Source organism: Haemaphysalis longicornis, unplaced genomic scaffold (genome assembly GCF_048455015.1).
Source record: "Haemaphysalis longicornis isolate Haplotype H1 unplaced genomic scaffold, Haemaphysalis longicornis Haplotype H1 scaffold_5, whole genome shotgun sequence".
NCBI classification, from domain to species: Eukaryota; Metazoa; Arthropoda; class Arachnida; order Ixodida; family Ixodidae; genus Haemaphysalis; species Haemaphysalis longicornis.
In genome coordinates this window covers 177,384,263-177,456,351 of record NW_027526385.1, presented here as the reverse complement: position 1 = coordinate 177,456,351, position 72,089 = coordinate 177,384,263, and positions in this window count along the sequence as shown.

The window sequence follows — 72,089 nt, the reverse complement described above, 5'->3', positions numbered from 1 at the left end:
ACTGCATATTCATATGCATATTATGGAATATATGGTGTTGCGCTAGCCTCGAATGAAAGGGTGAAAACCTTGTGTATCAATCATTTTAACCTTGTGTTCCCAGTGCATTAGCACATTGGAGAATAAAATGGCGCCGTGCCATTCATGAATAAATGAGTCTTGTTGGACTGGCTTGGCGGCTTCCAGATGTCGTAGGGAGCATAAAGGCTTAGTACCCAGCACCTTCACCAGGTGTCACGAAGCCAAGGACGACGCAGTTGCCTTGAAAGAGGAACAAGTTTATTGGAGCGAACTTGTGCTCCCCTAACAACTCAAAAGAATACAGAGGCGGCGAAGCAGCGGTCAACAAAGTGAGTCGAATCGAATGCCATTGCGCCTGCTCTGCAGGCTTTTATCTTTCGGTGCGAGTGTTTCTGGAACCGTCGATTCACGTCCAGAACATTGTAGATCACAGAAGATTATTCCGGGCTAGCGACGTTAGGGCGAAACAGTCTGCTTATCTGAATGTGATAGCCCATATGGCTTAAAAATAAAGAATGGAAGATGGGCTTTGCTAGGAACGTAGATAACACAGCCGGGCGTGGCCCGGCAGTAAAAACAAACAATAAATAAGCATGTCCATACATGGTTCGCGGCAAAGATGTTGCAAAAGTTGTGTTTTTAGTTGCATCAAAGGCTTCATGGCTAATGAAAGTTTGATTTGGTCTCGTTATCTTAACTGGGTTCAAGCGGGCAAGTTCAAACTATTTGATATAGCTATAATATGTCGTAACCCCTTTACACATTTTTCTTCCATGATGTTAAATTAATACTTTGCACTTTATGTTCTGACAGTGTTAGCATACCCTGGATTGAATTTTTCCATGCCATCCGGTTATAAACGGCTTAATACAAAGTGTAATAATCATTTTCAAATCAGTTTCCAACTGCATATGCATATGCATATTATGGAATAGATGGTGTTGGGCTAGCCACGAATGAAAGGCTGAAAACCTTGTGTAACAATTATTTTAACCTTCTGTTCCCAGTGCATTAGCACATTCGAGAATAAAATGGCGACGTGCCATTCATGAATAAACGAGTCAATACCCTTGTAAAAGCAAAACCATGGTTATTTCTTTTCATCGTGAAAGAAGAAAACGCGATTGAAGTTTCACCTATAACCTTATTAGGTTGCCTGTGAGCGCAATATACAATTGCTTTTTTTCCTCCACGAATTGTCTTTTTTGCTTCCCTGGAAGACGCAGCAAAAAGAACCCGAATGCGGTGTGAATGGGCATAATAACAAAGGCCGATGCGTTTATATGCCCACTTGCCAAGACACGCTCTGGGTTGCCGGCCGTGTACTCAATGCGCTATACTTAGAAGCGACGAACACTTTCCGTCACATTTCGTAGAGGTACTGGTATTTTGTATCTTGATTTTGCAAAAAATTATTTCAGGGTATCCCTTTCATGTGGGCATCGGGTAAAAATTAAAGAGAGTGACGCCATTTATTCCGCCCGGTTCCTGTGAAGATAAAGCATATTGTTTCAGTTTTTTTGTTCCCAGAGATTTAAAGTGAAAATTCAGTGCATGTACAAAATACAATGACAAAATCTTCTTTTCATAAGAGGATAAAAGGTGGTGAAACAAAAATGGCAGTTTAGTGTACTTCACCCAGTATGGGATAAAGGCAGGGAAATGAATCTTTCTAGCCGCGACTGCTTTAACGCAAAAATTTTCCCGATTAGTGTTTCCTGAAAGAGTAGTAAACATTTTCCTACCTGCTGTCAGAAGACTTATATTCTCGTTTTACTGTAGCACGTGATCGAACATTCAGTAAAACTCGAAATAGAGTACACAAGTGGTATAAAAATATATTTTCGAATAAAGCGTTGACTTGAGGTCCAAATCTTAGAGTTGTCGACCGACACTAACGTCATCATCAGAAAACTAAAGAAGATGAGAATGCTTAGGTACAGGCGGGGACTTATTATTCCTGGCTACGCGAACGCGTGGCAAAAGCCACCAACGCGCACTCTGGAGGGCTGTCGCCTGTTGTCGAGATCGGCGCGACACGCATGCGCGTCCTTTTATACTCGCAGGCACGCAAAATTTCTGGTTTCCTGCGCCAGTGTTGCGATGGTCAATTAAGCACCGCAGAGCGACTCCTTTGTAGCATTTCTTCCATCCCGATTGAATATTTGCGTGGTAATGTAATCATTGCTCCGTCTTTGGCGTGAGTGCTTCTCGCGTCGTGATAAATGTTAACCGGAAATATTCTGTTTGGTATTTTGTGCTTTGGGCTTTATCGCGTACACGCGCTGAGACTAACGGCTTGCGAACGGCGTCGTCGAATGAAGGGTGTGAGAAGTACAATCACAGTGTGCTGTGCTATCGACAATGAAATGCCAGCGAGATGAATCGCGAACCTTTATTCTTTTTGGCGTTTTGTATACTACTGGACCATGGAACTTGCTTTCCAGCTAGATTTCCGCTGCCGATGAAGTAGGCGATTTTCAAGTTTAATAAAAGAAATTGTTTCGGTTTTGCTATTTGCTGTTTGCTTCTTCATTTAAAATGATCCAAAGGCGCACTCATTTGTGTGTTGGCAATGCATATCGACATTCGCCAAAATAACACATCGGGTTGCAATCGCAGAACGGCCTACAATTATTCGCTACTTGTACAAGGCATTCCTCGAAGGGAAATTTGCGGGCTTACGAATACGTCGAGGGAGTCTGTTAGCCAAGCAGGTCATGCCCACAGGGATTAATAACACTGGCCTATAGATGTTCAGTGGAGACGAAGGACAAGGCCCAGAACAGAAGAGAAAGAGGAGCTCATTGTTGCTGCAGTGTTTGATGGTCCGCTCCTTACTGCCAAATAAATTCGGGAGGCCCAGGGCCAATATTCGTACGAAAAAAAAACGAATCATCTGAGGCGTTCTGCGATTAAAAACCGACGTACCATTTTGGTGAATGCCGACTTGCAGAACGAAACACTATTACATGAGGATGTCTTTGGGTCATTCCTAAGGGTCCAAAAAAGGCAAAATGCAAGCCTGGTTCATTCAAATGATTGCCTCGTCAAAATTATGCTGGCACCACTTTTCACGTAAACTTCGCTCAAATAAGCTGTATAATTAGGGGGAAATGGAATGGCCATGTGATTCACTAGCTCATTTCCCGCAACAGAACCTGTGATGTCATACCAGCCAGCCCTGCGGTTTGCAGAGACCGGAAAAAGCAAATGCGAATTTGGCAGAACTTATCAGCTTGCGGAACGAGCTATCTGACCTTATATTTAAGGTGCATTTTTTATATCTTCACGAATGGTGGGATAAACAGTGCAAGTTGCGAAACAACACGTAAACATAGAAGTAGTGATGCGACCTGCTGTAGGTACTGCACGCACTCCTCTTCAATTAAATGCACTGCACTGCGGGGCTTTGGGGTTATCTCAGATGACACTGACCGATTGGCGCAAGTGGAAGTTTCTTACGTGACCATATTTGTCGAGCTTCACGAAACGATTATTTTCTACATGAGAAAAACAGGCCTAGTTTAATTACGGTTACAAAAAAAGGAAAGGCAGAAAACGGCCTGAAGGTTATGATAATGCTTGATAATGAAAATACTTGCGGCTTCCCATTTGTAATGGGGTTGCGTTGCCCAGCGGCCTTTGTCGTTAGGCCACTGTAAAATCACCGGGCCAAAAAATTTTAAAATAAATAAATAAAACAAATAAAATAAAAGCAAATACCTTTATGAAAGTTTTGCGCTGGTCTGACTACTTTGTTCGCAGTCTTCCCAGTTTGTTCTCTGTTCTTTACCCACCAACATTCTAATCTTCTTTTGCGAACCTCTACTGCTGTCGAATTCACTTTTCATATAACCTAAAAGCCAAGCGCTTTCGGACGCTGGATGATTCCCTCATTGAGGACAGGACGGATACTTTTACGCTCCGTTACAATATGTCGCATGGCTTCTGGCTCCCTACCGCAGCCTGCGCACAGTTCTTCCTGTACCGGCTCGCCGATATGCGCTTTTGCCCTCACGCAACTCGCCCGGGCTTAAAAAAGCAATGCACTCTTTTTGGTTTTATCGAAGAATTTTCCCCTTGTGACCTCCTGCTTCCCGATCCTGTAGATGTCTCAGGACATATTCACGTCCATCTTCTTTTTCCAGGTCGTTGTCTCTGATTCTTTCACTTCATTTTCTATTGCCATGGTCGTTTCCCGTGCACTTCCAGGTTTCATATACTTTGTCCTGAGCTTTGTGGTTCTTTTCCGCAAATGTGTGTCCACGCTTCTCATGTAAAAATTGCGTAACACTTTGGCTGCCCATCTCTGGTCATCAATATTTATAAGTCGTTCTTCAAACAATACTTTGCTCTCTGCTTCTCTCACTTCAAAGGAGGCCCATCCCATGTCTCCCTGTTCTGCCTCATTTGTTGTTTTACTGTGTGCTCCTAATGCCAATCGACCTACCGCTCACTGATTTACTTCTAGCCCTGATTGAACCTCTGATTTGACACACACTACTGCGTTTGAAAGGTTTAGTGCTGGTATCATTACTCCCTTCTAGATTCTTCTCACTACTTCACATCTGCTATATCCCCAGAGTGCTCTATGCTTCATTGTAGAGGCGTTGTTTTTTTGCCTTTCATTGTTTCATGCTCCTCATGAGTTTTTAGATACGCCTGACCTTCCCTTATCCACATGCGCAGATATTTGCATCCAGTTACCCGCGGTATTGCTGCTGAGGAACGAATACCGATTCATTACGGGCATCGTCATTAAACACCAGAACTCCCGACTTCGCAGTGCAAAACTCTAACCCGCTTCTTCCCCGCATATATCTGTGAGCTGTTGCAGACACTCTTTGCGATCTGTTAGTAGTACTATATCATCTGCATATATCTGTCGAGGGATGTTTTCTTCCACTTTCTGTCCTTTGTGGCTATAAGCCAGATTGAAACCTATTTTACAGCCTTTAGGTTTTCTTTATAGTCTTGCATGTACAACATGAACAGCAATAGCCACAGAAGACAACACTGCTTTAAACCTCTTTTGTGACTACCAGTGACTACCAGTTCCGTGCACTTTTGCTCCTACCAGGCGATTTGCGCCTTGCTCTCATTGTAAAGTCCCTGGAACAGCTGTATAAAGTCTTGGCCTAAGCCCTCCCGCTAAAGTATGCTTCATAGAAGTTCTCTATCTACATTGTCGTAGACTCCCTATATATGAATAAATGCTATCCATAGTGGTCGCTTCTGAGCCATTGACACCTCTATTCATTGGTTGGCACAAATAAATTGTCCTCTAAGCGCCTGCCGCGTCTGAATTCATCTTGTAGTTCTTCCAGTATGCCGCTCCCCTCTAACCACGCCTATAGTTCCGCTTTTATGGCTTGCATTACCAGCCTGTATGCCACTGAGGTAACTGTAACGGGCCTGTACGGGTAGGCATCATCCCTGTCTCCTTGACCTTTATACAGGCTGTCCCAGCAATCACGCACCAAGATTTAAAAAAAGAGCAATGGCGTTACTCGAAGAAAACCTAGTGCATAAGGTTTGCAGTACTATGAAGAAGCAGACAGTAATTTTTTCGTTATTGAGAGTTAGTTATTTTAATTGGTTACCTAACTCGAAAATATTGTCCTATTCACGAAAGTGTCAATGAGGCACTTCATGGCAATCAGTGCGCAAAAGGTAGCATTTCTCTAGCGGCCAGATGTCTGTATGTTGTCTCTACATTTTGTTTTCCCGACCAGCAAACCAATCCTTAATGTATATTTGCCGTAAGACCACTTACTTCGTTCGGGTTACCAAGGGCGTACTGCCGAACAAGACAATCAAGCGGTGCGAAGGAAGTGCGCAATGAACGCGCACCCCAGAACCGGCCAAGAACAAACGCTAAACCTGACGACAAAGTCGCCCTCCAACGCGCTCGCCTGTACAAGTAGGCAGCTACGCTTGGGAACACTGCGTAACCTATCACCGCGCAATCTACAGTTTGCTCTGGGAGTGAAAACTGCCCTCCCACTCCTCATCCGCGTTCGGAGTTTCTTGTCTTCCACGTCACGGAGGAATCGTTGGCTGGTAGAAGTAGAAAGCTTACCTTTAAAATATTCCTGCAGTTTTGCACCGTGACATCAGCATGAAATGAGCGACATGAAACAGATGAACCGGGCAAAAGATTTGCGGTCATGTCACTCCGGGCAAGCGTTTCGTCTTTGCTAGGGCTCAGAGTCCAATTAGAAATAAATAAACAGCCTTGCTACGAAAGCAAGCCATCGTATGTAGCAAAGCAAAATATGCATCGCTTCGACCTCCGCCATCTGCCTAACTTGTTATTTACCGCGAGCTTATAAGCGCGGAACCCTTCTCGTAAGAGATGACGCTGCAATCCATAGTTGCTATCGAAGCAGTGGCGTCCACATGCAGGAATGACGGCAACCTTTTTTCACTCTTCCACGCGCATGCCACATGGGCCCAAAAGACTACAGAGTTATATAGAAATATGTACTCGAAATTGGGTGTGTTCAGATAAGGACAGCCAAAGTGGTGCCATGACCATTTTTTGTTTGAGATGAAACTTTAATATTGTGTAAAGCATTGTACCTTCACCATAGAACTGGCATTAGTCTAGTGAGAAACACCATCGTTGATTTAATAAAAAAATATTTAGAACGCGATTGGTCCGGGCTACTTTCCACATTGCTTGGTGTGGCAACTTTGGGGTCCTGTAAAACGAAGGAAAATTTTTTCCGAATTTTTCCAATGTTTTAAACAAATATTCGCAAACTTTTCTGCCCGATTTGCGAAAATTGAATTTGCGATATTTATATTTTTTGAGAAAATATTTCTCAAACTTAGTAGCGAGAGCAATGACGTTCAAAAGTGGCACTCCTAAAAAAATTTTTTTTACACATCGCCCTAAAGGCTCACCCGTATAGTTTTTAAGACGTGTTTACGAGGGGCTGCTGAACACCTCATACACTGCTCAATGCCCTACTAAAAAAATTTATCAAAATACCACTTCGTGAAATGAGACAAAAAATGAAAATTTTGAAAAAAGGCCCACCTTTCGACGTCATTTTAAAAAAATAATGTTTCTCAATTTTCGCGATATTTACACAAAATCACATTCACTTCCTGAGTATTCTAGAAAGCTAAACATTTGTTGCAATATTTTTGTTGTAACTCAGATAAATGAGGTCCCATTCAACACATTTTTTAAATGTCCGAGCAACGGTTGAGTAGCAGTTCGCAATGAAAAAGGACAAAACATTATGGCTGTTTCTTACATTTTAGAAACCTAAGGCGACTTATATAAAGAAAACTGATCACAGTATTCATATTTACCATCGTTCAACTTGTTAGTTGCAGTAGGGATTAAAATAATTGTGACGTTTCTGAGCTTGTTTCTCCCACCAGAGTAAGGCTACCATTTTATTTCTTTATCGCCTTGCCCTAGCTGTGTCATAAACCCATATGTTTGATTTATGACGCTGCTTAACCGCACATTATTGGTAATTTACCCCATTTATAAGCAAGCAACCTCGCTGCTGGCACTGAGAATATTTGACATGCGATCGTCATAGTCAAATGTGTATTTCCGTTCTACCTGCTGGTACATGCGAAGTGCTAACTGCAATACAACTTCGTCTTCCCAACTGTCCGTCTTTCAGGCTCCCGGGGATAATAAATAGATGTGGTTCTTGAACATTTTGTTTTTAGCTGTTGGAAAGATAAACTTTTATCCCACTACAAAATCTGACAACCTTTACTTTGGACACTTCGAGGTTAAGGGGAAGCTGCAGTTGTTTATTTCCAAGAATCTTCAAAGTGTCGGCAAGCAGAGGTGAAAACCGTCGCTGCCTTTCCGAGTCCAAGTTCGATGTTGTATACCTTCAATTTATTTCGTTTGAGTTCGCTATTTCCGGAAGGATACGGGATGCCGAGTAATTGATTGAGTGATTGATTGTAGGGTTTAATGCGCCGACGCAACGCAGGCGATGAGGCGTGCCGTAGTGGAGGTCTCCGGATTAATTGTGACCACGTGCGTTCTTTAACGTACGCCGAAATCTCGTACACACGGGCGTTTTTGTTTTTCGCTTCCATCAAAAAAGCGGCCGGCGCGGCCGGGAATCGAACCCGCGACCTCGTGCTCAGCAGCAGAACGCCTTAGCCACTGAGCCACCGCGGCGGGTGAGGGATGCCGAGTACCGGCGGAACATTTTTGCTTTTCTCTTCTTTGTTTCTCAAATGTGGCGATATCGCCATCGCCAAGATATAACACGACGAAATTCACTTTTCCAGGATGCTGTCCACGAACTGTTTAGTACTTTGTGCGGCTTTGCTTGAAGGTCAATGCAAAATATGCACAGCAGCTTGATGCTTGACAAGGCTCTCCACGCCATCGTGCGCACTTTTGTCATGTTCGGTTCCAGTGAAAAGCCACTTTGTCACCCTACATTCACTTCTGTGCACCTCGAGGAACTGATATTTGCTCTTAAATTGGGTGGCACCACCGTTATTTATGCACATTATTAAAGCGCATATTGATGCATGCTCTTCAAGATGTCGCTTGATTTCGACCAACCCCAAGCATGCATGAGCCGAATCACAGACTGTGCTCCCGCAAAGAGTCGTTGTAGTCTTTCTCGACATAGCAACGCACGTGAACACACTTCTTTGCCTCTGCGGTGAATGGTATCATCTACCTCCGTCGGGAAGTAATTCCTACAGCATAAGCAAAGCTTCTGACCACTGTTTGTCAGATCTTTGAAGATCCTTGGAAATAAACAACTCCAGCTTCCCCTTAACCTTGAAGTGTCCAAAGTAAAGATTGTCAGATTTTGTAGTGGGATGAAAGTTTATCTTTCCAACAGCTAAAAACAAAATGCTCAAGAACTACATCTATTTATTATCCCCGGGAGCCTGAAAGACGGACAGTTGGGAAGACGAAGTTGTTTTGCAGTTAGCACTTCGCATGTACGAGCAGGTAGAACAGAAATACACATTTGACTATGACGATCGCATGTCAAATATTCTCAGTGCCAGCAGCGAGGTTGCTTGCTTATAAATGGGATAAATTACTAATAATGTGCGGTTAAGCAGCGTCAGAAATCAAACATATGGGTTTATTACACAGCTAGGGCAAGGCGATAAAGAAATAAAATGGTAGCCTTACTGCGGTGGGAGAAGAAGCTCAGAAAGGCCACAGTTATTTTAATCCCTACTGCAACTAACAAGTTGAACGATGGTAAATATGAATACTATGATCAGTTTTCTTTATATCAGTCGCTTTAGTTTTCTAAAATGTAAGAAACAGCCATAATTGTTTGTCATTTTTCACTGCGAACTGCTACTCAACCGTTGCTCTGACATTAAAAAATTTGTTGAATGGGACCTCATTTTTCTGAGTTACAACAAAAATAATGCAACAAATGTTTAGCTTTCTAGAATACTCAGGAATTGAATGCCATTTTGTGTAAATATCGCGAAAATTGAGAAACATGATTTTTTTAAAATGACGTCGAAAGGTGGGCCTTTTTTCAAAATTTTCATTTTTTGTCTCATTTCACGAAGCGGTATCTTGATAAATTTTCCTAGTAGGGCATTGAGCAGTGTATGAGGTGTTCAGCAGCCCCTCGTAAACACGTCTCAAAAACTATACGGGTGAGCCTTTAGGGCGATGTGTAAAAAAAAATTTTTTTAGGAGTGCTACTTTTGAACGTCATTGCTCTCGCTACTAAGTTTGAGAAATTTTTTCTCAAAAAATATAAATATTGCAAATTCAATTTTCACAAATCGGGCAGAAAAGTTTCCGAATATTTGTTTAAAAAATTTGAAAAATTCGGAAAAAATTTCCCTTCGTTTTACAGGACCCCAAAATTGCCACACCAAGCAATGTGGAAAGTAGCCCGGACCAATCGCGTTCTAAATATTTTTTTATTAAATCAACGATTGTGTTTCTCACAAAACTAATGCCACTTCCATGGTGAAGGTACAATGCTCTACACAATATTAAAGTTTCATCTCAAACAAAAAATGGTCATGGCACCACTTTGGCTGTCCTTATCTGAACACACCCTCGAGAGAAATCTGGTGCCACTATCTAGGGGAGCCGCGATTCGGCGAGTGTTCCGTCATGTACAGGGCAGGCACGTTCCGCTTGTCCTTTGCATGGCTCATGAACAATCTGAAAAGTTACCTCTGGCTGCAAAAAAGCAACAATATTACTGTAGAAGGTTCATAATGTTTGTTTTGTTATTATTATATTTACCCCCGAAAAGATTAATTTGTCACTGATTATGTAGAGGCTTCATGCACGATGAACAGAAAAAAATATTACCCTTTTTTGCTGAATTTGACTTCTAGACAAAAAAGAAGCCATGTGAGGAGGAACGTTGCTAGCGGCAATGGAGCCGCCTACGGCGGCCCACGACTGCAGCGACAGATTTCCCTCTAGTATATATGAGTATGAACCTCTATGCAAAAGAACAGCGATTCGCACAGTAACATAGCAAGACCACGGTGGGTACGCGCTCAGTAGTAGAGACTAATAGTGTTTCCTCCCGATTACAAAAGACAAAGACACCAACAAGGGTGGGAAGTTTGATTGCAGACGCTGTAGAGCTGCAGAACTTTCAGATAGCCTAGCACTCAAACTATGGGCGTCTGAAGATTTTTACCGGCATGTGCGCAATCAGAAGAGCCAAAGGGAAGGGATGTTGGGAACAGAATTTCGATACTGCGCTATTTTTTTAAATGCTGCATGTAGACACACAGCCACCCCCCCCCCCCCCACCAAAAAAAATGGACGCCATCCCACCCTGCCAAAGTGGATGTACAGCGAACCTCTTGTAAACACCACAAAAGATGGAGGGAAGGCTATGAATTTCTCCTGGTCGTCTCGGTGGGCTCGTAGCTTGCGCTCGGCTTCTCTGGCGGCAAATGCCATGTCCTGCCAACATTGATGCATACGTTGGCCCTCAAATGACGTCAACCTCTTTTTCGAGAGCAGCTGCAAACCAAATGTCTCCCAGGAACACATGCGGGGGGGGGGGGCATCCATTGTTCACAGGTGCCTTATATTCCATAATGCGGTTGCGATGCTCGTTTTTTTGTTTTTTTGCAAGATTACTGAGCGCTCTATGCTGCCTGCCTTATTAGCTTGCTGCATGCGGTCTGCATCTCGAGCAAGAACCGCTGAGTCTTGCCAGACTTTTCTGTTTACGACATAAAATTTATCGACCAACGAGAGGCTAACAGCTTCGCTGTAAAACATATGTTTTTGCTCATTGTGAGGCCGCGTGTTAAGCAGGCGGGCATGTGGCTTGCGGAGGATGATCAACGACAAGTGATGCCATGGGTTCAGCACATGTTAAAAAACATATTCTTTGGCGGACACACAAACGCTAGAGAAACGCACTAGGAACGATTACGGTAACACAATGCAGCACACTCGCAAAGCGGACGCGAAAAGAAACTAACACAAGTCCGAAGTAAAGTTCGAAAGGAGGGGAAAACAAAGGAGGCGATACGCTCACGTCTAGTCTATTCGACGCTGGGCGGAATGACGTCGGTAGTACGTGTTGAGCGCTCCCCGTGTAGGGTGCCGGGGGTCCGGAGACGTGGCGGTACACTCTCTCGGTGCCGCCTTTTAAGACTCAGAGGCCCCAGGTCGGAACGCCGATGCCCGCGCTCGTGCCTGGCTACTCTAGGTCTCGCCCCGAACCGCGGCCCGGATCACGCCTCGGGATCTCGCCAGCGGGAACAGGCACCCCTCGTTGCAGCAGAGGAGTCCCGGAACAGCTCCCGGGATGATTCTCGGAGCACGGCGCGTGAACGCACCTGGCGTGCCCTCGAACCGCCTCCCGAGAGGAATCCTTACGCTGTCCCGTCCGCGGTTACTGCCGGCACACACCCCTCTCGTGCTCTCCGCTCGTCGTCTTCGCACTCTCCGGCCCGGGGACGTCAATCATCACATTCACCCCCCTTCCCGAGAGGTTTGTTTAGGAGAAACAAAACTCGGCACAGAATGTCACCACGGCAGCGACGAGACGTATCACACGGAAGAACGTTCTGTCGCGTCAGACGTGCTAGCACCACTAGCACCAGCACAAGATGATGATGGCTTAAGTTTAATGGCGCAAGGCCGACATGGGCAAAGAGCGCCAAATACAAAGTTATTAGATAAGGAGGGAAATCGGATAAAGTCAGTTAAATACTATGAGCACGTCTGGTGTAAAGGGCCAGGGTGAAGAACGTGAGTGGTTAAAAAATAAATACGGTGGCTGGTGTATAGGACCAGGGGTAAAACTATGGGTGATAAGAGATGAGTTGTAAGAAATGAACTTCAGATAGGAACCTTAAGGTTCGCTGAACAGAGAACATGGCTTCATCTCCTAAGAAGTATGACGGGTGTGGTGGAATATGTCGTGTGTGTAGTTGTGGGAAGTGTTTTCGTCGTGTAATGTCGAGTGCCTTACATTGTATGAGGATGTGGATCACGGATAGGGCCTCTCCGCACCTGCTGCACAGAGGTCTTGGAGACCCCGTGAGAAGGTGCGAGTGCGTTGCATGAGTGTGCCCCATCCGTAATCTAGCCAAGGCGACTTCAGTGTATCTATTACGTGTGTCGGTGGTGTATGGTCCCAAGTGTGGTTTTATTACGTGTAACTTGTTGTCTGTTTGTTCACTCCAGTGTGTTTGCCATGTTTTGCGAAGTTGTTGTCTGATGTGTGGTTTCACGTCGGTGTAGGGTAATGTGGTTATGTCTACTGTATTCGAGAGTGTAGCAGCAGCAGCCATTCGGTCCGCTGCTTCGTTCCCGGCTATACCACTGTGGCCAGGGACCCAGCAAAGAACCAGTTCAAATTTGCGTACATACACCGACATAATACCCTTGACTATTAGATTTACAACGTGATTTTTTGAAGACTTTGTTGACGACAACGCCCGCACGACACTGAGGGAGTCTGTATATATAATGGATTGTGGGATGTGACTTTGAAGGATATGATTAACAACAAGAAGTACACCATAAGCCTCTGCCGTAAAGATACTGGTATTACTGTTAAGAGTTCTAGTGACATTAAGGCCGGCCCCATGCGCTGCGCAGGACACAGAGGTGGCAGTTTTAGAGGCGTCCGTATAAAATTCAGAAAATTGATACTTCTGCTGCAAATACAAGAAGTGCTGCAGAATTGCACATGTGGGAGCTCGGTTTTTATCTACATGTGTGAAGGATGTGTCGCATGATACAGGGCGGAGATGCCATGGTGCTATAAAATCTGTTTGAGAACTTTGTATGGTGTCTAAAAAGGAGACAGAAAGCTCTGACGCTTCCTCTCTAACTCTGTAAGAGAAGGGCGCAGAGAACGATGGTCGGTTTAGGAGTAGTGCAGTCTGAGACGTATCATAAAAAGCCGATTTAAAAGGATGGTGTGGCATAGATGAAATTTTAAAAGCAAAAAGAAGATCTGTGTATGCTCGCTGACGTTGTAGGTTCCACTTATTACACTCCACATAGAGGCTTTCGACCGGGCTAGTCCGGAAGGCGCCACATGCCAACCGGAGCCCCAGATGAAGCACTGGGTCCAGCATTTTCAGGGATGTCTTACTTGCTGACCCATAAACAACGCTTCCATAGTCTAATCGTGAACCTATCAGGCTGGTAAAAACACGTAAAAGAAGTTGTTTGTCAGCCCCATATGAAGAGTGGGAGAGAACCTTGAGTATATTCATGGCCTTTAAGCATTTATGTTTAAGTTGTTTTATGTGTGGAATGAACGAGAGCTTTTCGTCAAGGACTACACCTAAAAACTTGTGTTCATTTCTGACTGGAATTGAGACACCATTGAGTTTGATGTCTGGATCCGGCCGAATGCCGCGCCTTTTCGAAAACAAAACACAAGTACACTTCACTGGATTAAATTTAAAACCGTTGCTATCTGCCCAGCCAGCTAGCTTGTTAACACCAAGCTGGACTTGGCGCTCGCAGATAGACAGGTTACAAGACTTAAAGGATAATTGCACGTCGTCTACATAGATTGAGCAGGAAATGGTTGGTGGCAGAGCCTTCCGAAGAGAGTTCATTTTTACAATAAACAACGTGCAACTCAAGACTCCACCTTGCGGAACACCGTTTTCCTGCACATGAACTCTCGAGAGTGCAGTTCCAACTCGCACGCGAAACGTTCTTTCAGAGAGGTAACTGGCAAGCGTGTTCCACATGTTACCCGACATACCAAAGGACTTCAAATCGCTGAGGATGCCGTACCGCCAAGCAGTGTCGTACGCCTTTTCAAGATCAAAGAATACTGTCATACAGTACTGCTTATGGAGGTAAGCATCTTTAATATATGACTCTAACGCAACGAGTTGATCGTTCGTAGATCGCCCCGCCCTAAAGCCTGCCTGACAGCTCTCGAGAAGACCGTTGTACTCTAAGAAGTACACGAGTCTCCTGTTTATCATCTTCTCGAAGAGCTTACACAGGCAGCTTGTCAGGGCAATGGGGCGATAACTGGCGGGAGAGGAAGGGTCCTTCCCTTCCTTTAGGAAAGCCACTACTATGGCCTCCCTCCAAGAGCGTGGGATGTGCCCCGAAAGAAATATTTTATTGTAGAGGTGAAGAAGTGTTTCAAGTGTGTCTGCATGTAAGTTTTGTATCATTGTGTATGAAATCCTGTCTGCACCTGGAGCTGAAGGTTTACAAGTACCGAGTGCGACCTTCAGCTCATGAAGTGAAAAGGGGCTGTTATAGGATGAGTTCGACTTATTAGTGTCTCCCAAGGACTTCTTCTCACATGATGCTTTGTGTTTAATGAAAGTGTTGGTGTAGTGTGCTGAACTGGACACGTGTTCGAAGTGTTGTGCAAGTGTGTTAGCCTGGTCTTCCAGTGTGTCCCCTGTTGTACTAACCAGGGGCAGGCTGTGTGTCTGTTGTCCTTTTAGTTTTCGTATTCGTGTCCAGACTTTTCGCGTGTCAGTGTATGAGTTGATGGAAGTGAGGAAGGAGCGCCAACTCTCCCTTTTCGCCTCACGACGCACTCGCTTCCCAAAAGCCTTTGCCCGTTTAAAAGAAATGAGGTTATGTGACGTGGGGAACCGGCGAAGGACACCCCACGCCTTGTTCTGGGCCTCTCGCGCCCGCCTGCAGTCCTCGTTCCACCAGGGCCTCCTTGGTGTGCGGGACCCACTGGAGGCCTGGGGAATGGACTTTTCGGCAGCGTCGAGGATGTGCGCCGTGACGAGTTGGGCGGCATCCTCCACGTGTAGGTGTTTTATGGATGTGTGGTGTAGTTGAGATGTTTGTGTGAATGTGCTCCAGTTTGCTTTTGATTCATTAAACCTTTTATGGGAAGATGGACTGCTCGGGCCTATACCTATATACGTTAATGAAGTGGGGAAGTGGTCACTACCATATGGGTCTGTGCCAACACCCCACTCAAGACATGGAAAGAGAACTGCGGAACCAATAGCCAAGTCAAGATGCGAGTATGTATTGTGTCCTAAGTTATGGTATGTAGGCTGTTTTTTGTTGAAAAGGCATGCTCCTGAAGATGTAAGAAACTTCTCTATCAGGCGACCTCGGGCATCCGTTCTAGAGGAGCCCCAAAGAGAGTTGTGTGCATTAAGGTCGCCTGTTATGATGTATGGCTCGGGCAGCTGGTCGACCAGCGCCTCGAAGTCAGAGCTCAGAAGTGCATCATCAGGACGAATGTAAATGGAGCATACCGTTATCAACCTATTAAAAATTATTGTGCGTATTGCTACAGCCTCAAGGACGGTGTTGAGAGCGACAGGGTGGCATGCTAGGGATTTCCGGGCTATTATGGCTACACCGCCCGAAGAGTGTGTGCAGCCATCCCTGTCCTTTCTGAAGACCATGTACCTATTTAAGAAATTTGTGTGCTTGGAATTCAAATGCGTCTCCTGAAGACACATCACACTTGGCTGATTAGCATGCAGTATTTCGTATACATCGTCAAGATTTTTAAGAAGGCCTCTACAGTTCCATTGAATTATGTTTTCTCTTCCCATTATTTAGTGTTGGAGCTACTGGAGTGTGTGTGTTTGTTTATGTGTCGTCTTTCGGGGCTGTGACTCTCGTCTTTTTTGGCTTGTCGGGAGGCTTTGGCGTCGGGACGCGTTCCTTGCGCTGCGTTGCAGGCAGGAACGGCCCGACATCCATGTCGTCGTCGGATGTCCGAGGGGTGCCCGACGGACCGGGCCCCCCGGACTTGGCCCCCCCTCGGGAGCCCTTCGTTTGAGCCGCCACCGCCGAGGGCGTCCGGGGCGCCAGAGGTGGCACGGGCGGTGCGGTGGCGGTGGGAATCGGTGCGGGGCCCGTGGTGTCCATCACCTCGGTACCGTCCAACGCACTGGAGGATGGGGAGACAGAGGCGGGAGCGGCACCGGTCCCGACGGAAGAGGTTGCCACCACAACCGCTGCTGCCTCAGCAAGCGGCGTGGTGGCGGGTTGGGCTGCCAGAGGCAACCCAGGGGGGGGCGGGGGAGGGACCAGGTCAGACTCGCTGAACTGGGTCCCTGTGGAAACGAGACGCCGCTCCGCCCCCCGGCGAGCTGCGTCGGCGTACCTCCCCAGGGGGAAAGAGGCGAACCTCTTTCGCGCCTCTGGGAAGGTAAGGTTCTCAGTGACTTTCACCTTGATGATCTCCTTCTCCTGTTTGAATTTCTCGCATGTTCTAGAGTAGGCCCCGTGGGGCCCCTGGCAGTTAGCACACATGAGGGTTTGCGATGGGCAGTTGTCTGATGGATGATCGTGTTGTGCGCACTTGGCGCATGTTAGTCGACCACGGCAGGCGGTAGTGCCATGCCCAAACCGCTGGCATTTAAAACACCGGCGGGGGTTGGGGATGTATGGCCTGACGGGGCAATGAATGAAACCTGCATGTACTGATTCAGGAACTGTGGAATGGTCAAAAGTCAATATTACATGTTTTGTTAGGATTTCCTTGTTATCTCTACGAATCATGATACGCCTCACTGTTGTCACACCTTGGTCCTTAAGGCCTTCCAACAGATCGGTGTCAGTTTCATTCATTAGATCTGACTCAGAGATCACACCCTGGGAGCTATTAAGGCTGCGGTGGGGTGTGACCCTGATGTCGAGATCTGCGATGCGAGTTTGAGTCAAGAGATTTGTAGCTTGTTGCTTGTTATTCACTTCTACAAGAACTTCTCCTGTTCTGAGTTTTTTGGCTTTGTAGGACTGACCAACAATGCCCTCAAGAAATTTGGAGATCAGGAAGACAGACTTTGTGGCAAGGGGGTTCGACGGATCAACAGATTCGATTACCAAAAACCTAGCATAGTTGTCCGGCTTTCGGAAACTCGTCGTTGGCAACGGAGGAAAGGATACTTCGGTGCGGCCCCTTTTAGGGGGCCGATCTTTGGATTTGGAAAATTTGGAAGCCATATATCATAGTATAAAAGCAGGGAGACGGGGGTACTTTCTCCTTTGACCTTACCCTGGTAGTCAAAGAGGTCCCGGAGCTCCCTGCCTGGTAGACAGGCAGGGAGCCCATCGGCCGGAGCTTGACCAAGGCTCCGACGGCCACCGTTCATGGTTTCTAACCCTCCACCTATAAACACATTGCCACGGTTGGATCCAGCGTATGTTTGGGGGCTCGGGGTCCGCGGTATCGCCAGTACCGTCACCAAGATTGCTCAAGGTGCCCCGTGCGGGGCACCAGCACAAGAGTACTGTCCGAAACAGTCTTCGAAATAAAAGCCTAAAACAGTCGCTATTTCAACGTTCGGTACACCAGCAAGAAAGTAGCATGATCACGACGCGGAGATACGGCTCAAGTAATCTGCACCTACGTTCTCGCTAAAGTGCTGTAGCCTCTCGCTAAACGTAGAGAACTAAAGTGTCATAGCCGCTCCAAAGATAAACTAATACCTGTATTAGGAATAGTTTTCTAATGCTGTCCTCCTGCTAAAGTAGAATATTTGGGAACTTTCGGCATACAGTCGCTCATAGTCCCAAAGTCCGATGAACGATCCCGCCTTCAGCTTTATCAATGGGCGCGTGTGTCACCTTGAACCCTGTGGAGGGGTCTCTCTTCTTGGCTGTGGGTTAGAGGTGGACGATCGCGTCGATGGCAACACGCCGAAATGCTTCGATCCCTGGCACGATCTCTCGTGGCTACTCGGTATTTAGGCGCAGCGCTCTGACAAATGTGACACGACTTTACGAAGCCTGCAGCGTCAGCTTTCATCCCAGGCCAGTAGAAGTCCTTGCAGACGCGCTCCATGGTTCGCTTGATACCCTTGTGACTACCGAGGGTTCCTTGATGGGCCTTGTTCAAGACGATGCCTCGTAGTTCCTGGGGGACAACGAGTTGCGTTCTTCCCTTTCCGGAGGGCAACTGATTCCGTCGATAAAGTACCCCTGCAGTCTTCACGAACTCGATCACCGCTGCGTTGAATGTCCCCTTTCTGCCGACCTCGCCGAAAAACTTTCGGAGAGAAGGGTCTTGCTGCTGTAGCGCACATAAGTCAGCAGAGGTGATAGTGCAGGGACTGTCAGCAACGGCAGGTACCTGCGGCGTTGTTCTTGGAGCCTCGCTTTTTGATGCGTAGGCTCAACTGTGGGACTTCGATCCTGCTACAGCTGGCGAAGACGACGGCAGGTTCCGACCGCGCAGGTCTTCTGGGACGCGGACGCTGCCTTCTCCAAGAACCGTGCTTGCTAATACCGGGTTCTTTTCCTGAGACACCTCGCGTCTCTTTCCGCAGTGATACTCTGGCGGAGCGTGGCGTCGTTGAGACTTGCTCGGCGCTTCCATCGCAAAGGAATTGGCTCCAGGCAATGAACCTGCTGCTTGGCCCTGGTTCTCGGGCAGGTTTGCGCCAGCTTCAGCCTGGTGTCCGAGATTACGGCCCCTGAAGCAGAAGGATTCTTCTTGATGGCATGGCTGGAACCCGGAGACCTCGACTTCGTCCAACAGTCAGCTGGCCAATGGCCCTGCTTATTACATAGCAAGCAGTAAGGCCTCGCCTTACGGTCCTGCTGGTCAGGAGGCTTGTCAAGTTCAGGTGGCCTGCCCCTCTCGTCTTCTCAACTTCTTGCCAAGTTGTTGAGACCTTGAGCTTCGAGGTACTGGTCAGCTGCTTCGACTAGCTGGTCCAGGTTTTTGTAGCCCCTCTCTTTGAGGAAAATGGCTAGCTTCTCGTGACACCTGTCGAGAAATTGCTCGGCCACCATTTTGTCTCGGAGCGCGGCATACGTCTGCTCCGTTTTGGCCAGCTCCTGCCAATTGTCAAAGTAGCCGAGTAGGCGGCCCGCAAATTGACGGCCTGTCTCCGAGTCCTGTGGCTGGGATTCCCTAAACTTGCACCTGTAGCCCTCCTCGGTGTATCTGAACCTCTGCAGTAGGGTCTGCTTTAGTTTAGGGTAATTCATGGCATCCTCAGAAGACATGCGACCAACGGCACTAAGAGCTTCTCCAGTCAAGCACAAGTGTAGGGACAGCGCCCACTTGTCTGAGGGCCACCCTTGACTGGTTGCCACCCTCTCAAAACGCTGGATGTAGGCGTCAAGCTTATCTCGATCCTCGTTGAAGGCGGGAATGAACTTGTGAGGGCTGTGGACACCTTGTGCTGCATAAGTCGCAGTGTGGCCTCCCACATCATTAGAACTCTGCGACCCTTCTTGAAGCCGCAGCCTCAGTTCTACCATGGCACGTTCAGCCTCAATGCGCGCTCTGGTCTCGGACTCTGTCTTCTGGGCTAGTATTGACGCTTCTTTAGCCGCCTCGCGTTCAGTTGCGCGCCGGTCCCTTTCTTTTATGCGTTCCTTGTCAATCCATTCTTTTAGAGCTGGTCCGGACAGTCCTAGCTCCTTCCCAATGGACATCAACTTCTCTAGATCCATCCTCGCTTGCCACACCCACTTGCCTGCTTAGTCTCAAGATGGAATTCGAGCACGCGGTCCTGTCGCGGACGTCAGAAATTGTGAGGCCGCGTGTTAAGCAGGCGGGCGTGTGGCTTGCGGAGGATGATCAACGACAAGTGATGCCATGGGTTCAGCACATGTTAAAAAACATATTCTTTGGCGGACACACAAACGCTAGAGAAACGCACTAGGAACGATTACGGTAACACAATGCAGCACACTCGCAACGCGGACGCGAAAAGAAACTAACACAAGTCCGAAGTAAAGTTCGAACGGAGGGGAAAACAAAGGAGGCGATACGCTCACGTCTAGTCTATTCGACGCTGGGCGGAATGACGTCGGTAGTACGTGTTGAGCGCTCCGCGTGTAGGGTGCCGGTGGTCCGGAGACGTGGCGGTACACTCTCTCGGTGCCGCCTTTTAAGACTCAGAGGCCCCAGGTCGGAACGCCGATGCCCGCGCTCGTGCCTGGCCACTCTAGGTCTCGCCCCGAACCGCGGCCCGGATCACGCCTCGGGATCTCGCCAGCGGGAACAGGCACCCCTCGTTGCAGCAGAGGAGTCCCGGAACAGCTCCCGGGACGATTCTCGGAGCACGGCGCGCGAACGCTCCTGGCGTGCCCTCGAACCGCCTCCCGAGAGGAATCCTTACGCTGTCCCGTCCGCGGTCACTGCCGGCACACACCCCTCTCGTGCTCTCCGCTCGTCGTCTTCCTCTCCTTCACCGCCGTCTCCTGGCGCACTCTCCGGCCCGGGGACGTCAATCATCACACTCATATTTCTTACTCATTTGTAAATAATCAGGATCCCGGATGAAAAATGTGTCCTCAACATTCACCCCGATTGGATCGGCGGCAAAACTTGCTATAACGGAATGGGGTACGCCACATTTTAGCCATGCAATGGCTTCTGAAAGTGCCCACGTTTTGTCTCCGAGAGATCGGCACTGCTGACCCCTCTTAACATTCCGAACCACACGAGCGCGTTGCAAAAGCCACCGATGCGCACTATGGGAGACTGGAGCTTGTAGTGGAGACAGGCCCGGCGATCATGCACTTCGATTTTTACTTTTTTACGCGCATGCACGACGAGTTTCTCGCTTCCTGCACCAGTACTGTGATGGTCATGGAGCACCGCAGAGCGACGCCTTTTTAGTATTCGGTTCAGCACGATGACACATTTGTGGCCTAATGTGACGATTGCGCCGGATTTTGCGCAAACGCTTCTCGCATTTTAATAAATGCTTACGCGGTATGCTTTGTTTAGCGTTTTTTTGCGCTTTATCATTTATGCATGACAAGACTAGCGGCTTCCGAACAGCATCACCGAATAAAGCTTGTATGACGCACAACAGAAGGTGCTGCGCAATCTACAACGAAAAGCTGGCGAGATGAATCGCGCACCTTCATTTATCGCAATTACTGTATATGCATCTTGACGACTGAACTTATCCTTCGGCATGCTTTCCGCTGCAGCTAAAGTTTATCAGAAGAAATTATCTTGTTTTTGTTTTTGATTGCCTACCTCCTTCCTTAAAGCAGCCATGAAGAAAAAAATACAAGTTTGTTTAATTCGAACATTTTTGTGTTCATACTGCCCTGGCGCTTGTCCGAAAGCAAACGATGGTTTATTCCCAGCAAAATTAATCAATTTAGGCCAAAATTTTCATTCTCCGGCCAAAACGTGCCTTTAAACGACGTTTTCAATGACATCATAAAAACAGGTCTTCCAGCTAAACTTGGCGGGGAGTGGATACCTGTTTACTGTTAGTCAGCCTAGATGGCACCACTACAAAACCCGGAAACAATGGTTCACTTGAAATAAACGATCAGCAAATGGCTTATATTTCCAAAAGCTGGCAGACGAAATTTGCGATACAACCGACGAAAGATTTGGAATACAAAGAACTGATTGGTTTCATTCAAGGAAAGGTAAGGGGTGTGAAAGAACGCAACTACTGGAAACGAAAAAAAAGCCTAGAACCTTGTGGAACAAGGAAATCCAGGAACCTGTACCCCAAAGACAGTAAGCACCGAGAGAGCACAGGGAGGCCAAGAGAGTGGGAAGGCAAGCAGAGGAAATAACTTTGAAGTGGAATTGGTACCGCATAAAGATAGAAGTACAAAACCTTGTACCGCAAAAAACCTACACAACAAAGTCAGCTATGGGTCTCAAATATACGGGCAAAGGCTAAAGCCCCGCCAAGACAATTTTGGAACAATGTCAAGGAACAAGAAAAAGCCCGAAGTACAACTGCATGTCATAAACGGTGAAGGCCAGGTACTAAAAGGGGAAGAGTCAGTTTTTCACATTCGCTCAATTATACAAGAGAAGTTCAGAAGAACGGCGAGAGTACTACAGCATTTAAAACGTGGGGCAACTGAGGTGCGTACAGATAGAGCTAAAGTTGGAGAATCTAAACTGGGAAAAAGTAGAAGAAAATCGTGCAGCTAATGCGGCAACAGGGACGGATGAAATTCCTGTATAGCTGATCAACCTACTGTGAACAAAGGAAAGGCACAACTGATTCGAGCAATCGAAAAAACGATGAAAACTAAGAAAGTGCCAGACCATTGGCTTAAGAGCAGGATGGAATTGATATATAAAGGTGAAGCAGGGAGGGATGATTCCAGCTCGTACAGGCCTATTACAGTTATCGCAGTGGCATACTGGCTGGCAATGCAAGCCATAAAAGCGGCACTACAGGAGTAGATAGAGGGGAAGGGCCTACTGGGAAAACTACAAAATAGATTCAGATGAGGCAAGCGCTTAGAGGACAATTTATTTGACCTAACTCTGGCTCAGAATAAAGGCATAAATGGCTCAGAAGCGACCACTATGGATAGCATCTCCATATATAGGGAGTCTACAACAACGTAGATAGATAACTTCTATGAAGCATACTTGAGCGGGAGGGATCATCATAGGTGCTGTTGCGGAAAATGATCTAGTGGGTCGCATGGCCATTCCCTTTTATACTAATTACACATCTTATTTGAGCCAACTTTATGGTCAATTTGGGCCAAGTTTATGGTAAAAGTGGCGTCAGAAATATTCTAACGAGGCATGTTTTGAATAAACCAATCTTGCATTTTTCTTCATGGACCCTTTAAATGTACCCAAAGACATGCTGATTTATTGCGTGTTCGCTCTGCAAATCGGCATTCACCAAAACGACACCTAGGGTTCCAACACACGAAACCCCGTCATAGTATTCGCTACTTTTTCCCATATGGTTATTGGCCGTCGGCCTCCCGAATTTATTTGGCACTAAGTAGCACATCATCAAACACTGCAGCAACAATGAGCTCCTCTTTCTCTTCTGTTCTGGGCCTTGTCCTTCGTCTCCACTGAACATCTATAGGCCAGTGTTATTAATCCCTGTGGGCATGACCTGCTTGGCTAACAGACTCCCTCGACGTATTCGTAAGCCCGCAAATTTCCCTTCGAGGAATGCCTTGTACAAGTAGCGAATAATTGTAGGCCGTTCTGCGATTGCAACCCGATGTGTTATTTTGGCGAATGTCGATATGCATTGCTAACACACAAATGAGTGCGCCTTTGGATCATTTTAAATGAATAAGCAAACAGCAAATAGCAAAACCGAAACAATTTCTTTTATTAAACTTGAAAATCGCCTACTTCATCGAAAGCAAGTTCAATGGTCGAGTAGTATACAAAACAGACAAAATGAATAAAGGTTCATAATTCATCTCGGTGGCATTTCATTGTCGATAGCACAGCACACTGTGATTGTACTTCTCACACCCTTCATTCGACGACGCCGTTCGCAAGCCGTTAGTCTCAGTGTGTATACGCGATAAAGCACAAAAATACGAAACAAAATATTTCCCGTTAACATTTACAAGGACGCGAGGAGCACTTGCGCCAAAGGCGGACCAATCATCACATTACGCCGCAAATATTCAGTCGGGATGGAAGAAATGCTACAAAGGAGTCGCTCTGCGGTGCTTAATTGACCATCGCAACACTGGCGCAGGAAACCAGAAATTTTGCGTGCCTGCGAGTAAAAAAGGACGCGCATGCGTGTCGCGCCGATCTCGACAACAGGCGACAGCCCTCCAGAGTGCGCGTTGGTGGCTTTTGCCACGCGGTCGCGTAGCCAGGAATAATAAGTCCCCGCCTGTACCTAAGCATTCTCATCTTCTTAGTTTTCTGATGATGACGTTAGTGTCGGTCGACAACTCTAAGATTTGGACCTCAGGTCAACGCTTTATTCGAAAATATATTTTCATACCACTAGTGTACTCTATTTCTAATTGTACTGAATGTTCGATCACGTGCTACAGTAAAACGAGAATAGAAGCCTTCTGACAGCAGGTTGGAAAATGTTTACTACTCTTTCAGGAAACACTAATCGGGAAGATTTTTGCGTTGAAGCAGTCACTGCTAGAAAGATTCATTTCCCTGCCTTTATCCCAGACTGGGTAAAGTACACTAACCTACCATTTTCGTTTCGCCATATTTTCTCCTCTGATGAATAAAAGATGTTTTCATTGTCTTTTTTACATGCGCGAAATTTTCATTTTTGAAACTCTACGAACGAAAAAACTGAAACAATATGCGTTATCTTCCCAGGAATGTGGCGGAATGAGTGGCGTCACTCCTTTTGATTTTTCTCCGATGCCCGCATGAAAGGGATACCCTGGCATAATAATTTTTTTACAAAATAAACATACAAAATAGCAGTATCTTTCCGTAATGCGACAGGAGTCTGTGTCACTTCTAATAATGGCGTATCGAGTTCACGGCCGGCCACCCAACAACGAGTCTAGGCAAGTAGGCATATAAACGTATTGGCATCTGTTATTAGGCCTATTCACACCGCAAGCCGGTTCTATTTTCTTTTTTTGCCAGAGAAGCACTAAAGAAAATTCTAAGGATCTAAAAAAGCCATTGTATATTGCGCTCACAGCCGCCTTAATAACGTTATATGTGATACTTCAATCGTAGTTTTTTTCTTCTACGATGAAAAGAAATAACCATGCTTTTCTCCCGCCAGGATACTGACTCGTTTATGCATGGATGGCACAGTACCATTTCATTCTCCAATATGCTAATACACTCGGATGAAAAAATAAAAATAATTATTAAACAAGGTTTTCCCCCTTTTCTTTGTGGCTAAGACAACACAATCTATTCCACAATATGCTAATGCAGTGGGAACAGAACGTTAGTAATATTATTGCGCTTTGTATTATTCTGTTTCTTCCTGGGTGGCATGGTTTAATTCAACCGAGGGCATGCTAACACTGTCGGAACATAAAGTGTAAACGAATAATTTAACATCATGCGTGAAAAATATATAAATGGATTCCGACATATTATAACTACCAAAAAGTTTAAATTTGCCCGCTTGAACAAAGTTAAGATAACGAGACCAAATCAAATTTTCATTAGCCCTGAAGTCTTTAATGCAACAAAAAAACACAACTTTTGCAACATCTTTTTGAGATGGAGTTGAAATGTGTACTTCGTTCCTACAATGCCTTGGAAACGCTTAATTGACAATTTCCAAATTTTCGAATGTCAAAATATTTGCGCCTCGAACTTCCACCAGGTAACCAGGGGCACCATAATGCAGGGGTTCTAAATTACCTACAACCCCCCGAGGAGTTTTATATGCGCCGAAATCTAAAAACACGGAAGTTGGTTTTCCCTCCATCTCGAAAAAGGCCGGCACAACCGTGATCAAAGCGGACGTATCAACCTCATCAACGTGGCGCCTAGCCCACTTAGCTAACACTGCCGGCAAGTTGTAAACATCAGGATTGGCACTCAAGCAAGTTCCTAAACAGGAGGCGCTAACAAATGAGGGCTTACGTTTGCTGTTTATGGTATCCAATGCCCAAATACAAACCTAAAGAAACAGCAAGGTGCACCAAACACCTCAACACGACTGAACGTATCTTTGATACAAAAAATCCCGGGCCATTTCCAAATGTGAAACCGGGGGGAGGCGAAGCGTGCAGTGGACAAGAGTATTCTTGGCACCTTGGCGTTTTTTTTGAGAATGTAAATGAAACCGTGGGGTGTGGAGGTATACAGCGTGGGTGTAAAAGTAACGTGTCTTTGATGCACGACGAGTTTAAGCGCCATCTTTAAACGAGTATTCCGGTGTCGTCTTAGTACGTGTCACAAAGAGTTTTAGCGCGAGGCGTAAGTAAGTGCCGCCGTGTTTTTGCAGCGGAAGCTACACTGGCCGAGGTTGATCAATTTCGCGTAGCCCTTGCAGAGCCGTGCTTCGCAGGCGTGGCATGTGGCCGCCCGGTCCACTTGATGATCATGCAAGGGATGGCCAGGTGTAGAACCGATCGCTCGTACGTCGCAGCAACACCGTGCTATGCAAGCGCGGCACGTGGTGGCCCTGTCAACTTGATGACCATGCGAGGGGTGGCCGGGTGTGGAACCGATGGCTCGTGCGTTGCAGCAACACCGGCGTGCGGCTGTGGAATCAGCTTAGCTCTGGGACGATTGGTGACGCTGCTCCGGAGTGGCTTGATAAATATACATGTGTCGCATAATGCGTATACCGTGTTTGTGTCATTTAAGCAACAGTAAGCATGATAATCAAGATAGTCCTAGAAAACGACAAAAGCTAATAATAACCAGCTGAACCATAACTCAAGCTACGTATAACGTATATCCTGACATAGCCGAGCTAAGCTACTGCTAATTTTTTAACACTCGAAAAGTTCCAGCGCGAGGCGCAAATGATTGTCCCGGTGTTTTAGTATCGTGACTACTGCAACGACGATTACAACGGCAACGACATCAGATGCCCACATCCCGAGCACCAAAGGGGCTCCACTTCTAATACGTGAAGTTTGCGCTCAAATGCCGAAGATGGTAGTTAAAAAGAATACGAACACGTAACACTTCTCGTGTCATTTGAATTACATATTGGGCGCGAAATCAAACATATGGTGTCAAACTTTATTAGCATAAAAAAGGTCCGTTTTATATGCACTGAATATGAAGTGCGCTGCCACTTTCAATGGATAATGGTCGATAGGCACCTAAAATTTGAAATGTGTGATAATTACCCAAGTGTCCTTAGGTTATACATGAAATGATATAAAACATCCAATAGCCAGCCGCCGTTACACATTTTGTGTACCATAGCCTACGACTGCACAACACTGCATTTTACTTACAGATGAGTACACATTCAGTTATGTTCAGCTTATAAAACCGTCGATTGATTGATTGTAGGGTTTAACACGCCGACGCAACGCAGGCGATGAGGCGCGCCGTACTTGACCACCTAGTTGACAATTTCGACCACCTGAGGATCTTTAACGTGCGTCGAAATATCGTATACACGGGCGTTTTTGCTTTTCGCCTCCATCAGAAAAGCGCCCGCCGCGGCCGGGAATTGAACCCGCGACCTTGTGCTCAGCAGCGCAACGCCTTAGCCACTGAGCCACCGCGGCGGGTCTTTTAAAACCGTCGTCATTCAAGGTAATTTACCCTGTGTTGAGGGTAAAGGGCTATCACTGATATTGCAATTGCTTGGCTGCTGGGCCTTACGCAAGGGGCACAAGAGAAAAAAGTTTCTCTCTTTCTTGCTCTCTCTCTCTCTCTCTCTCTCTTCGTCTCTCTCTCCCTGGGAAATAAATATTTCATTACATAGGCAGCCCCATCATAACCTTACCAGGGTAGGAAATGGTGTATTTCTATAAGTATTTGACGAGGCTCCCTCCTAGCTGTCTCTAAGCAGTTGTATAAACATTACTCACCCCTAAAGGCATCTTACCCAAAAGCCAAACGCTTTTTTATAGGATGTAAACCAATCTTTTGTAAGAAACCTATAATATTGTACCCCTTTATGTTACTTTCTATAGATAAGGGCCCTTAGAAAATAGTCCAACAGTCAGTACCTGTTTAGGTTTCCTTACACAGGTGGATGGATTTGATTCTATAAGCTCATGCCTATTTAGCTATACCTACATCTCTAAATATAACTACTTGTCCCCGAAGCATAGGCCGAAAGCCATAAAAGTTTATACACGCCACGCACCGGTAGAAGACTGTAGAAGTTTACAGAGTGTCCCAGCTATCATGCACAAAGATTTTAAAACAAGAGCAATGGCGTTACTCGAAGAAAGCCTAGTTTATTGTGTTTCCAGTACAATGAACGGACAGTCGTACTTTTTGTTAAGGAGCTTCAATTTAAAAAATGTAATTATTAGCTAATCGTAATTTCTGTTCTAATCAATGAAGTGTCAAAGGGCCGCTCGTAGGTACCCCCGAGAGGCACCTGACTGCGGGATTTCGAGCAACGAAATTATTGCGCACTCATTTATTCTGAGTGATACGGAAACCCCGAGAAATATGCAAAAATACTAAGTCATGGCGCTTCAGTCCGCATCATAAACAAGTGACTGCAATCCGGCCACCACAGATTTATCAAAAAATAAATAAATAAAAGAAAGAAGCACGAAACCGCTACCGATTTGGTACCCCGCGAAACTGGCTGTTTCTGCTCCTTCCATGGATGCCATTAACGAGGGAATTAGTTCTCATCGGGCATGTGACATAGAAAGCAGTTGCTTTCAAACAGCTTATTTTAGGGCACTGATTTATGAAGCGGTGTGAAGCGTTGTCACGGGGTGTGCTTCATATTCTACGGTGTTTATGAGTCAGAATAACTAAGCACGCAATTAGTTCGTCTCTTACAATACCGTGGTTAGATGCCTGTCGTGGGTACCAACGAGTGCCTTATTGATACTTTCAACACTAGGAGACTTCTCCTCGATCTGGATAATTATTACAAGTCATGATTATATCGAACGATTAAATTAAAGTCGTTCCACTCAATGTGAAAGCTGTCGGAACGGCAGACCAGTGATTGGCCATTGTGGGCTGTAGCGGGGTTATCCGCTCACTGCTACAACCCAATGCATTTCAAATTTTCCGCCTTCGCAGTGCTCGCGCGCCCCTGCCTTAAAATACGCGAGCTGGACTTTTCTTTTTGTGCTTGCTTTTCCTCCAGCACGCGCCCGTGTTTTAGTGCCACGTTTTTCGCTTAGTGTAGCAAAAACCAACACAAGAAGCATTACTAATTACATGAACGCGGGCGCTGCCAGGTTATTAAATATATTTTGCCTCAAATGCACGTACCGTTTTCTTTGCGTGTTACAACTGGGAGATCTATAACAAGCGCCAGCAGTTGACGAGTTTCGAACTCTTATGACGATATAAAGCGCTTCTCTTTCGAAGCCATTGGGTTACGCCGCGACGACATCCTGTACGACGATTAGTTGGTGTTTTTGTGCCAGCCAATCGGGTAGTTTCTGGTGGAAATTGATAACTTCAACAAATCGGCCGCTCTCTTTGAAATACCCCCTTTCACATCGCGCATCAAGATCGTTGTACAGCCTTGCTGTACGTGAGCGCCATATGCAAGGGAGACCCCGTGCCATGAATAAATCGTAAGGCACTCCATCCTAATTGTATATTGCAAGGAAACGTACACCATGAGGGTATAGGGGAAAATATTTGTGTAATGTTTTCTGTAGCCCATACCAAACATATACTTCCTACGAACAATGCAAAAATACATGATCTATCGTTTTGGGTGATGTACAACTGAAACAATCTGTCCCCAACAGTACCAATAACCCCCTTACTTCCATAAAAGTTCGCACAAATAATGTTCCTGTTTGTGAACTAAACACAGAGGACTTGACCCCGGGCTGATTCTGCATTCTTTACCCTTTTAAGTACTTCACTACCGGGCCTTACCTATTGGCAGAGGGACCATAACATTGACAACATCATGATGCAATTTTTTCGTGTAACCGTACTGAAGTAGTCTTTTCAAAAGGTTTTAGTTAAAATTTCATGGTGGCCATGACCTCCTTGAAATAATAACAAAATCGGAAGAACACAGTCGCAATACCAAAATCGGAAGAACCCTTCCTTGCCCTAATTGACGCTATTTACGAAGAAAAGCGTAACTTACTTCTCTCGAAGAAAGGTAGTTTTTACTAGTTATCCCACAGATAAGTGCACTTTCCCACTCCTTGGTCTTTCATAAGCCTAAAAAAGTTATTACGACTGCACCTATCGCAGTTCGATGCCTAGTCAAGAACAGCGAACATAGGACTCAACTTTTGCATGGTTGTGCGTGAGCGGTGTAACCTTCATCACGTACCATAGTTTGCATAATAGGAAGAAATTACACACGGTCGCCCTTGCAAGCGGTACAAATAGGCACCCTACTACTGGCTTGCTTTTCACGAGTTTCTTGTGTCTCTTCTTGAAAATACAGTTCGCTATCTCTATAAAACTGAAGGGAGGCTTCCAGATACTAAACTGGGGATGTTGTCCAGCCTACGTTCGCGAAAGTGCTGAAGGTGCGTTGCCATTATCCAAGCCACTACCCCAAACACTCTACCCAATTTACAAGGCTCCCGGTTGCGGTACTGAACCGTCTCGTGACCAGGACTGCTCTATAAATTCTTTCCTGGTTTTCACAGAACACAGCAATGTCATCCCCAAAGGCAGCAGTTTCACTTCGGATTCCAGGAGGCCAAAATCACGAAACTCTTAGTCTTTTATGGTACGCAAATACGAAGTTTCAATGTAAATACAAAACAACAGCGGGCTGAGTGGGAAGCCCTGATGCACCGAGCGTTGCACTTCGGTGGGCCGCTCCCAACGTCTTATTCACCACTAACCGCGTAGTGCAACTTCGGTACTGCAAAGCCGCGCCTTCTTTGATAACAGAACCTGCATTGATATATTCCAGTATACAAACCAACACTTCGCATGACACCCAATCAAAACCCTTCTCGGGATATAGCTGAAGCACGGCGACGCGTATTTCTGTGGCATCCCTGCACTCAAGCACTCACCTGGCCCCGTGAATGTTAGTAGATATAGATCCTCCTGGTGTACAGCATGTTTAATGATAGCCTACTATTTCATGGATCACGCCTTGTAGCCTACTTGCTAAGATTTTCATAAAAATTTTATAATCAACATTTCTGAGTGAAATGGGCCGGAGTAAAGATGGTTGTGGTTCGTGTCCCCGAAGTCCGGTGTCGATCAGGAACCCAATCGCCCGGGATCCGGTTAATTTAGCAGGAGGCTGGCAGGGTGATGGTGTTGAAGTTCTTGGGGATGGCGGTCGAATTGACGAACTCGAGGCGTTGAGGTTGATTAAATGAAACGAAGAGTTTATGTACAGCTATTTACAGTAGGAAAACTGGGTACATGAGTAGAAAAAGGAAAAACTTCAAACTTCAGCTAGACGCTAGCTCCGAGTGCGCACAAATCACTCGAGCTCCTCAACTTCGTCTAACTCTCCTATTCTCGGAGCGTACACAAACCGCTCGACAAACGACGGCCGAGACCCTGTCTCACCGCAAGATCAGTCGAGTTTCCCGGTACGGCGCTGTACCCTAAAACTCCGACGCGATCTTAACCTCTAACCTAGGGGGCTCACAAATCCCAACCTAGCTTTAACTGTCGAGACTCCTTGTCCCGCCGGGAACTGCCCAGCTCGGCGCTAAGACAAGAACGATTTCCAACAGCCAAGTTCGGCCTTATAACACCTCGAGATCACGCTCTCTCGGGAACTCCTCTGTAGTGTTCGTATACACGTAAGAGAGTGCCCAAATTCACGTAGACAGCTGTCACTCAGCTCGCTACGGAATATTCAATGAGTCACCGCCATCTCTGGGTCAACGGCAAGCTCGCAGACGAGCAGGTGTGTGCGACCCCGCGGGGTGAGAGCGAGAGGCGGCGACAGTTCACTGTGCTGGCCGGGGCGCGTTTACAATGGTGTCTTGCGCGGCGCGTTCTTCGACGCCGGTAATCACACCTCCCCGGCGCTTCTCGGAATCCGGCGGCGCCGTCAGCGTTTTCAATGGGGGATTATCCCCGTTGTATTCGGTCTGCCGGACAATCCATCTCCCGTGCACGCCGTGACCAATTGGCGACGGCTGCCGCCTAGAGTCCGCCGTGTTGAGCCACCAGACAGAGTGGCGGGTTCTCACGCGCAGCCCGGGCGCCTGGCCGATGATCTCATAAGTGGACCTTACAACTCCCCCCTTTAAGAGGGTTACTGGACCTCTTGGTTCAGTCAATCCGAAAAGAATTCAAAAGGGCCACTCGTTTCACCTCTCCTTCAGCAATAACAGCGGAACAAAAAAAACGTGGAAGGAGCTAGGTATAACCACAAATGAGCACCCGTTCATTTCTGCAGCTGATCCGAACCCTCTCTCACCTAAACTACAAACACAACCTATTCACTAGCCGTTCAACAGGGACAGAATACTATATCAAACCGGAAACACACACAAAAAATGCTAAAAACTCTAAGTGCGATAAAAGGAAATTGGGTCGTGTCTCCGGGGCGCATAAACGCCACGAACAACGAGACAACTTAACCTATAACACTGATGCGCGCTATAACTGCAAACACGCACAAACATTCCGGCACTCGACAACAAGAACAAAAGGAATAAGGACTGGTAAAGAACACGGGCAATTTCGCAGTCAACAAAAAGTGAAACGTTAAGAAAATTTGCATTGTCACTGTGCGCACGCACGAAAATGTCCTTCTTGACGGCGTAGCCTGATAAAGTTCCTTCAAGAATGTTCGGCGGTGCTTTCGCTCACTTGCGGTGCACAGAAAGTTCAGTTCAGTGCCCGGATCGATCAATTCGGTGCGAGGATCGAGCACCCAAGGGTCTCGTCCCGCGCAACCACGGCACACACACACACACACCACCGACGACAAAGGACGGGTGAACGGGAACGCTCACGTCCGTCGTGGCGGTAATTAGGCTGTAAGGCAATTCAATAATAGCCTCCCCAAGCAACATTCCGAAAACAGGGTACTGCATTCGAGCATTTCTAACCCCTCTGCAGATGATCCGGACCGTGTAGCGTTGCAATGTCAACGCCAGTCTCGACGATTTAGCCCCATGTGGCGAACACAACTTCGGAGAAGCCGGAGTGGTATCGCAAAATACGACTTCGCTTCCTGTCCCATAGGCCAAGTGGCCATGCCTCTCCAATGCCCCAACGAAAGGCAATGCTGCGCGCTGGCAGCGTGAGCGCAGGGTTGATGGTGGAGCGGAATGGCGGCCCGCGAACGCGACGACCTTCTCGGGATCATTCTTTCTCTTACGCACAGAATGCCCCACAACAACAACCTCACAAGCACCTGTTATTACCAAAAACCGTTCGTGCACGCTAGGTACATTCTGAGCAGCGTCCTGACAAAGACAGTTTTTCAGCTGCCCCAGCACGCACTCATCCTGGCACAACTCAGAACTAGGGCCTGTGACACACTGCCAGGTCGCAGAACTTAGTGCGTCAAACCATCCAGCGCGGCTCCCGACTAAATCTCGGTAGTAGCCGCAACCAACCCTAAAGCTACGAAGCTCTATCTGAGACACCGGTTTCGCGAGATGCCGATTGCGTCTCGTTCCTCGGTTTCAACTGTAGCTGCCTCCTCACATGGTTTTTCCCTCTCCTTCGCAACCTCCTCGTGAGCTCTCATTCTTGGTTTCGCAGTCTCCACGCATGCGGTTTCCTGTTCTCCATCGGACTCCTCGGTTACATTCTCACCATTAAGACTACCAAACCCACGCGACACCTCCGTATCGTTCTTGCCCTCTTCAAACGTTCTGAGCTCCTCATCCTCCGTCTTCTCGCGTTCTCTCTCACTTCTTCTTCTATTTTCTACATGTTCAACCCAGTCTACCTTCTCAGCTCCCCTATCCGCCTTTAACTCCTGCTTTTCTTCAGCCTGATCGTGAACTCCGTCTCTTTTTCGCCCCGTGTCGTCACATGCTTCCTCGTCTTCTCTCTCCGTTCGCTTCTGGGCGAGCTCCTGAACGCCCGACGCGGAGTTCCCTTTCTCGTGCGACTTTTGAGCGGAATATGGAACGCGCCGAGCACCAGGACTTTCCTGTGAGACGCCAATCTCCTCCGGTCCACCGATTAGAGTCTGGGTGCTGCCCGTGCTAGCATGTTCGGCATGTATTAGCTCAGCGTCTGGTGCAAACGTAACTTGCAGCCATACACTCGCAACAACAGTGCTACCCTTTGACGACGCCCTCGCTGGAACACTCCTCACGCTCACTTCCCTTTCCAGGCAGTTCCAGGCGGTTTCAAGTTGAAAAACGTACGGCCCCCATTCAACTTTGCTGTCAGTGCATAACTGGGCCTGCTCGACGGGTTCTGCCTTATGCTCTGCAGCTCCATCACCAAACTTTGCCTGCGAGGCAGTCGTCATGTTCGAGCATCGCTTCATTACACCGCTCTACGGTATCACCGGACGCGCTTACCTCGTCGCTCCTCACCCCAACGTCCATCTCCACACGTTTGACACCGGCGGAAACACTAGACTTGTGTAGGCTGTCACGGCTGCCTACTCTGTCATCGCAAGGTTCAACTTCCAAACACTGGCCGGAACCATTCAACTTCGCTGTCGCTATACGACTTGCTGGGCCTGTGCCCCATGGCTTCTGCTCGCGGGTGTCCAAGCGCAAAGGCGTCTGCCTTTTCCGCTCCAGCTCCAACTCATACCTTCGCAACCGCTCTTCAGATTCGAGCTTCAGCTTTTGGATGCGCTCCTTCGATTATCGCACCTCTCTTCTCTCTCGCTCCTCCGCTTCGCGCGCTTCTTTTCTCTCCCGTTCTTCGGATTCGCGCGCTGCTTTTCTCTTTCGCTCCTCCGCTTCGCGCGCTGCTTTTCTCTCTCGCTCCGCCGCCTCTCGCGCTCTTTCCTCCGTTTCGCACGCTGCTTTTCTCTCCCGTTCCTGAAACTCCAATTCTATTCGTCTAATAATTATTGTTTTGGACTCCGCTTGGCCCACCCCTCCTGCCGCTGCTCCTCCTTGAGGTGGCGCCTCATGCGTCTGACCATTTCCGTCTCCTTCCGCCATGTTCGCCAGCATGCTCCACCAGCATGCACCGCCACAACGATGCGCAAGAAATCCCACTCACCCGCACCTCCTGTGGTCGGCTGCCGCGTCGTTGGCCCCGTGCGCTGGTTGGCTCTCCCGCTCCACTCCGCGCGGAGCTGGGCCGCCGCCGATGAAGGCGGGCTTGCGTCTGCTTGCTGCCCCTGGTTGTGGCCTGGCGATTTCTTCTGCCAAACGCTGTCGGCTCCGCCAGTAAAGATGTTTGTAGTTCGTTTCCCTGAAGTACGGTGTCGATCAGGAACACCATCGCCCTGCCAGCCTCCTGCCAAATCAACCGGAGTCCGGGCGATTGGGTTCCTGATCGACACTGGACTTCGGGGAAACGAACCAAATCCATCTTTACTGCCGGTATGAAGTAAATTGTTTACGTTTTTCCCCACCTCCTGTTTCTGGGATCAATATCGTGTGAGCGAATACATAAGAAGGTGGCAGGACATCCAACCTAAAGGTTTCATTAAAAACGGTGTTTGCACCGTACCTATTTCACTCAAATTCTTTATAGAATGCCGCACGTAAACCATCCAGCCCTGGCGACTTCCCCAGCTTGAAATTGCCAGTATCCTCTTCAACTTTCCTTACTGTCATTGGCTGCTGTAACAGCTCCTTCGTTTCACCATCCAGTCTCGGCATGTTTCTAAGAAATTCTTTTTGAAGTACTCCATATCAACTTCCAGGAAAGCGAAAAGCGACTTACCGTACTCGGAGAACCCACGATCAATGTCGTTGTTATCGTCCGACGTAGGATCATTCCAGTTGACAAAGTCAACCCTTTACTGGCTGCAATGCAGCCTATTGTATGTGCGCATATTTACAATGTTGAAATGCAATTTGTTGTACAGTTTCATATGCGAGCAATAAAAAAAATACATCAGCTAAGGCGGAACGCCGTGTGGCTGTACTTGAGTCCAGCGCTCGAGCTACGACGACGAGGCGAGCCCCTAAAGTGCTCTGCACTGAAAATGACTGCTAGCTTCTTACTTATATAGGAAGCACCATGCACTGAATTTTCTGTGAGTAACCCTATTGATCTTTTTTCAAAGTCTTGGTGCATGATAGCTCGTGAACCCTGCATACCATGATCATTTTCTACGTAAGAACGGCTAAAGAGAAGTGTTTTCTTGACCCTTGAAGTGGTCTTTAAGTTTCAACTGTGCGACATAAGAACAGTAGGGGGCTATAGAGCAATGCATTTAAAGTAATCAATGTGACCCCGATAACTGTGCTTTGTGCACCCTGCTATATATGTCAACTGTCTCTTTCTTAACGACACAACCGCTTTTGCTAGACGACAAGCGGCGTAGTAGCCGAGCAGAAGCAGGGAATTTAACCCTTACAAACCACTTTTTTGTATACTTCTGTAACCGAAGTATTTCGCAACACACACACACGGAGAGAACTCAGGTTTGGCTGCCTCTTACCAGTCATGTCTCGCCTCTACTACTTACAGTCTTGAAAGAAGTAAGAGACGACTGTGCTGATGCACTGACTGGCAGCCTGACGAGGATCGATCGTCCCTTATTTCCGAAAGTGAGAGAGCGTAATATACGGGGGAGACTGGCGGAGTATCTTAAATTAAAAAGGCCTCATTGCAAACTAGTGAAATATGACAACGGAAACTAGACAGGCAGAAGCACAATCGGCCGAACTGTTCAAATTTTTGCCGGCAAACTAACTTCCAAGTCCAGCAAGCACAATCGAATAAAAGTACTATACAGAGGAGAAATAAATTAGAAATCCACAAAAATAAAAGTGGTCATGGCAACTGGCACCCAGCGCCGACTCGTAAAAGCAAATGGCGACGTACCAAATAGCATAAATGCTATACATAAAAGAAGAAAACCTTCTGACATATAGGAAACCGGGTTTGCAAAGAATAACCCTGGAGCAGATGCTCCCACATACAAGATAAACACTTCGATATTTTGCAACCCAGTGAAAAACACCAAATCACCAATAACATGAACGGGAAGCAGTTAAAGTGCTACGAATGATATTCACGTGCAACAATTTCATGTTGAGAGAACCATAAGCCGAAATATGTGCAAGAACATGTGTTCCAAAATATGTGCAAAAGGCAATGGGTAGGCATGCAGAAAATAGAAGTGCGTAAATCCAAAGTTTTGTCTTCGCCTGGGCGAAAAGCTTTTAGCGTGCTGTCAGAAATCCATTGCCGCGTTACCTTCAACAGTTGACCATACTGTATATTCAGTAAAATGCAGCATTATATCCACGTTTTTAATGGAATAGGTAGAAACACCAGGTGCTTTGAATGGGTAGACGTTTTTGCTTAAAATGCCAAACCAAACAACTACTAAAATTACGGTCATTGAAAACTTCCAATTGCAGATTATCTTTTGATAATCATATTTCCTAACTTAGAACTGCTATTTTGCCATCCAAAGTTGGAATTCCAAATCCTTTTTTCTAAATTCAAAAACTGAAGGCCGGTACTACACTAGTCTTCAATATTTTAAATATAAACATAAATCATTCAGAGTGCAGTTTTCTACTCTGTGTGTGCTATCCACATCTTAATACTGTCACGTACACTAGAACAGACAGAATGAAATGTACTGGAACAAATTTGTGCTCCGTAATACACATAAAAAATGCCATAATGGTAAAGAAGCAGTTGAAAGTGACGTGCTCAAACAGTTTTAGTGAACCGAATACAGCGGTATTTCCACTGGAACCATTGAGTTGCACCCATTTAATTACACTGAGATCATTGCCGATCAGACAAATGTCGTGAAGATAGTAGAGACTGGGTAAAAATTGAAAGAGAAACATTATTCTGTGTAAAGCTTCTCCGGCAATGCACACGACAGGATCGAACGGCCGCACCGCCTAATACACTGTACGAGAAGCCCCAGCACGGCCACGCGCTTTTTGGACAACGTGAACAAAACAATTCCAATACATAGTCAGTTGATTCATTAGGCCTAGTAGCACTGCGTCTATCTTACGCTACCATAAAATTGTCTAAAACCTATAGAGAACATCTTGCCTAACGTAGTATAGCTTGAGGAAAACTGCATGGGCAGCTTTTGGGCCGCGCAAGTAGTCCTAACGTTCCGTATAATATCCATCGACGATGAACTCGTAGATGACTTCGCCAACATGTAATTTATTTATGCCTGGTGCACAATAGGGTAGCAGAAGCTTCCTGCTGAGGCTGCTTAGTAGGATCACGGTCCGAACCAACACCCTATTACCCAGCTTTTACTATGTGTCTTGGCCTCAAAAGTTCTACTGCACAGCGCCCACAAACTCGAACTTCAGCTAGCTGACGGGAACCGTCCACACGTTCTTCGAATGCCGCAACTGGGAGCTGAGATTGTGAATGGCGCCTACCATCCTCGTTGCTATATTCCGTAAACGAGGTTCAATAAATTCATCTGAGTTGTTTCCTACATAACTGTATTCTGCCAAAACTAGACATAAGGATGACCTTCGTCGGGCGTCATCTTATTGTCCGAACAAAAACAGCATACCAGAGGTGGTCTTGATAAGACGTTCGGTATGTTTCTTCGTTAAAGAGGGGTACACATGGGTCCTTAAGCGATCCGTGTTGCTTTAGCACATGCTTCCTTGCATAAACTCTCCAATAATGCCCGTTCTTCCGTCCATGATAAGGACTTTGGGCTTCATGTCACCGCCGAGCTTTGACGAAACAATATCCGGGCACATTATTTGCAGTCTCAAAAATGAAAACAGCGGTCACTTTGTAGTCTTCATGTATTCTTTGGCTTGTACTTGTTCTCGGCTTATGATGTAGGCGATTTAAGTAGAAACTTTTTTCGATCTGTCTCAAGGTCGTCGGTGTTACTGCGATGGGCAGCAGACGTCCTGTCAGTCTCGTCAGCAGCGTTTTGTCTCACTTGCAGTCCTGCAGGTTTGAACGTAGTGGTTGACGTCAGATGTAAGTGAAATCGAAGGCCGGCCTTAATTTACAGACGTACACGTGTCCGGAGTACGCGCCGTCGTGGCACGCTTCCCATATATCATATCCTAGGCCTTCGGAAATGACGAGATTGTCATTCATTCTCTTTGCAAATTTAGAGTTCTTTCGACGAGAAGAATGTCTTAAGGACGAATGTATGCGAAATTCATGTGAAAGCCGTTAAAGAAGTTGTTGACTCCTTTGACTTCATCGTCCGTGACAGGTAACTCGACAACGTCCCAAAATTAGGGATTTCTCGATCTTTTGCGTAACGATACCGTGTTTATCATGGTTCAGTGGTAGTACTCTTAGGGATGTGCGTGATTAGAAGTGCGCGTCGGAATGTTTCCGTTCAGATTTTTAGACGGTGGCAGTATCGAAGTTTGGCACGCGCAATATCTATTCCCAAAAACGGCCAAAGGCTTTTTTTTTCAAATTTTCGAGCAAACGGAGCGCCTAACTCGCTGCTATATTGATCACATATTGATCGATCACATATTGATCACATACCCCTTAATCACATATTGATCACATACTATATTGATCACCTATCCCTGCTATATTGATCACATATTTATCACATACTGTGTTGCCCACCTATCCCTGCTATATTGATCACATATTGATCACATATTCCCTGCTATATTGATCACGTATATCGGTCACATCACAAACAAGGAAAGTAAGACTTTGGGACGTCTACGTAAATCACTTTTCATGGCAACGTGGGAGACAAAACTCATGGCATAAAATACATTTCTACGTTCACAGCCTCAATACACGGCTGTCATCTGCAATACTTACCAGATGTACTTTAGAAAATCTCTCGAAGCAGTACACAGTCGCGCTATCCGCTTCATTCTACATAATTACACACGTAAAAGCATTACGCTACTCTGAAACAACTTGATTTTCCCCTCTTTAGAAAAGCGTCGCGAAAAATTTCTCCTGCAGCATTTTTTCAAGATATACCATGGCGCATCAACGTTTCGTCATTTGCATATCAAAAAGGCAACGCAAATCTCCCTCCTTGCCGATCACCCCTCGAACGTATTTCCACCATTTGCACGTACCAACATGTATCAATATTCACCACTTGTATCAGCAATAAAGTTGTGGAATGACCTGCCTTGTAAAACTGCTCTAATAAGTGACTAGGACGGGTTTTTCACTGCCTTACCACAGCTGTAAACATCCTTTTCTGAATGCTGTCAGTATATCAGTAGGATTTTTTATGCTATCGGTATATCTGTATATTTTTTTCGTTTTGTATTGCCTGACCCCTCCACTCTTGTTTTCATTTGTGAACTTCACTTAAAGGTAAAATTAAAGTAAAATGCTGCATGTATAATGAATTTCTCACCGATCGTGACACTGATCTACTTAAGAAGTTCAAAAAATATCGCAACAACCTTAACAAAGAAATAGCGAAGGCTAGGAATAATTACTACAATAACCTTTTTCAGAAATGCAGCGGTGATTCTGCTGCTACTTGGAGGAACCTCAATTCAATTTTCAAGGTTTCTAAATCACCCACGGTAGTAACCGAAGTTACGATGGCTGGCAAGCAGGTTAAAGGAAGTGCTCTTGCGAATGTTTTCAATGACCATCTTGTGAATATGACATTTACAACAATTACAGGCGACAGTTCTAAGTACATGAATCCTCCATGCCTAGATACAATATCTATTGCTCCTGTAACCGAGCAAGAAGTTTTCTCAGCAATTATGCAACTCAATAATAGTAATTCTTCCGATCCATTTGATATGCAAACACATCCCATAAAACTTGTTGCGGATATAATTTCTACTCCATTAATGCATATATTTAATATTTGTTTTTCTAACGGAACGTTCCCCTCTTCTCTGCAGATAGCGAAGGTTGTCGTTATTTATAAAAAAGGCGACAAGAACAATCTTGGCAATTACAGACTTATTTCTATTTTGCCCATCTGTTCGAAGATATTAGAAAAACTTCTGCATTCTAGACTTACCTCTTTTACAGATAGATTGCACACACTAACAAAATCCCAGTATAGATTTCGAAAAAACTGTTCCACCGAACTTGCCCTTCTGGACCAAAAAGAATTCATTCTTGAAGCTATTGAAGACAAGAAATTAGTTCTTGGAATTTTTGTAGATTTCTCCAAGGCATTCGATTCCCTTAATAGGAAAGTCTTGTTGCAAAAATTTGAATCCTATGGTATACGTGGCATAGCGCACAATATCATCGAGTCATATTTAAGTAATCGTACCCAATATGTTTCAATAAATAATCACCATTCCTCAAAAAAAGAGACTGTGTTCGGAGTCCCCCAGGGCAGTATATTAGGACCTTACCTATTCAACATTTATATCAATGACATTGTTCAAATTTATCCTGCAGTTAAGTTCGTTATTTACGCAGATGACACAAGTCTATTCATTTCAGATACTAACTGTGAAGTTTTGTTTAAACGAGGAAATGAAATTTTGCTTAAGCTTGGTGAATGGGCATCGTGCAACGGACTAGCTATAAACACTGAAAAGACCATAGCTGTTGTATTCCGAGCAAAAAACAAACAGCTGCATCAAAATCAAACTCTTTTCCTGAACGGCTCCCCCATTGAAACAGTAAGTAGTTTTAAGACGCTAGGAGTAACATTTTCTGAAAATATGCTTTGGGACTTACATACAGATCAAGTAGTCACTAAACTATCACGTGTCACAGGTGCACTTTACCGTCACCGAGACTTGCTTCCAATGAAAACTAGACTCTTACTATATAAATCACTGTTCTTACCATACATTGAATACTGTTTTCTTGTATGGGGCACCACTACTTCTACAAATATACATAAACTTACTAGATTACAGAACAGAATAATAAGAAATATTTCAAACATCGTCTCTGACCACCCCGTGCGTCCTCTGATAGAAAAAATTCACCTGATTAGCATCCCAAACTTCTATGATTACCGTCTCTGCAAGAAGCTAATGACAGAAAGAAATAAAGGTACAAATAGCCTGGTTATTATGTCTCAATTATTTAAAAATGTTCATGCACGTGTTACGAGACATCCGGAGTTATGGTCGGTCTCTTTCAACAGAACCACTTACGGAGACAATATGCTATGAAGCAGAATACCAGTATTGCTAAACGGCCTTCACAGATGGGGGAAGGACATAGATACTTTATCTGTTAAACAAGTGTTTGAGCTATACCTTCATGATTAATTATTTTGAACTTTCTAATATTTTATTGTGTCATACGCCAGATTTTATTAAATAAATTGTGTGTTTACTGGAAGATCGATGCCGACGTATAAGTATGAAAAATTGTATTGGTCTTTCTTGCATTCGTATGTAGGTGTAAACACTTGTTACACTTCTGACTTCCAATCATTCGGGTTACATCAGAATTTTGGCATGCATGGCAAGTTGATTTTACATTTGCGTATGTATGTATCTACTGTATCTGTGCGTAACTATGTATTTATACAATGTTGCAAAATTGACAACATATTCTTTTGTCTATGGTTGACAACAACATGCTCTTGTATGTACTGTGCTCAATGTTGTCCATGTTACAGGAGGCAGGGGCCTCGTCAAGCTACCGTTAGGTGGCTTTTTCTCCCGCCTCCTTGTGTACCAAAAAGCGCGAAATAAATGCAGACTTGAAATGAAAAAAAAAATGAAATGAAACTTATATGTGCAAATATACGTATCATTTTGCACTATGTATTTTCCACGTACGCTTTGTTTCTCGAGATCTGTATCCCTCCCTTATGTAATATCCCTGTTCGGGGCCTTTAACGGTACTCTCAATAAAACAAAATACTCTATTTATTGGCATGCTATACACGCATCTTAGAATTTGCAAATTCCACCCTTTTGGTAGGTGTTTGCTGGGACCCTCTTGGCGACACAGAACACGTCTTGAGTGGCTTAGGGCTTAGGGATTGCAGAATCGCCACGTTTGGTAGCAAAGAGGCCTCCTAAGGGTGCGAGTTCGGCGAAGCAGTTCCAAACAAAGTGGCAGTTGAAATTTTTCAAACCAAACTACCGGCAAAGCTTTTTCTTTTAGGCGGATTCGGAAAATCTCTTTTGCCCTCGACATTTGTAGAAATGGGTGTGATGCCAGTGGAGTCGGAATCGTGTCCAAGCAATAAGGTAGAGGACATTGTGAACTTGCTTTTGTGAACGTTAATTTCTTTCGCTTGTGCTGCCAGCCATTGAAAAGGGTAGTGAAAATGCTGCAGGTGTTCTTTCAGGGATGTACTGGATGCGATGATATCATCAACGTAGGCAGAAGAATCGTAGCCTGCGCGTGACGCCGTCGATGAATCTGTAAAAATTGCACTAGGTTGCGTCGTTGAAATTGTGGGAAGTCAAATTTTAAAAGTCCGAACATACTCGTAATAGCCGTTTTTGGTACGTCTTCATCAGCGAAGGTAATTTTATGGTGTCCCCCGAACGAATCATGCTTGCATGCAGTGAACTGGCAAAATGTTGAAATGTTTGTGTGGACAGTGCTTCGGCACGGTCTTGGCGTTGAGGCAGCAATAGTGCCTACAAAGCTGCCACTCTCCTGACTAGTTAGGGACCATCTGCAGTGGTGATACCTAGCTGACTAAGGGTGGTCGTACAATATCAAATTCCAACATATGTTCAAGCTCTCCACGCGCGACGCTCTCGTTGCGTAGGTCCAGTCAGCGGGCCTAAAGAAGACAGGCGGGCCTTTACTAGTTTATGGTTGGGGGCATTTCACTTTGGTTTTCTTGACGTTAAATTAGAAAAAAAAGTTTATTTTATCTGTAAATACACCAAAACCACATTTTTTCGGGAAACGAGCGACCCCTCCAGAGGGGCGCGGTCACAGCCCCGGCTGCCTTTCGCGATTTGCCGGTGGCAGATGACGTCATATTCGGAAGGGCTGGCGCAGCAGTCAACACACAGTCTTACTAGCTCTTTCTGTTCCATTTCGGATACGGGACAGAAGGTCAACTGATGAATAGAAGGCTCACACAATCTTTCCTTACAATAGGAGGGCCTGTTGAAAGTATAAACGCAACAAGTTCGCTCAGGGCGAGCTTTAGAAAGGGGTTCTCCCCCAGCGGCTCAAGGCCGACTCGGGTGCAGGGAAGTTTCGCAGATATTTGTTCGCGGCTTTCACTACCAGCGCTAGCCAATATTCCTAGCACTATTTTTCAACGCACTATCGTCCCCTTCCTGGCATGTGGAACTTCGTTATTACATTCGGACAGGCGGTAACAAGCTCTGTCCAGCGGTCTGCGATGCGCACAGGCAGCAGCTAGCGATGCGGCCGCCGCCGGTCGCCGCGTCGCGCGGAGGCGCCGGTGCCGGGTCGCTGCTCGGCCGGTCACCGGAACGTGGCATTGCTGTACATGCGCAGCTTTAGAGTAGGGGAAGTGAATTTTGGTGGCGTCCCAAAGGTATAGAAACTCAAACGCAGAACGCTGGTCCGCGACGAGCTTCAGAAGAACGCCTTCCCGAACAGCCCCAGCCAACTTGGGTTGCAGGGATCGGCTCTTACGTTGCGAACTTTAGGCTTAGCATCAATGCATTTGTCGCTGCTATCTCGACAATTGCGAACGACTATCTCTAACACAGGTATTCACAATATTATGATCACAATACAATACAATACTACGTATTTTTTAAGCCCGTCGCTTCGCGTAAGAAGCACAGGGCACCCGACGACTCGGCCAGCCCTGACTACTCGTAAAGGCAATGTAGTAGCCACGGCGCTCGTGGAGAAAATCTTTGGTATCTAGGAGTCGCTTCACGGAATATCTAAAAACACAGTAACATTAGGGTTAAACATCGACGGGTAAGCAACTCTAGGCAATAAAGATTAATACAGTGCAGATTACACGCCTGCTTAATTCGGAACTTCACACAGAATACTGGGACACAGAGAAGCGGCGGACACAAGTCGCTAGCCCTCTTCCGAATATGATGCTGCTTCCAGTCGTTGCCTCTCGGTTTCTCGCTCTTCCGCCAATGCGGGAGAGAGTAGTGGGCGGGGCGTAGGTTCACTTTACCGAAAAATACCATTGTCCCCAAGCTAAAAACGACGTAAAAAAGTTTATAGGCCGAAACAGACAACCGTAATAAATGTAAAAAGTAGATTTTTACCCGGTTTTAAAAGTTCTTCATTTGCCGTTTAAAGGTTCCATGAAGACAAAATACAAGTTGGGTTTATTAGAAAGAATGCTTAGTCCTGATAACAATGATACCAATCTCATCGCAGTCTTCGAACAAATAACGGAGATATAAAAGAAAATGTGTGAAGCAGTCGCGACCCCCTAGTAAATTTCCCGCAACTTTTCTATGACGTCACGGAACCTTGTTTGTGCGATTGCGGCCGCCTAACTGACCTGTCGCGACGACACATGACTGGACGTCTGTAATGGGGCCTCTAGTTCCATTTGACCGCATCACTTGAATGCTAACGTGCACTGAACGCACTGAAAATTACGTTTTATTGTTGGCCCTTATGACGTACTTATTGCTCATAACACGTCACTGTGGCGCAAAATTTGAAAGTTCTTAAATACTTCTTGCTTTTTTTTGTTAAAAAAAACATCTTTTGTGGCTGTAATGGAGCTGAGTGAGATACTGAATCCTAGTTCTTTCAAATTGAACGAAGTTGTATTTTCTCTTCATGGCTCCTTTAAGGCAGTGGAAAAGCCTATCTGGGAATTAGCTGCCAGCCAATGAAGAAACAGTTCGGGCAAAATGCGTCCGTATAGGGTGTCTGCATGAGGACCAACCAGTTGGTTCATCTGCCGTAAGAACCACCATGGCGCTTGTCGCCGAGCTGCTCCACACTGATCACTCGCAGGACATGTTAGTACGCTCAAGGAAGTAAGCATTTAGTTGATCGTACGTTGTAGCCTTCAGCGCCGCTCTATGTGCAACAACGTACAATCAACTATACGCTTACTACCTGGAGCGTGCTTCTTCACTACGTATAGCATGTTCACTTCCTTTTTGAATGGCTGGCAGCACAAGCGATAGCCATTAACGTTCACAAAAGAAGTTCACAATCTTCTCCTTTATTGCTTGGACACGATTCCGACTCCACTGGCATCACACCCATTTCCACAAATGTCGATGGCAAAAAAGATTTTCCGAAGCCGTCTCAAATAAAAAGCTTCGCCGGTAGTTTGGTTTGATGAATTTCTACTGCCACTTTGTTCGGAACTGCTTCGCCGAAATCGCACCCTTAGGAGGCCTCTTTGCTACCAAACATGGCGACTCTGGAATACCGCAGCACTGAGCCGCTCAAGACGTGTTCTGTGCCACCACGAGGGCCTTAGCAAACACCTACCTAGAGGGTGGGATTTGTAAATTCTAAGATACGTGTACAGCATGCCGATAATTATAGTAGCCGGGAATTAGCGTTGTGTTCGCTCGTAAATTTGAAAAAAAAAACGCTTTGGCCGTGTTTGTGAATGTATATTGTGCCTGCAAAACTTTGATATTGCCATCATCTAGAAATCCGAAAAGGAAACATTCCGACGCGGACTCCTCATCGCGCACATCCCTAAGCGTACCAACACAGAACCCTGACAAACATGGCATCGTTATGCAGAAGACATAGAAATCCCAAATTTTTGGGCCGACATTGAGTTACCTGCCGTGGACAACGAAGTCAAAGGAGACAATATCGTCGTTGAACGGCTTTGAGATAAAATTCGTAAGCATTCTGCCTTAACACATTCTTCTCATCGAAAGAACTCTAACTTCGCAAAGAAAACCAATTGAATTCTCGAAATTTCCCATATGATATGTGGGAGGCGTGACACGACGGCACATATTCCGCATACGCACACTTTTGAAAATTCAGAAGGCCGGTCTGCAATTACTTACATCTGACGTCACCCACTACAGCAGCTTCACCACCCGTTAACATTTACCAGGACGCGAGGAACACTCCCGCCAAAAGCGGAGCAATCATCACATTACGTTGGAAATAATTAATCGGGATGGAATAAATGCTACAAAGGCATCGCTGTGCGGTGGTTCAGTGACCATCGCAACACCGCTGCATCAACCCAGAAATTCTGCGTGCCTGCGAGTAAAAAAGGACGCGCATCTGCGCCGCGCCGATCTCGACAACCGCCCCCCCCCCCCTCCTCTGCCCTCCAGAGTGCGCATCGGTGGCTCTTGCCAAGCGTTAGAGTGGCCCGGAATGTTAAATACGATAGCCTTTCTTGGGCTACTTACACCCAGAATATTTGGTCTGTCTGTATGTCTGTCTGTCTGTCTGTATTTGACTCGATTAGGCCACATAGCCAAAGTGAAAGGAAGTCCTATATACTCACAACCAAATCTAAACGTCTACGTCCGCTTTATATGTTCACACCTGTCAACATTATAGAACAATAAAGGACATTACGCAAAAATAAGACAAAAATGTATTACACAAGGGCTATATACAGTGTTCCTGTATCAACATTCATAGATGCTTGATTTTCGCGAAATGAAATTCTACATCCACTCCACAAAAAAAAACATTCACACTGTTGCCTGCTGTTGCCCGCACCCGTAGAGCATCTGGCGGCATTTTAAGGAATCAAACAGCAACAGTTACGAAAGGTTCCATTAGGTAGGTTCAATGTTCTGCTTTGAACGCACGTGGACTAGGGCAACACGGTTCTATAAACATGGAAGTAGAGCGTCTCGATTCACGCGAGTCTCCGCCATTGGGCAGCCCTTGCATCGGAGCACCCGGCCGGGATCTGCGGAAAGCGGCATATTTGCATACCATTACATCTTTATTTTGGGAAGAGAGCGACGCAAGAGAAACAACATGAGATGGATAGCGGGATAACAAAGGGAGGCATTTACTTGGGAAATGTCTGCAAAGAATATCGTCTTCTGTCGACATGTGCAATGAAAGCAGCAGACACGCGGCCAGTTTTAAGTCCCCGCCTGTGCATAAGCATTCTCATCTTCTTCTCTGGTTTTCTGATGCTGACGTTGGTGTCATTCCAGAATTTTAAGTTTGCAACCTAAATTTAGCGCTTTGTTCGAAAATAGAGTTTTTAGTTCTTTCGTTAGCATTATTGTACTTTATTTCTTGGTGTTGTAGTCAATGTTGGAGCGATGTTTTCACGGTCTTTTTACATGCGCTGAACTTTCATTTTTAAAAATCTTGGATAAAAAAAACGAAACAATGGGCTTTATCTGCACAGGAATACCGCGGAATAAATGGCGTCACTCCCTTTTACTTTTCTCGGATCCCTTTATAAAAGACATGCTTTGGCATAATTTTTTTTGCAAAATCAAGAAACAAAATATCAGTACCTCTACGTAATGCGACAGGGATTCTGCGTCAATTGTAATAATGGCCCATAGAGTTCACGGCCGGCCACCCAACAGCGAGTCTAGGCCAGTGGGCATATAAACGTATCGGCCATTGTTATTGGGCCTATTCACACCGCACTCGGGTTCTATTTTCTGTGTCTGCCGGGGAAGCACCGAAGAGAATTCTAAGGAGGAAAAAAAGAAATTGTATATCCGCTCACAGCCAACTTAATAACGTTACATGTGATACGTTAATGGTCGTATTTTTTCTTTCATAGTGACAAGAAATAACCATGCTTTTTCTTTCGCCAGGGTATTGAATCGTTTATTTATGAATAGCATGGCAAAATTTCATTCTTCAATATGCTAACTCACTCAGAACACAAGGTGAAAATTATTGATACTTAAGGTATTACTCTTTCATTCGTGGTTAGCACAGCACAATATAGTTCACAATACGCTAATGCAGTGGGAATATAACGTTAAAACGATTATTACACTGTTTTGTGGATGGCATGGTACAATTCATTCTAGATTATGCTAACACTCTCGGAACAGAAATTGTCAACGAATAATTTAAAAGCATGCATAAAAATATATAAACATATTACGACATATTAATTATAGCTATCAAAAAGTGTAAATTTCCTCCCTTGAATCCAGTTAACGGCACACTGAAGTGATTTGTAAACGATGCGTGATTACTATCGGAAACTGTCGTCCAGAGTCCATAAGCCATGTTTCGACCACTCTGGGTGCGCTTGCGGGAATATATTTAGTAGAAAAAGCATTTAGAAAATGCTGTAATCCTCCTGCATGCTCGCCCATTTTCTGTCCTCTCCGTATCCTCGCCCATTTTCTGTGGCGTTTTCGTGTGACGTCAGGAGGAAATGACTTGGCTTGACTGCGCTACTACACGGCTCGCCGACCTTCCGACACAGTCATATGTTCCAGCGTTTATTGCGCCGACCTACGACGGGTCGTCGCAACTCGTTCGCTCAATTCTTAATAAGCCACGACACGCTTGTGAATGAAAGAATGTGCCTTCATTTAGTTTGCTAGTTTGTACACTGTATCAAGCTCGAAGACCAGGTCGCTCCAAGCAAGCGCTGCACAAGCGCGCATGCGATGCCTCGCTGACGGGTAGTCTAGTAGGAAAATCTAAGGCCACTTGAAGGCGGGAGAAGAGTCAGCGATGTCAATATAGGTACTAAGGAAATAAAATCAACTGAAACGTTGACCGTACAGAGTAAAACTTGGGTGCAGGAAGCCCTTTTTTGCGCTGGGTGAACAAGTACTTTTGTCAGCAGCACGACCACACATCTGTGAAGGCTTTTCCGTCTAAGAAATGCAATTGCTAGACGTGACACATTGTGGACATTTGGGAGACGCTTACTGCACAGCCGCTATACAACAAATAGACATCTAAGCTCCTTGAGAGGCTAAAAATAAATAAAAGTGTAAACTGGTTATACATTATATGCCCTATATACTTTCGAAACCAGCTGCGTTGGCCCTTGGCCAAGTGTTCTGGAGCGCTAGGTATGTTATTTTGCAAGAAGCATGTTCGAATCCCCGAGGGTACATTCCTGTTTTTTGTAAGTTGATTTTTTCCTTTTCAGCCGGTGTTTTCTATACTGAATTCACCATTTTTGGGCCGTAACATTCACTGATTCACGAGCCAGTTCGCCGAACACGCGCAGACGGACACTGACGCGCTAGCGAGTTCTCGTTGGCGTGCTGTGTCCCTAAGCACCGACTGATTGAGGGCACTGGGCACAGGCTAAAATCATCAGACGCTTGCCTGGTTCGAAAACACTATTTACGATAGAGGCATGAGTGAGCCAAGCTCCAAGGAAAGGGAAAAAGCGCATGTCATTTGAGCGTCTGCGGTGTCGCGGAGGGCGTCCATCCACTGCGTGCGCTTCTCTGCTAGTGATTACTACGCATCCACGTCGTCCTGGGGGGTTTATCTTAGGCATTTTAAAGGCGACAACTTGACAGGAGCGTGGTATGACGAATATAGAGATATCGACAGTGCACATCCAACGCTAACGTTCGATGTCAAGCATGTTGTGTTAACATCCGATAAGGTCGGAAGTCAAGCAAGAATGTTGCATTTCATTTTGCGAAAATCAAGCATGTATGAAGTTTTTTTAATAAAGCAACAGTAGAAAAAGCCCTTGTGTATTAATTTTCTATCTTATATTTGCGTAATGTCTTGTTCATGTTCAACAATATTGACAACTATGAACATATAAACTGGACTGAGACGTTTAGATTTGGTTTGAGTGTATCAGACTATTGCGTAGACTTCCTTTCACTTTGGCCGGCTGGCTGAATCGTGTCACAGACACACAGGCAGACATACAGACAGAGCTAAATTTATGGGTGTAAGTAGCCCAATAGAGGCTATCGTCTTTAATTTTTCGAGCCACGCGAACGCGTGGCAAGAACCACTAATGCACACTCTTGAGGGCTGTCGCCGCTTGTCGAGATCAGCGCGGCGCGCATGCGCGTCCTTTTTTACTCGCAGGCATGCCCAATTTCTTGCTTCCTGCAGCGGTGCTGCGATGGTCACTGAAGCACCGCACAGTGATGCCTTTCTAGCATTTCTTCCAACCCGATTGATTATTTGCAACGTAATGTGATGAATGGTCCGTCTTTGGTGCGAGTGATCCTCGCGTACAGATAAACGTTAACGGGTGCTGAAGACGCTGTAGTGGGTGACGTCAGATGTAAGTAAATGCAGATCGGCCTTCTTAATTTCCAAAACTGCGTGTGTGCGGAATATGTGCCGTCGTGGCACGCTTCCCATATATCATATCGCAGGTCTTCGGAAATTACATAAATATAATTCGTCCTCTATGCAAAGTTCGAGTTCGTTCGACGAGAAGGACGTGTTAAGGAAGAATGCATACTAGTTTCATCTGAAAGCTGTTGGACGACGATGTTGCCTCCTTTCACTTCGTCGTGCATGGCAGGTAACTCAAGGTCGGCCCAAAATTTGCGATTTATTGGTCTTCTGCGTAACGATACCGTGTTTGTCAGTGTTCTGTGAGGGCACGCTTAGGAATGTGCGTGATTAGAAGTGCGCGTCGGAATGTTTCATTTCGGTATTTTACACGATGGCAATATCGAAGTTTTGCAGGCACAATATACATTCACAAACACGGCCAAAGCGTTTTTTTTTCAAATTTACGACCGAACACAACGCTAATGCCCGGCTACTATAATTATCGGCATGCTGTACACGTATCTTAGAATTCACAAATCCCACCCTCTAGGTAGGTGTTTGCTAAGGCCCTCGTGGTGGCACAGAACACGTCTTGTGCGGCTCAGTGCTGCGGTATTCCAGAATCGCCATGTTTGTTAGCAAAGAGGTCTCCTAAGGGTGCGAGTTTGGCGAAGCAGTTCCGAACAAAGTGGCAGTTGAAATTCATTAAACCAAACTACCGGCCAAGCTTTTTCTGTGAGGCGGCTTGGAGAAAATTATTTTTGCCCTAGACATTTGTAGAAATGGGTGTGATGCCAGTGGAGTCGGAATCGTGTCCAAGCAATAAGGTAGAGGACATTGTGAACTTGCTTTTGTGAACGTTAATTTCTTTCGCTTGTGCTGCCAGCCATTGAAAAGGGTAGTGAAAATGCTGCAGGTGTTCTTTCAGGGATGTACTGGATGCGATGATATCATCAACGTAGGCAGAAGAATCGTAGCCTGCGCGTGACGCCGTCGATGAATCTGTAAAAATTGCACTAGGTTGCGTCGTTGAAATTGTGGGAAGTCAAATTTTAAAAGTCCGAACATACTCGTAATAGCCGTTTTTGGTACGTCTTCATCAGCGAAGGTAATTTTATGGTGTCCCCCGAACGAATCATGCTTGCATGCAGTGAACTGGCAAAATGTTGAAATGTTTGTGTGGACAGTGCTTCGGCACGGTCTTGGCGTTGAGGCAGCAATAGTGCCTACAAAGCTGCCACTCTCCTGACTAGTTAGGGACCATCTGCAGTGGTGATACCTAGCTGACTAAGGGTGGTCGTACAATATCAAATTCCAACATATGTTCAAGCTCTCCACGCGCGACGCTCTCGTTGCGTAGGTCCAGTCAGCGGGCCTAAAGAAGACAGGAGGGCCTTTAGTAGCTTATGGTCGCGAAAGAGATACCTAACAGGTATTTTTTCCTGTAGGGCGTCTATTTCAAGTACGGAAACTCGTTAGTGATGCCGCGAATGTCCATTCGGGGAGAGGGCCAATAGAACGTCCACATCTACCGTTGATGGCACAGAGATTTCTTGAACCAAAGTAATAATATTTATTCGAAGAGATGTTGCTTTTTGACGTCGGCTCCAGTGATCCCGCAAATGGCGTAAGCCACCATAAATATTCACTGAAACGCTCTGCGGAGCTCCACGGGTATCGTCAGAAAGCGGAACCTGTACCTAGGAATACTACATTTGTTGACACCTATGAGGCATACTATTGTGGTTTTAGAGCGCACCAGACGTGTAAACGGAAGAATGCTGAGCGCGGCTCATGTGTAGACTAGGAACTTCAGTTCTTTTCAACGGTCGCCGACATAAAAAAGCCGAGAATGGCTGTGACGTGGACAGTTGTCCCCAGTAATTGTAGGCCACGCAGATTTGCGGACAGGAGCCCGATAGCCGACAGTGTCTACCCCGGTTGCCAAATTGCTGTGGGGGTGGCAGGCGCCAGCTCTCGGACAACTACGCCCACATTCGGTCCAAGGCTGTAGACGGCGTAACAACGAACGGTAACGTTGAAAGCCGAGCGTTGCTGAGTACCCATGGTCATTCCAGCCGCGACTAGCTATTCAAGGTGGGTATGGAGTCAGCGTATATCGAACTGGACAAACAGCTTGCTAGTAGTGTGGTTGCATGAAGAAAATTACGTGGCGACAAATATACTTGGAGAAATAACACGACAACCATAATGACCTTGACAGCGAGGGCGACGGCCGCATTCAAATCTCTAGTTAATGGCTGGTGAAGAGCTTCTGAAATATTTTCCTTGGGGGCATTACAATATGGTTTTCTTGACGCTGAATTCGAACACATGTTAATTTTATGTGTAAATACACCCAAACCATCTTCATTCGTCAAAACTAAGGACCCCTGCCCAGGGCCAAGGTCACAGCCCTGGCTGCCTTTCGCGATTTGCCGGCGAGAGATGACGTCATATTCGGAAGTGCCAGCGCTGCGGTGACCTCTCGGTCTGAATAGCTTTTTGTTGTCGTTCAGATACAGGCCAGAAGGGCCGCTGATGAATGGAAGGCCCACACAATCGTTTCTGGGAATAGGGAAGTATAAACGCAATAAGTTCGCTTGCGGCGAGGTTTACAAAGGGGTTATCCCCCAACTGCTCATGACCTTCGCGGGTGCATGGAAGTTGTGCAGATATTGGTTCGCCGCTTTCCCTACAAGCGCTGGTCACTATTCCTAGCACAATTTTTTCATGCACTATTTTCCCGTTCTTCGCATGTGGAACTTTGTTTTTACATTCGGACAGCTAGGTAACAAGCTCTGCGCAGCGGCCTGCGGTGCGCGCAGGAAGCAGCTATCGATGCAGCCGCCGCCGGTCGCCGCGTCGCGCGGAGGTGCCGGTGCCGGGTCGCTGCTCGGCCGGTCAGCGGAACGTGGCATTCATGTACATACATACGCAGTTTTAGAATCGGAACGGTGAACTTTGGCGTCCCCTCAAAGGTAGAGGAACTCAAACGCAGCACGCTGGTCCGCGACGAGCTTTAGAAGAAGGCCTTCCCCAGCAGCTCCAGCGGACTTGGGTTGCACGGATGGCCTCTTAAGTTGGGAACTTTAGGCTTAGCACCGAGGAATTGGTCGCTGCTATCTCTACACTTGCGAATGACTATCCTTAACACAAGTATTCACTACACTATCATCCCCTTTCTCGCATGTGGAACCTTATTTTCACGTTGATAGTCATTCTAGTGATCGGTGCTGCCTTCATTGCTATTGATTATCATCATCATCATCATCATAATTGGGCTTTTGTGCGCAGGTAGCGCCATCCATCGTCCTCTCGCTGCATTACTATCCTTAACACAAGTATTCACTACACTATCATCCCCTTTCGCGCAAGTGGAACCTTATTTTTACGTTGATAGTCATTTTAGTGATCGGTGCTGTCTTCATTGATAATGGTGATGATGATTATGATGATGATAATTGCGCTCTTGTGCGCAGGTAGCGCCATCCATCGTCATCTCGCTGTATTTCATGCTGGGCCCGGTCGGCGCTTCGCATCGCGATACAAATTCGATCACCTCTTTCAAAATCACCTTGCATGCCAATCCCAAGCACAATTTTTTATTGCACTATCGTCCCCCTCTTGCATGTTTACGTTGCTTTTCACGACTGCGTTGATTCTGGACAGCAGTAAAGAGCGATTGCTGCAGCGGCATGCACGGTTCGAGCTGTTTCGAAGGCCGTACGGGCATGCACGACAGGCGAGTCTGCGGAGTGTTTCCACGCGTAGAAAACTCTTGATGCTTTCCAGCTTGCTTGATTTCTTCCTAAATCTACCTGCTTAGCTAAGCGGTCATCATAGCCTGCAATGTTGACCGGAATAATGAGCAAGAAGTTCGGGCAGCCAAGAGCATTGCAGCCCACAAATTTTGTAATCCCTTTATAACAATGGATCCACAACTTGGGGTACCTACGTATTTGTTTGAGCCCGTCGCTTCGCGTATAAAGCACCGAACACCCGACGACATTTCCGGTCCCGACTACTCGTGAAGGTATTGTAGTAGCCAAGGGCGCTCGAGTAGGATATCTGTGGTATCTAGGAGTCGCTTCAGAGAATATCTAAAAACACAGTAAAATTACTGTTAAACATCGACGAGGAAGCAACTCTAGAAAATAAAGCTTAACAAAGTGCAGATTACATGCCTGCTTAATTCGGAATTTCGCACACAAAACTGCAATATAGCGAAACGGCGCCGCACGTCGCTTGCCGTCTTCCGAATATGGCGCTCATTCCGATCCCTGCCTCGTTTGTCGCTCTTCCGGCGATGCGAGAGGGAGTAGTGGGCGGGGCGTGGGGTTATATTTATCGACAAATACCGCTGTTCCCAACATAAAATGCTGAAAAAAAGTTTATAGTCATAAATTGACCGTTGTAATAAATGTAAAAAGCAGAATTTTACCCAGTTTTAAAAGTGCTTTAGTAGTCCCTTAGGGCAGTGGAAAAAACCATCTGGATATTAGCTGCCACAACAGTTCGGGCACAACACGTTCGTATATGGTGTGTGCACGAGGACCAACCAGTTGGTTCATGTGTTGTAACAACGATCTTGGCGCCGGTGGCTGAGCTGCTCCACATCGAGCACTCGCAGCACATGCTAGAGTGGGATACCGCGGGGAGCTGCAAGGGAGTGTGGGCCGGTCGCCGTTGCCTTGCGAGCTGCTCCGCTCGTTGCAAGTGCCGCCGATCCCGAGACACATGCATCCGAGGTGGACCGAGAGCGTCGACTGGCGAGGGCGAAAGCACTCACTGCCACGCACGCGTCGGACAACGGAGCCTTCTACGTCGACGTGGCGAGGTACTCGGACCACCCGGGCACGTACGCGGCGCCCGTGGTCGCGGCGACCTTTGCGGAGCTGTGCACGGCAGGCAGCGTGCGGGTGCGGAGCCCGGAGCATGCGGAGGAGCTGGCCATTGCGCTGGCGCTGACGAACCCGAGGTGTACGACGGTGATAAGCGACTCGCGGAGTGCGATCGTGAACTTTGCGACGGACAGCGTGTCCCCGTGCGCGGCGAGCGTGTGCGGGGCCCTAGGACACAGAGCGGTGCCAGTGACGGTGAAATGGTTTCCGGCACACATGGGCCCGGTGAGCACGGGCGAGAACCGCAACGAGGAGGCGGACAGGGCGGCGCGCGCGCTCACCAGCCGCGGCGCAAGCCCTAGCCCCCTACCTGCGGAGGACGACGAAGAGGTGTTGCCGATCGCCTCGTACAAGGACGTGTTGGACTGGTAGCGGGAGGGCAGGCGAACGTACCCGCCGCCCAACCGTAAGCTCACGAGATAGGAGGCGGTGACGCTGCGGCAGCTACAGACGCGAGCGGTGTAGACACCGGTAGTGGCGAAACATGTGTGCCCGGAGGTGTACGCGAGGGACCTGCGTGCGGTGTGTGGCGAGGTCCGAGCCACCATGGCGCACATGCTGTGGAACTGCAAGGAGGAGGACGGTGTTACAGACGCGTTGCCGCCGCGCCTAGCGAGTGTTGTGGCGAGTGTGGACTACGACGCGTGCACAGCGCGAGGCCGTCCAGCAAGCGCTGGAGGCTCTCGAGCGCCAGCGGCCGACAGCACTGTCTCCTCGGAGGCTGGGTGCGAGTAGGTAGCGAGCGCCGGGTGGCCGTCCAGTGTGACGTTTAGGCCGTGTCTTCTTGCCGGACAATAAAGATGTTGTTTCTCTCTCTCTCTAGTACGCTCAAGAAAGTAAGCGTTTCGTTGATCGTACGTTGTTGCCCTCAGCGCGGGTCTACGTGCAACAACGTACTATGACCTAAACGCTTACTTTCTTGAGCATGCTTCTTCACTACGTACAGCATCTTCACTGCCTTTATGAATGGCTGGCACCACACGCGATAGCCATTAACGTTCTAAAAAGAAGTTCACAATCCTCTCTCTTATTGCTTGGACATCATTCCGACTCCACTGGCATCACGCCCATTTCTGAAAATGTCGAGGGCAAAAGAGATTTTCCGAAGCCGCCTCAAAGAAAAAGCTTCTCCGGTAGTTCGTTTTGATGAATTTCAAGTGCTACTTTGTTCGGAACTGCTTCGCCCTACACTCTTAGTCAATTCCTGGTTATACGACCCGCATGCATGCGGCCCGCCGCGTCAATTTGAAGCCGCTTATGAAGCGGCGGTTCAGGCGGCCTCGAGCGCAAGCGGCCCGTCAAACACGCGGCCCAGCGTTTAAGCGGCCCTCTTGAAGGCCGCCTAATTGAGGGCCACCTGAACCCCGGGTCGTGTGTTCGGCGGGCCGCTGGCCGTAATTTTTCTACGCGGTCCATTATGCTAATCTATTCCCGCTTACGAAGCGGCCTCCAAATCATACGGCCTCTCGAATAAGACGCCTTGTTGCTTTTCACCAAAAAAAAAGAAAAAAAATCCACTCGGCCAGAATTGATTTTATCCGTTTTTCTTTTCGCTCGCATTGACAGGCCAACGCCAGCACCCCGTGACGAACGCTCTAACACGATAAATCATGCGAGATATGTAAGCCCATAGAGAGAGAGAGAGAGAGAAATCGACTTTATTGGATCCATAGACGTAACCTACGGAGAATCAAACCTGGGTCTACTACAACACATCAATTGGCGGATACCATAACCACTGCACCACGACCCACTTTAATGCCGGTGTTCGACACAACACAGAAACACAAAACAAACTTATTCACATGAGCAACTCGAGCGACAAGCCACCAACCTATAGGAAGGCTGATGTCTATCTAAAATTCCCTAAGCGTCACGTGGAGCCAGGCCATGCGCGAGCGCCATATGCAATGCAAGGCCACCAACATAACGAGGTCCAAGGGCGCCCCCTCCTCGTATTCCACCGCTAGATAGCGTATGCCAAGGGGGCTCAGCGGGAAATCTTTATGAAGGGTCCTCTGGAGGACATCCCACAAAAATACCGCAGCCCAACAATGCAGAAAAACGTGCTCTATCGTTTCTGGTTGTTTACAAATTGAACACTGAGTTCCCCATGGCACAGATATCCCTCTATCCTGCATCCAGGTTCCAACAGACAAGGTGCCTGTGTGTAATTTGAAGAAAAAGGTTTTCACACCAGGGTGAACCTCCATTCTTTTGAAGCGCTTTAGCACATTTTGGCCTTGCCCAGCTCGGTAATTATATCTATACATAGGGACGGGGAAAACAACATCGCAGATGTCCTTATACAGTTTTTTGCGTGTCACAGAGGACAGGTACTCGCCAGAAAAACGTGCGAATAGAAAACGGACCGTCATAACTATTTCCTTAAAATACCCATACACGCCACCTGGCATGCACCATGTTGATACTACATATTCCGGCATAGCACGCGCCAGCCGTACTTGCATGACACTCTGCAAGGAGGAGTCACGAACATCTTACCAAAACAAAAAAAAATTGGCCGCGTATCTGCTCCTTTCGTTGCAAATGTCGTCAAAAGACGATAGTCTTTATCGGCTATTTCGAAGTAAATGCCTCCCTTCGCTTTGCCGCTCACCTCTCATGTTGTTCCTCTTGCGTCGCGCTCCTCCCAAGGTAAAGACGCCAAAGGTTTGCTTAAATCATTTTAAATTTCCCGCGTTCCACTGCTCCAAACCGGGTGTCTCGATGCGAACGCTGCTGTACGGCGGAGACGCGCGTTAATCGAGGCGCCCTACTTCAACGTTTATAGAACCGCGTTTCCCTACTCCACGTGCGTTGCAAGCAGAACGTGGAACCTATCTAGTGGAACCTTGCGTAACTGTTGCCGGTTGATTTCTTAAAATGGCGCAAGAAGCTATAGTGGCGCGGGCGACAGTAGGCGACGGCTAAGTGAATTCTTTTTCTGCAGTTGATGAAGTATTTAATTTCGCAAAAGCAAGCATGTTTGATTTTTTTATAAAGGAACACTGCAAATATCACTTCTGTATTGATTTGCTGTCTCATATTTGCGTAATGTCTTGTTCTTCTTCAACAATGTTGACAGGTATGAACCTTACACCGGACATAGACGGGTAGATTTAGCTGTGACTATATAAGACTAATGGGCAGGCACTGTTTTGCTTTGGCCGGGTGGCTGAATCGAGTCACAGACAGACAGACGGACAGACATACAGACATACAGACAGACCAAAATTTCTGGGTTTAAGGAGCCCAAGAAAGACTATCGTCTTTAAAACCGGTTTACCAGCTGTCGCACATAAAGGTGCGCCAGCCCCAAGCCACCATCTCGGACTCTCCGAAACAGGTTTGTTCTGCTGCACCTCTCCCATGTTGAGCCCCAAACGAACACCGCAAATACCCGGTGAAGCCTTTGGACGTTGATTCGCGAACAATGCAGTACCTGCATGATATACCAATTCTTCGTTACAAAGAATAAGTTACATGTCGTGGCCCTTGCAGAAATTGACAACATTGCCCCCTTCAATTTCTCGGCCGTCTCCCTCACCGCCTGTGTCTGGCTACGCCAGTATGGTTCACTATCCCTATATATTCCAGTTCAACGCCCAAGTACTTCACTGGAGTGGTGACCCAACTAATATTAGCGAAGGTTGGCGGTGTTGATGACCATTCCTCATGCCAAAATCTTAGGCACTTTGCCCAGTTCACAAAACTACCCGTCACCATGCCAAACGTGTTGACAGTGTCAACTACCAACTGAACGCTTTCTCATTTCATACAAAAAACGGCCATGTCGTCTGCGTAAGCCAAAAGTTTAACTTCCGACTCATGCAGTCGGAAACCTTCGATGGCACTATTTCTCAGTATACTCATACACAGGGCTTCGATGTATATGCAAAACAATAGGGGGCTGAGGGGGCAGCCCTGGTGCACCGAACGCTGCACTTCAATTGGGGCTCCCAACTTTTTGTTCACGATCAGCCGCGTAGTGCAATTGCGGTACGCCAGGGCGACTCCCTCTTTAATTACAAACCCAACGTTCACATGGTCCAAAATACAAAACAATATCTCGTGTGACACACAATCCAACGCTTTTTCCAAGTCAATCTGCAGGACTGCAGCTACCGTGTGCAGGGCGTCGCAGCACTCGAGGACACACCTTGCTTTATGGATATTTGTAAAAATATTGCGACCCTTAATTCCGCACGTCTGATGTGGCCCTACTATTTGTTGGACAACACTTTGAAGCCTTTGTGCCAGAACTTTTATAAAGATTTTGTAGTCGACGTTTGTTAATGATATTGGCCGGTACTGATTGATTTCATTTGATTGATTGTGGGGTTGAACGCGCCGACGCAACGCAGGCGATGAGTCGCGCCGTAGTGGAGGGCTCCGGATTAATTTTGACCACCTGGGGATCTTTAACGTGCGCCGAAATCTCGAACACACGGGCGTTTTTGCTTTTCGCCTCCATCAGAAAAGCAGCCGCCGCGGCCGGGAATCGAACCCGCGACCTCGTGCTCAGCAGCGCAACGCCTTAGCCACTGAGCCACCGCGGCGGGTTATTGGCCGGTACGACTTGACAAATTTAAGTTTCTCCGCTGCATCTGTCTTAGGAATGAGGACTGTGTGGGACGTGGAATATGATGGGGGCAGTGTTTTAATATCATACGCTGCATTAAACATCTTCGTTAGCACAGGTACCATTTCGTATTTAAACATCTTATAAAAAGCAGCGCTTAACCCATCCGGCCCCGGCGACTTTCCCGGGTTCAGGCTTTCAATAGCACATTTCACTTCATCTTCCGAAATAGGTCGTTCAAGCCAGTCCTTCATTTCGTCTTCCAAACGAGGCAGCCCGTCTATGAAATCCCGCTTGAAGCTTTCTGCGTCACCGCCTTAAGAGCGAACAGTGCTTGGTAATACTCATAAAAAGCGTTATCGATTTCGCTTTTTTCACTCGTTACTTTACCCATGTAAGTTATCTCCTTGATCTGATTGCGTCGTGCATGTGCTTTTTCTATTCCGAGCGCACGCTTTGTGGGCGCCTCACCTACTGCCCATTGCTCTGCTCTCGCGCGTACTAGGGCACCGCGATAGCGTTCTTCGTCAATAGGTTCAACCTTATGCTTTATCTGTGCAATGTCGTCCTTAAACACCCCGGGCATTCTGCCCTCCTCTAACGTTAATTTTTGTAGGTTGTTTCTAAGCATTCTTTCCTTTTTGGTTTCTTCATATTTAATACAGCTACACCGTTGTACGGCTTTTATTGTTATCTCTTGCTTGCTTAACTCCCACAGCGCCCCGATGTGACTATGTGTTCCTTCTAGTTCGGCAGTTTTCTTTCTAACAAACGTCGCAAATGTTTCGTCCTCCAAAAGTTTAGAGTTTAATTTCCATAGGTCCCATGTAAAGGGGGAGTCTTCTTTCTTGCCCCCAATCCTGCACTTTACCAAACAATGATCGGAAAAGGAAACCGTGTGCACATCATAGCTTTGGCATTTCTGTATTAAATCCAGTGAAACGTAAATCCTATCCAGCCTCGCGTGGCTGAAACCTTGAAAGTGGGTGAATCGGACGTCTTTTTCCCCGTCTAGACATTGTCCGAAATCAACGAGTCCATAATCCGCAACAATTTCGGATAACAAATTAGTACTAGCATTTCTATACGCGTTGTTACTTGTTTTATCCCGGCCAGAAAGTACGCAGTTGAAATCACCTGTTGTAATGAGCATTCTGTCTGTATCGACGTGTTGCCTGAGAGTCCCAAAACCTTTTTCTCCCTCTCTATTACAGCATTTGGAGCGTATACACAGACAATTCGAACGTTCACATTATGGAGGCTGAAAGCACACACAACGAGCCTGCCCGAACGACACGACGTCACACCCTCCACAACCAGACACTGCACCACGACCCACAGGCTGCTGGGGATTGCAAACATGGGCTTATAAGTATTCTGCATGCTGTTGCGTGTCAAGCAGGAGTCTTAAATAACACATTCGGCGGCGAGTGGCTTTCTTTAAACCACCGTTTTTGACTTGCTCTTCCAAAGAGGCATAATACTACGGTTCGCGGGAATTTGAGTACACTGGTACGGGCGGAAACCTTTTGGCATGCTGTGTGCCCGGTCCAACAGTATGATGCGCCGTGCGGGGATTTATTCTATTGATGCAACCGGAATTGTTAACAGTTCTTCTGCCATGTTACCAAAAGTATTCTTGGATATTGGTGGAAAGTGCCCCCTATGACAATGCTTGCAAATAACTAACACGTAAGGCGCACTGTCATACTGAAAATAAGAGCTGCCTGGTCACGAGTGGCAAGTATACCAAGCATGAAATGGTGTGTTGAATTTTTTTCTGCTCGTCGTAGCTCTTCTGATCGTGCGGTTGCCTTGACCTTTGTTTTTGTAATAGGAGTCGGTAGTAAATTACTTATCTGGTAATGTAATGAACCAATAATAAATCACTCACTTTACATAACATTGTGTCGCGACGCCTGCAGAATTCCTGCGTTGACGCCCAGGTATACAGCCATCGGACGCCCCTCTAGATCTGCGCTTTTTTTATGGGTCGCGAGCACACAAAGAATATCTTAGCGCTTTCTCGCGCAGACCGAATAAGCACTCGGCCGTGTAACTTGTAACCCCCTGCATTCCCAGAAAAATGCAGGTTTCGCTGTAGTTCCACCTTTAATCGTTATAATATTGTGAACGAAGATCATTGGTCAAACGAAATTTTGAGAAACTAAAAATCAAGAAAAATATTAAAAAATGACGGAAAATGGCGAACCGCATAACGCCCTGCATTTCCACAATAATGCAGACTCTGCGCAAATTTCACTTGTAATCGTTATCATAGCGTAGATGGAGATAATTGGTCGAACAGAATTTTGAAAAACTAAGGAAGAAGGAAAGTATAAAAAATACGGAAAATGCTGAGCCTTGTAACGCCCTTCATTTAAAAAAATGTAGATTTGGCGAAAGTAACACCTGTGATCGTTATAATAGAGTAAATGGAGATAATTAGACGGACAGGACTTAGAAAAACCAATAAAATTGGCTCTAAAAGACTTCCACTATAGAGAAGCGGCATAAGAATGCTTTTGAAAATTTTGAAAGAATTTTGAAAAACTAAAGAACAAGGAAAGTATAAAAAATACGGAAAATGCTGAGCCTTGTAACGCCCTTCATTTACAAAAAATGCAGATTTGGCGAAAGTAACACTTGTGATCGTTATAATAGGGTAAATTTATGCAATTTTTTTAAGTGGCCTCGTTTCATTCGGGCTTCCGTTATTAGCGAGTTATTATTGTACGCGGAAGCGCAAGGTCGCGGTTCAGCATTTTCAACATTTTCAAGGCAGTTCACCAAAACCATAGCGCTTGGGCATGAACGCACCCTTTTGCATTGGAAGTTTAGGCCATATAAAACAATGCCACAAATAAATGGGTTGCAATGGCTGCAATTGCCATAAACACTGTTAATTTGTGCCCTTCTGGAACATCTTTACGACCTCAGTTTTCATGCAATGAGGTTTTACCTTCATAATCTCAGTGTTGTGCCACCTGATATATTAGGCCTCAATGCCATATCCTGAAATAAAAAAAAGTCCCTATATTCTTAATTCCATGTTACAAGCAAAGTTGTAAAGCAAGTATCTGTATACCTTAAACCTATCCGGGTATTCAAGGGATAGTCTACTGATACAAGCTTGGGACACGAACAGAGAACTGAGTTGGGTGTGTAAATGTTAAGTATTTTGTCATTCTAGAATTCATGAGCATGCACAACTGTGAGGTGAAAATTACAGAAATGACACCATGTCGAAGGAACGATGTTTTCTTTTTATTTGATATTCAAAATACAATTGTGAACACAAAAGACTTATACTGAAATAAATACAAATATTAGCAGATTGCCCTTATGGAACACACAAATGAAAATCTTTTTTTGTGGAAGAGCAAATAACGACCTGTCAAGAAAAAGTATTGTTTTCAGTTATGGAATTTTCAGTAGCTTGCTGCTTACAAAACAGGAAGGAAACTCGTCTTTTTTGCACGCTACTGACCACGGCCAACGTTTGGCCTAAAGCTGATGGGTATCTCATGTCCTTAATGTAATATATTACCAAACAAAGCAAAAGTACATTCTCCGGCCTTCAATTATGGTCCAGGTACGCCACTTTCGATGATGTAGATGGCCTTTGTAGAATCGCACCAAGCAATCTTTGGCCCGGGAGCTGCTGCTTCTGGAATGTCGTCGCACTGGAATGGAAACAGCGTTGTAAACATTTCAAAAACGTTGAGTCACGGGTAGCAATCTGTTGTGTTGGCACTGCGTGAAGAAAAACGGCAGGTGAATAAGTGACCAGGTACAAAATGCTGGCGTTATTTATCGGCGGTATAACAGTATAGCCTGAAGGGGCGCAGCAGAAGTATCACCAACGCGTTAGCAGATAAGTGAAAATCTAACTCGGTAAGTGCATCGCTGTAATTTGGGCAATTATTTCTTTCTTACTGCCTGTAGATTCAAACGCTCTCCGAAAGGACGTTTTCTTCATATACATAGGAAGGCCGAGCGCTTTTTCAGTGCAAAAGCGTGCGAGAAAACGTTGCCATAATTTTATTTGACGGAGACACGTCAATTGCACGTCGAAAAGAAACTCTGTTCGCTGTTAGATGCGGAGGGTAATGTGCCCTTGTTTCTTTTTATGAAACAATTTCCACCAATAGTATGGCGCAAAACATTTTATTAAAGATGGAAAAAAACTGCTAGCAATATCTTTTGCTAAAGCATAGGTAAACTGCGCGCGCCGAGCAACAGCCAGCGCATCTGTAACATTAGAAGCCACCGCTTCGACCGACCTCCACGCCGGCGACGCACCGCGTTTGCGCTGCCAATGCTATCATGCTTCTGCAAACCCCGAGTTGACACTCCAGACAGACGACAGCTGTGGCGAACACAACAAGATGGGGGCTGGTGTTACTCACGAATGTTGCCTTATGTGAAAACTTTACCACTTAAACGCGCCGTAATGAAGTTTACAAATCGCCACAGAACCCAGACTACTCAACGTACCAGAAAAGTCACTAGCCGAAACGACGACGCGAAAACCTAGTTACGAAAAAACGTTAACTAACTTTTTGCTACGCCTACCGAATATGACAAGCAGTGGCCATTGAATATTGAAAAATACAAAATTCAAACTGGGTTTTATGTGCCTTGACCTGGACAATAAAACGCGTGGAAAAATCTCATTACGGCAACGGAAGTACCTCACATGTGCAAGCGTTTTTATTAAGTGCGAAATCTCATTACGGCAACGGAAGTACCTCACATGTGCAAGCGTTTTTATTAAGTGCGAATGCACTTTATAAGCGACCCCGAACCTTCCGCCGTCCGCATAGCAACAGCTGCGGGTGCGCGCGCTTTTCGTCTTCCTTAGCAACGGGGGGAGATGGGCGCGCACTGCCTCGCCGCTGACATGGCACATACCCACGTGGGAGATTGGCCAGGATTAAGTGCGAATGCACTTCTTAAGCGAGCCTGAATCGTCCGCCGCCGTAGTCCGCATAGCAACAGCTGCGGGTGCGCGCGCTCCTCGTCTTCCTTAGCAACGGGGGGAGATTTCCGACGCGTGAGGGCGCTCGCATAGCGCCTCCTCTCCCCGCTCGCCTACTCTCTTAAAGCCCCTTTACTACTCTCCAGCTCGCAACACCCTCTCTCGGCGCGCCAGCCAGGCCACTACACTATATATAAAAAAAACAGCATCCGGCGCCAGGTTTCGATCTGCGGACTTCGCGGCCGCAGCGCGACGCTCTACCGACTGAGCCACGGACGCGACGTTGATATCAGTGTTAGTAACGCGCCTTATATCTTTAACGCATTCAAACTACGTCGTCAGCGGCGTGCGTTGGCGACTCAGCGGCGTGCGTTGGCGACTCAGCGGCGTTATAGCGGCTTGATAACTGCGTGGTGTACACGTGATACTACAAACCCGCTAGTTCTGCATTCTCTCACGTGACTGCGCCTCCTCTCCCTTCACTCCGGTCGGCGCTTCGCAGCTGCGGTGCGCTGCGGTGCGGTGCGCTCCTCCTCTCGAACATACACGTTAATTCACCAAGATTTCCGCAGAGGGACAAACGAGGCGTGTTAAGCCGAACGTGATCACGAGGGGGCGTTTATGTAACTAACGGGCAAAATGCCACCAAACTTCAACAAACTCCCCCTCATAGCATCACCCCGTGCTTCGCACTTCGTCATACTCCCCTTCGGGGAAATGCGGGGGAATTTTTTTTTCGCTTGGATCCCAAAACTGCCGCCGCACAGGGAAACCGAATCCACTCTATAAAGCACGTCAAATTTACCGTGCAGCCCTGGGTATCGGAGAATGGTTTTGGCGTGGCCTTCTTACGACGACGAAAAAGGCATAATTTCATGGCCCTTAACGAAAAAGGCATAATTTCATTGCCCTTACTAGTTGTCTGCAAACACTAATACCTACAGTCTGCGCCCCCCACCCCTCCAAAAAAAAGGAATCCAGGGACTTACCTACCAGTTCGTATTCAACCGGGCTATGCCCGCAATACACACACCAGGCGGCTTGACATGGCGCCGCTGCTTGGCTTGCGTTCCTGGTGGCCTTAGTAAACCCATCGCATTTGCAGTTGTTCCCACTGTTACACCGACCTCGAAGCACACATTTCATGTCAGCAGAAGCGAACGTGGTCAAGAAAGTGTGAACGCTCGGAACTAAGTATGAACTACACAGACCAAGGGACCAAGAGTCAAAGCACGTGACCCCAACTTGCTCCGCGGTGAAACCCCTCGAACATGCGCTATTGAGGCAAATCACCATACCACAACTCGCCGCACGCGAACTTTTTTCCACTCCTACTGCGCATGTGCGCGCAAATTTTGTTTTATGTTTTTCGGATTTCGCCGCGTCATCGGGCGCGCGTCGTCGGCCACCGCAAAGGAAGCTTGCTGGCCATTGTATGCGTAGGAATACGCGCATGCCCCGCAGGCCACACATATCGCTCGGAGTTTCATGATTGCCCCCCTTTTATTTTATTCCTGGCATCAGGCTGTCTGCTAGTTTTTTGCCGGGACACGGGCCGTTGGTGCAGCATATAAGCCTGATGCAACTACGTGAGGTTTCGTCACGGAAAAGAAGTCTGTCAGGGCCTCTTATATCACGGTATTGAGACTGCCCACAGCATATAAATAGGACGCCATCCAGAACGCGACTAAGAGTGTACTCGCACCCTTAGGAGGCCTCTTTGCTACCAAACCTGGTGATTCTGCAATCCCGCTGCACTAAGCTGCCGAAGACGTGGTCTGCGCCACCAAGAGTGCCCTAGCAAATAGCTACCTACAGGTTGGAATTTGTAAATTCGAAGACACGTGCAGAACGTGCCGATAAATATAGTAGCAGGGAATTAAGCGCTGCGTTCGTTCGCGAATATAAAAAAAACTCCTTGGCTGTTTTTGGGAATGGATATTGCTCCTCAAAACTTCCATATTCTCATCGTCTAGAAATCTGAAAGGAAACATCCCGACGCGGACTTCTTAATACCCACATCCCTTAGCGTACCACTACAGAAACCTGAAAACCACGGTACCGTTACGCAGAAGACCTAGAAGTCCCCAATTTCAGGCTGACGTTGAGTTACCTGCCATGGAAGACGAGGTCAAAAGGGATAACATCGTCGCTCAAGAACGTTCAGATGAAATTCGCATGCATTCTGCCTAAACACATTCGTCTTGTCGAAGGAACTCCAACTTTGTAAAGAGAACGAATTGCATTCTCTTCATTTCCGAAGACCTACGATATAATATATGGGGAGTGGGTCACGACGGCACATATTCCGGACACGCGCATTTGTGAATATTAAGAAGGCTGGCCATCAATTACTTACATCTGACGTAAGCCACTACGTTCAAACCTGTACGATCTCAAGGGAGACAAAAAAATTCCCCCGCACTTCCCCGAAGGGGAATATGAGGAAGTGCGAAGCACGGGGTGATGCTATGAGGGGGACTTTGTTGAAGTTTGGTGGCATTTTGCCCGTTAGTTACATTAACACCCCCTCGTGATCACGTTCGGCTTAACACGCCTCGTTTGTCCCTCTGCGGAAATCTTGGTGAATTAACGTGTATGTTCGAGAGGAGGAGCGCACCGCACCGCAGCGCACCGCAGCTGCGAAGCGCCGACCGGAGTGGAGGGAGAGGAGGCGCAGTCACGTGAGAGAATGCAGAACTAGCGGGTTTGTAGTATCACGTGTACACCACGCAGTTATCAAGCCGCTATAACGCCGCTGAGTCGCCAACGCACGCCGCTGACGACGTAGTTTGAATGCGTTAAAGATATAAGGCGCGTTACTAACACTGATATCAACGTCGCGTCCGTGGCTCAGTCGGTAGAGCGTCGCGCTGCGGCCGCGAAGTCCGCAGATCGAAACCTGGCGCCGGATGCTGTTTTTTTTTATATATAGTGTAGTGGCCTGGCTGGCGCGCCGAGAGAGGGTGTTGCGAGCTGGAGAGTAGTAAAGGGGCTTTAAGAGAGTAGGCGAGCGGGGAGAGGAGGCGCTATGCGAGCGCCCTCACGCGTCGAAAATCTCCCTCCGTTGCTAAGGAAGACGAGGAGCGCGCGCACCCGCAGCTGTTGCTATGCGGACTACGGCGGCGGACGATTCAGGCTCGCTTAAGAAGTGCATTCGCACTTATTCCTGGCCAATCTCCCACGTGGGTATGTGCCATGTCAGCGGCGAGGCAGCGCGCGCCCATCTCCCCCCGTTGCTAAGGAAGACGAAAAGCGCGCGCACCCGCAGCTGTTGCTATGCGGACGGCGGAAGGTTCGGGGTCGCTTATAAAGTGCATTCGCACTTAAAAGGGTACCGACGAAACCGACAGGACGTCTGCTGCCCATCGCAGTAACGCCGACGACCTTCAGACCAATCGAAACAAAGTTTCTACTTACATCGCCTACATCACAAGCCGAGAACAAGTACAAGCCACAGACTAAATGACGACTACAATGTAACCACTGTTTTCATGTTTGGCACGGCACATCAAGGGCCCGGATATTGCGTCCACAAATCTGGGCGGCGACGTGAAGCCCAAGGTCCTTATCATGGACGGCAGAACGGGCTTTATTGCATAGTTGATGCAAGGAGTCATACGCTACAGACACGGACCGCGGAAGGACCCATCTATACCACTCCTGAACGAACTTAACGAACGTTTTAGAAAGACCACATCGGGTATGCGGTCTTTGTTCGAACAATAAGATGACGCCCGACGAAGCTCATCCTTATCTCAAGTTTGTGGCAGAATACAGCTACGTAGGAAACAACTGAAATGAATCTAATGAACCTCCTCGTGTAAGGAGTATCGCAAGCACGATGGAACACGCCATCCACAACCTCAGCTCCGAGGGTCGGGAATTTGTGCAACGTGCAGAGAGGTCCCGTCAGATAGCTGAAGTTCGAGCAGCACACGAGCAGTTTGTGGGTGCTGTTATGTACAACTTTCGAGGCCAAGACGCATCGTAAAACCCGGTGATAGCGTGTGGGTTCGAACCATGATCCGACGACTCAGCCTCAGTAGGAAGGTCTGCTACCCTATTCCAGACCAGACACAAATAAAGTACATGTTTGAGAAGTCATCTACGAGGTCATCGTCGATGGCAACTATACAAAACGCGATGACTACTTGCGCGTCCCAAAAGTGGTGCATGTTGTTTTCCTCAAGCTATACTACATTACATAAGATATTCGCTATAGGTTTTAAACAATTTTGTTGTAGCGTGAGATCGACTCAGGGCTAGAAAGCCTAATGAATCAACTGACTATGTGTTGGAATTGTTTTGTTTTTGTTGTCCAAAAAGCGCGTGGCTGTGCTCGTGCTACACGTACAGTTTATTAAGCGGTGCGGCTGTTCGATCCTGTCGTGTGCATCGCCGAGCAAGCTTTATAGGGAAACATTTTTCTCTCTTAAATCTTACCCTTTCTCCACAATCTTCGCAGCTTTTGTCTCATGGACGATGATCTCAGTATAATTAAATGGCTGCAAATGAATTCTTACAGTGCAAACACCACTGCATTCTGTTCGTAAAGCTTTTCGCCCAGCCGAAGCCAAAACCTTGCAGCTACGAACTTGTACTTTCTGCATGCCTACGCGTTGCCTTTTGCACATATTCTGGAACAGGGTCTTATGTTTCTCTCAACAGGAAATTGCTGCACGTGCATATCATTCGTAGCCCTTTATCTGCCTCCCGTACATCTTATAGATGATTTGCTATTTTTCATTTGGTTGCGAAATGTCGAAGTCTATATCTGTTATGTGGAGCATGTGCCTCACGGCTATTCTTTGCAGAACGTGTTTCCTATATTCCAGATCTTTTTCTTTTTTTACCTATAGAATTCGTCCTATTTGGTACGTCACATTTTACATTTGAGAGAAGGCGCTGGATGCCAGTTCCCGTGAACACTTTGCTCTTTGTGTATTTCTAATTTATTACTGTTCGGTATGGTTCGTTTACTTGACTTGGCAGTTCTGTTGTCGTCAAAAATTTAAACAGTTCAGCAGATTGTGCTTCTGCATGTCTAGTTTCACTTGCCATATTTCACAGGTTGCCAGTGAGGCATTTTATTTAAGATAGTCCACCAGTCTCCTCTGTATATTACGCTCTCCCACATCCGGAACTAAGGGACGATCGTTTCTCGTCAGGCAGTCATTCAGTGCATCAGCACAGTCGTCTCCTACTTCCTTAAGGACTGTAATTAGTAAAGGCGAGACATGACTGGTAAGAGGCAGCCAAACCTGAGTTCTTTCCTGGTGTGTTTGTTGCGAAATACTTCGGTTGCAGAAGGAAACGCAAAAGTTGTTTATAGGGGTAAATTCCCTGCTTCTGTTCGGCTACTACGCTGTTTGTCTTCTAGTAAAAACGACTGTGGCGTTAGGCAAGACACAGCGTTAGCATTTTATAGCAGGGTGCACAAAGCGAAGTTGTCAGTGTCCCATAGATTATTTTAAATACATTGCTGTATAGCCACCTACAGTTTTAGGGCCCGCGGTTAAAACGTAAAGATCACTTCAAGGTTCAAGAAAACACTTCGCTTTAGCCGTTTGTATGTAGAAAATCATCATGGTAAACAGGGTGCAAAAGCTATTATGCAAAAAAAGAAAAAAAAGATCAATGATATTACTCTCAGAAGACGTAGTGCATTGTACGTAAGTAGCCAGACGCGATTTTAAGTGCAGAGCACTTTAGTGGCTCGCATGTCGTCGTAGCTCTCTCGCTGGACCCAAGTAACGCCACACGGCGTTCCGTCGGAGCGGCTGTCATTTTTGTAATCCCTGTCTGTGACAATTTACAACAAAAACATTTTAACATTGTAAATATGCGCAGATACAATACGCGGCGTTGCAGCCACTAAAGGGCTCAATTCGTCCACTGGAATGATTCTACGTCAGATCATAGCAACCACATTGAGCATGGTTTCTTCGAGTACTATAGGTCGCTTTTCGCTTTCCCGGAGGTTGATATGGAATACTTCAAAAAATAATTTCTTGGAAACATGCCGAGACTGGATGAAGAAACGAAGGAGCCGTACAGCAGCCAATTATAGTAAGACAAGTTGAAGAGGATACTGGCAATTTCAAATTGGGAAGTCGCAGTGTCGGATGGTTTACGTGCGGCATTCTATAAAGAATTTGAGTGAAATAGGTACGCTGCAAACACCGTTTTCAATGAAAACTTTAGGTTGGATGTCCCGCCAATATATTTTGGATCCGCTCTCACGATATTGATCCCAGAAACAGAACGTGGGAAAAAACGTAGATAAGTTATTCATACCGGTCCATTTCACTCATAAATGATGAATATGATAGCTTTAACAAAATATTAGCAAGTAGGCTCCATGGAGTGACTCATAAAGAGTAGGCTATCATCAAACATGCTGTATACTAGGAGTATCTATATGTACTAACAATCACAGGGCCAGGTGAGTGCTTGAGTTTAGGGATGCCACAGAAATACGCGTCGCCGTGCTACAGCTAAATTTCGAGAAGGCTTTTGATTGGGTGTCATACGAAGTGTTGGTTTGTATACTGGATTTTATCAATGTAGAGTCTGTTATCAAAGAATGGGTGGCTCTGGAGTATCGAAATTGCACTACGCTGTTAGTGGTGAATAAGACATTGGGAACAGCCCACAGAAGTGCAATGCTCGGTGCACCAGGGCTGCACGCTCAGACCACTTGTATTTTG